Genomic DNA, 72,089 nt, shown 5'->3' on the forward strand with positions numbered 1-72,089 from the left:
GGTGGGGATGGACTTGACGCAGCCAGGAACCAGGTCGCGGCCCCCGAGACACCTCAGCTGCGGTAATGGCCGCCGCCAATAGCGTGTAGCTGGTGGAAGAGACAAAAGAGAAGTCAGACAGGCCGGGGTCAACAACAACAGGACAAAACAGTACAGGACAGCAGACGAGAATCACAGGTCACGAGCCGGGTTCAGCAACAGAGGGTCAGATCAAAGGAGAATACAAAGAATAGTCCAGTCACAAGCCGAATCAGATACCAGGAGAGTCACGAGAGTCAGAACAGAGTAATAGCAACACAAAGACACAAGACACAAGTGCAAAGAGCATGTGCGGGCCACAGGCTTATATGTCATCAGCCACGCCCCTCTGGGGGGTGGACCTCAGAGACCTGAAGGCATAAAAGGATTCCCACCATGCACAGCAGAATCCAAGATGGACGCCAGCACATGGAGTAACATAACCTCAGGGAAAAGGTAGGACCTTGACATCAACATGGGGACAAGGTGCTTTTGGGGGGAGCCCACCCTGCCCCAAAGCACTCCCCCACGTTGAGAACATGTGGCTTGGTATGGTTCAGGAAGGTACCAAAATGTACCTATCGGAGAAAAAAAAGATAGAAAAAATTCTTGCCCTGACTTGCAACACCCTGACTTGCAGCACCTAGGAGAGGCTGATGTCTCAGTTTTTCTGGTGAGATCCTCAGAATGATGAGAATCCCAAATCTCACAGAAGATATGCCCAAACTGTGTTGGAGTGTCAGCTCATGAGATTCAGGGTACTCAATGTTCCCCAGGATAGGAACATAGAGGAGAGTAGTGAAGTCATTCTCTGCAGTGCAGAAGACTGTGGTTAGGTGAGCATTTAAATGGTGCAGGGGCTCTGATTTATTGAGTTTACCTTGCATTCTCTAGCATTTCTTCTTTAAGTACAGAAGTCAGATGAAGACAACAATAAGGAAGGTTCAGAGCGTTCCAGCACACTGCACATGTTTCTATGCATAAAGTCAAAATGGCATGTATTAGCATGTATGTGCAGACAGTTTAGCGTGCATGTAAGCAGTGTGTGCATAGGTACATGAGTATACGCAACACTGGTATTGGAAGGCAAGTGGCCTATGTAAGCTAGAGTGTCAGATTGCTGAGTGGTCTTCAGCTTTGTTTCTGATTTACCTTCAGCCTGACTAGCTTTCCCATGTACAGTTGCAAGAAAAAATATGTGAACCCATTGGGATTACGTGGAGTTTTGCATCAATTGGGCATAAAATGTGCTCTGAACGTCATCTAAGTCACAACAATAGAAGAACACAGTCTGCTGAACATAATACTACACAAACATTAGATGTTGCCATGGTTAATTGCACATAACATGTAAACATTCACAGTGCAGGGAGGAAAAAGTATGTGAACCTTTGGACTTAATAACTGGTTGACCCTCCTTTGGCAGCAATAACCTCAACCAAACCTTTCCTGTAGTTGCAGATCAGACCTGCACAACGATCTGGAGTAATTTTGGACCACTCCTCTTCACAAAACTGTTTTAGTGTAGCAATATTCTTGGGATGTCTGGTGTGAATCGCTCTCTTAAGGTCATGCCACAGCATTTCAATCGGGTTGAGGTCAGGACTCTGACTGGGCCACTCCAGAAGGCGTATTCTGTGCTGTTGCAGCCATTGTTTTGTTGAATTACTTGTATGCTTTGGGTCATTGTCCTGTTGCATCACCCATCCTCTGCGGAGCTTCAGTTGGCGGACAGATGGTCGTACGTTTTCCTGCAAAATGTCTTGATAAACTCTGGAATTAATTTTCCCATCAATGACAACAATCTGTCCAGGCCCTGAGGCAGCAAAGCAGCCCCAAACCATGATGCTCCCTCCGCCATGTTTTACAGTGGGGATGAGGTTTTGATGTTGGTGTGCTGTGCCTTTTTTTCTCCACACATAGTGTTGTGTGTTCTTCCCAAACAACTCAATCTTGGTTTCATCTGTCCACAGTATATTTTGCCAGTAGTGCTGTGGAACATCAAGGTGCTCTTTTGCAAACTTCAAACGTGCTGCAATATTCTTTTTGGACAGCAATGGCTTCCTCTGTGGTGTCCTCCCATGTACTCCATTCTTGTTTAATGTTTTCCTTATTGTAGATGTGTCAACAAAAATGTTAGCATGTGCCAGAGATTTCTCTAGGTCTTTAGCTGACACTCTGGGATTCTGCTTTACCTCATGCAGCATTCTGCGCTGTGCTCTTGCAGTCATTTTTACAGGACGACCACGCCTAGGGAGAGTAGCAACAGTGCTAAACTTTCTCCATTTGTAGACAGTCTGTCTTACCATGGACACATGAACATCAAGGCTTTTGGAGATACTTTTGTAACCCTTTCCAGCTTCATGCAAGTCAACAATTCTTGATCGTAGGTCTTCTGAGAGCTCTTTTCTGCGAGACATGGTTCACATCAGACCGTGCTTCTTGAAACCAGTAAACCCAAAACAGGTGTGTGTTTTTTAAGGGCAGGACAGCTGTCAGCAACACATCCAATATCATCACACTGATTGGAGTTAAGGTTGGCTCACTCCTGGCTCCAATTAGCTCTGGGAGAAGTCATTAAGCTAGGGCCTCACATACTTTTTCCTCCCTGCACTGTGAATGTTTACATGTTATGTGCAATTAAACCATGGCAACATCTAATGTTTGTGTAGTATTCTGTTCAGCAGACTGTGTTCTTCTATTGTTGTGACTTAGATGACGTTCAGAGCACATTTTATGCCCAATTCATGCAAAACTCCACGTAATCCCAATGGGTTCACATACTTTTTCTTGCAACTGTATAACCCAACTTGCCCTTGACCTGTCTCAGGATCCTTGCCTGCCTGCTGTGACCTCAGCCTGGGTTTTGGACTCTGCTCTCTGTCTTCTAATTTTGTACTGTGCTGTCTGCCTGTTATCTAACATTGGCCTGCTTCCTTACATTGTCTCTTTCCTATGTTCCTGTACCTCCCTGCCTAGCCATCGCTGCCTGTATCTAGACGCTGTCCTTGCCTTCTGATTCAGTACCTTGTTGGCTTACTGTTAACAACCTTTGGCTTGTGTTCTAGCAACCCCATGCCTTCTGATCAGGTGCTGCATGCCCTTTTGCCTCTCTTTATACTCACATCCCGTCTCCACAACCAGGGTTGTTGGATAAGAGGTGCAAGAGAAGCCCCCCTCTTCAGTTCGATCTCCACCAGGTACGTGACAACAGCCTTTCACTGCTGAGGTTTGTCCAGTGTTTATGGCTCAAATAGTTACAGATGGCTCTCTAAAACTTTGAGTAGGCAGCTGAGGAGAATAATATCAAGGCCACAAAATAAAAATGTGGCTCCATAGGATTGTCACCCCACCCAATTTCTTTAACAACTTTATTTTAATTTATAAAAAAATAAGAGTGTTGGAAATGTGGGGTAGTTTGTTGGTTTTGTCATATTTCTGTTAGGGCAAAGTCTGTCTGAAGTTGCTAGGGAGAAGCTGAGAGGGGATGCAACTGAACAGAATGAGACACACCGGATCACGAGAACAGTAACTGACTGAATTTTAGTTAGAAAGTTAACATCCAATAATAAAGTACTCTTGAGCTGGTGGGAATTTTATCTACAAAAGAAAGCTTTGAGTTTACTGCCCACCCACCTTGTTGTATTTTATCCTTATCGGGGAAGATTTACAGGCTTTCAAAAAGCCTGGTGTTTGGATTATGTCACCCACTTTATGGACAGACATTGGTTCACATTTGATTAAGATGGTCAATATTATCTGATTTGCTCAGCAGGGTATTTGTCCGCTGATCCCCTGGTGAGCTGCACAGAGCAGAGTGGGCAGATGACTGGCTATTCATTTACACCCAATTGCCCTCTGATCTGATCCACCTAGACTGAAGGTAATGGATCCTCTTCCAATTTTTTTTAGCAGACTGGATCAGATTGGAGGGAACAACAGACATAAGTCAGTTTGCACCCGCCAATCCATATAGATACACGGACATTCAATCATGTCTGCCTGAAAAACTCACAGACGGACCTGATTGAATTGCCCATGTGAATTGCCCATGTGAATTGCCTATGATAGTTGGTCATACAGTGTTTATGGCCATGGTTTATGAGTTAATAAAAGCTCAAGTGTTTGATTTGCACCTTAAAGGGTTAAGGGCAAAACCTTTCCATATTCATATCTAGTGATTGTTTTTTGTGATTTTGGATGGTGTGATAGTGGGTGTGTACAATCCCATGCACATATGCTCATTCAACCTAAACAGCTATTATTTCCTATAGATAAGCCTGATACCTGTACAATATTTCAGATGACGTGTGAAAAAAGTTGTAAAAACTGTGTAGTAGCTGCACACATTCACTATCTGTCCCGTCATGCATTAGCAAAATGTATAAAAAATAATGCAGAACTAAATGCTATGTGCTATCTTTAAGTATTGTATGTGTACTTGAAGATAGCACATGACATTTTTTGATCATTTGAGTTAGTGCTGCATTATTTTTTTACAAGAAAAATGTTTTGTTAGAACTTACATACACTTTAAAAAGCTATGGATGTTTAAATCTAAAGCTTAAACCTGGATTTTACACATTTATAAGAGGACATGGAGGTGCAAGGTTGTGTACTTTTTCTTTGCTACTACATCTCCTCTTTAAAAATGGAATTTTAACATTTTCTAAGATAACTTTGTTCTTGAAGGTACACGACGGTACATAGATATCTATAATTCCATTCACAGATCAAGTGCTGCATACAAATATTGTATGGTACACACATAGTCCCATACTGTATTTCAGTAGGCATAGTGCATAGACTGAGTGTTCTCAGAAATCTGACTTCTGACATGAAAAGGCATGCGCAGCCTAGGCAGGGAGGAGGCAGGTTGCTAATATTACACATAATAACCAGTAGACTATTCAGCATTGAGCCATGCAAAAAACAATTTGGAGAATACAGGGCCAAATGCTTTCTACAAGGGCACTACACTTGTAATATTTTGTCGACTTTCGAAGAATGCATTACCAATGTCAATTCTAAAGGTAATTTCTAATATTAAATGAAATGTAGATGTTTAAGACAGCCTTTTTCAACCAGGGTGCCCAGGCACCCTGGGTGCCTTGGGGTTTCTCTAGAGGGTGCCTTGGCAAAATGTCTAAAAATTGGCCAAAATTTGTATACAAGCCAGGGGTGGAACAAGCCTGTCTTTTAGTTACGCAATCCAGAGGTTTTCATTGTGCACCATTACGACCTTCTAGCTGCCGGCATCTTAACAACCAAAGACATCATCAGTTGATTGCCTGCACAGCATTCGTGTTTGACCCTGCCCTGCCCCTCTCTGTCAGTGCTGAGGTCAAATTAGCTGAGTGATGGAGAAAAAGTGAGGGAGAAGAGAAACATTGAAATACTAGTCAGTACTAGTGTGCAAAAGTGTATTTGCTTTGGAAGAATAAGTCACCTCTAATGTTGGGTGTCCTATGTATGTGGATGTTGCTGCGTTATATAAAACTACTGGAATAGTTTTTTACATTTTAGAATGGGGTGCCTCAAAACTGTCCATAATTTTAAAGGGTGTCTCGAGACTATCCATAATTTTAGAGGGTGAATCCAGACTGTCAATAATTTTAGAGGGTGCCTTGACACTGTCCATAATTTTAGGGGGTGCCTCAAGACTGTCCATAATTTTAGAAGGTGTCTTGACATTGTCCATAATTTTAAAGGGTGCCTTGACTGAAAAAATGTTGAGAAACACTGGTCTAAGATATTAATTTTTAGCATACACTGTTACTAATAAAAAATAGTTATACATGTAATAGAAAGAAAATGGCACTAAAAATTTCATGTTGAGGGTTTTGTATATTCATTTATCAATGCGCTTTGTACTAAAGAAATTTTACATTTACTATAAAACATAGAAATAAACAGTTTGACTTTTCCCAATATAGAAGTAAAACAATAACTGACATTTACACAGTGTAGGTCAATGAATATCGTTAAGGAGAACCTAAATAAGAGAGGCTATGGTTGCCATATAGATACATGTGAAATGGTGGTTAAAAGATCCGTCCAACTATCCTCTGGCTGCCATGCACACAAACAAGACAGCCAGGGGCGGACTGACAACTCATGGGGCCCCCAGGCAATTGGGGATCATGGGGCCCCTGTGTCTTTGCCCACACTCAAAACACACCCAAAAAAGCCTATAAAAAGGTACCAGGGGCATTTTATGGGGCCCCCTACTGACCCCAGACCCTCGGGCAGTGCCCAAGTGCTCGAATGGTCAGTCCACCCTTGAAGACAGCTCATATCGCGTTGGTTGCTATGGATAAGGGAGAAAAGGCTAAACTGCTTATTACATAGCAGACAAACTATAAGATGGTTCCCTGATTCTGCTGTTTTCTAAAGCTAATCATTTCATATTTATTTGTAGTTTTCACTTACGCATGCACAATCCCTTTGAAAAGAACAGTATATATATTATGATCAAGACTAAATGCTATAGCAAAATATAGCATATTTACCACATGCAGCCAACAGGTGATGCACTCAAAGTTAATCTTTTGCACAGCTGTTCAGTCAGTTTATTGACTTAAACCTAGTAAAACTTAACAATTATTATTCTTTTTATATATCAAAATTGTCTAAAAAAAGTTTTGTGTACCTTTTCAATATTTAGACCCATTTACTTGTGCACAGGAAGAGAATGAATGGTATGAAGGGGAAGGAAATCTGAAGATCTTGTTTCCATATCCTTATGTACTATATCTTTTTTGCCCTTTTTTTGTCACTTTTGTATCCCTTCTCCATTTATACACCGAATCATTACATACAGTAAACACTGAAACCACTTTGATGATATTTTTTTATTATGTGATTACCCTAAGCAATTATTTCATGAATTTGTGGATTTGTTGAACAATAATTCAATTGGCAAATCACCCTGCATTTTAAGATTTGGAGAGCTTTACGGACATGTAAAATGAACTACACTCCATAGTCTATTATAAATCTACTACTACGCTACATTATGACAGTCACCACCTAGGTTCTTATTGAATGCTATCTCAGTTGGACAATTTATTAGGGCAAGACACAACTGCTCCTGAATGGAGGATGTTAAGAAAGAGTGTGTGAATCTTTCAATGCAATTTACAGATAGAGACTACCCAATGAACACACTGAGGGCCAGTTCACACCACAATTTCTGCGTTCTGAGAGCATTTCTGCATTCGCATTTTTGATGCGTTCTGATGCATTTTTTATATGTTCTAGTGCATTTTTTCTTTTGTTTCTTCATCTCAATTGAGGTCAGTTAGGGACATGTGCATTCTGGTGTGTTTTTAATGCATTCATATACAGAAATGTTCAACTTTTGTTGACCGCACTGCAGAGGTGTAAACTACGGCGATTGGAATCCATGCAAACCACTGTCCATGTGTTTTTGATGCAGAATAAAAACACACTGACTGATATGCATTTGAACCAGCCCTGAAAATGGCTTGTAAACAGGAACAATCCTCTAAGAGGGTTGTTGCCAAGCCGCAACCCAGGTATGGAAGAAGATAAAACTAAACAGAGGTTAATTTGAATGATTAAAATATTTTCCTCTTGTCTGTTGTGATCTATACCCTTTTTGGCTGATCTCACATTAGGACCTACAACAAAGTCAGGTACTTTCTGAAAGTTTTCTGTATGTGGATGATACGCTGTTATAACTGGGAGACACCGTATAAATAAATGCCCCTTATAAATAACTTTGGTACATTTTTAGTGTTTTCTATAAATAGGAGCAAATCAGTTTTGATACCACTGTACCCCATATCTCAATCTATACCTTACTGTGCTCAACAGTATTGTGACCCACAGCAGTAGTTGGATCTAATTTTTGACCCATGCTAAAAATGTTTAAACTACAGTGTAATAGCTGTTGAAAATTATCACTTTGAGTGGTGGGCAGAGTGAACTTAATTAAAATGGTATGGGATCCTCAAATTCTTTATATACAGTATTTTATAACTTCCCCATGTGGATACCTAGGAAATGATTTACACATATAGACCCCTCAGTTTAGGGCAGGCGTGTCAAACTGGTGGCCCTCAAGCTGTTGCAAAACTACAAGTCCCATCAAACCTCTGCCTTTGGGAGCCATACTTGTAACTGTCAATCTTGCAATGTCTCATGGGACTTGTACTTTTGCAACAGCTGGAGGGATGCCAGTTTGACACCTGTGGTTTAGGGCATTAATATGGAAGCAACAAAAAGCTAATATTGAGGAAAAGAATACGAGGGATTGGTGGTCTCGAACACCAATACGTATTTTCTAGCTGCACAGTTACAACACTTGGCCACATGGGATCTTGAAGATAGTGTAGATTCTATATGCAAACTGCTTACATATCTGAATCCAGAACTGAAAGTCCTATCTCATTTGGAAAGGGGAATTACAACTATACCTTCTCACTGGCCATTGGTGGCTTTCCTGCAGAAACTGAGGTGTACACTAAAAACCTGTTTGGGGGTCTCAGGATTTCTCAAAATCACCCCAATATGGCATAATCACAATTATGTAGAGTTGGCTTAGCTAGAATGGCTTCAGACCTGGCAGGTGAAGGGTATAAAAGCCCTTTGCTCAGCTACAAAAAGAGTATGACATGCCTAAGCAACAATTCTATAAATACTTGCAGTTGCGTCACTCACTACAAGCACAAGCTTACTCATGCATACTTAAGTTGGAAGAGCCTAAACCAGGGGTAGGCAACCTGTGGCTCTCCAGCTGTTGCAGGACTACAAGTTCCATCATGCCTCTGCAAGTCATAGCTATAACTGTCAATTTTGCAATGTCTCATGGGAAATGTAGTTCTACAACAGCTAGAGAGCCGCAGGTTGCCTACCCCTGGCCTAAACTAATTCAGGAAATAACCCAAACTGAACTAAAAAATGGGAATGATTTACAATAACCCGATGTAAATTTCTCAGGATAAAGCTAGCTTGCACTGTAGGACAGGGTGAGAGGCTGATATTGGTATAATAGATGGAGATACTGTAAGTGGGAAGTAGCACTGAGCTCAATACCTCTGGTTTCCCTATCCTCATCACAAAACTTACTCAGTTATTTATTTTCCTATCAGGTTTATAAAAGCCCAGCCACATTATTTAAATGAGGAAGAAAGGAATCCCCACAGTGCCCTAAATATAACTGTGATAGTGGAGATTTCATTCATATAATCTAGTGCTGTCCAAAATTGAAGAACTATTGTACTGACATTCTTGATTCAATATCCATGGTTATCCAGAATGCCATTCCTCTAGATTGTTTACTATGTCTCCTGGTCACCTTAGATGAAGAGATGTGCCAACCAGCATTGTGACTTCTCTATATTGCCAGAAAGTTAAGAGCCAGGCATTGGATGTCACCCTATCCTCCTACGAAAAACTTTGGATTGACCATATCAATTTTACTTTATTATGAAACTGACATATCAACAAAGTAATTCAAATCATACATTTTTGAATATATGACAGGTGAGATATACTGGGCCTGGCTCTGCCAAAACTAGTTATGGATAGATTACTGCAGATGTGAGCTGAGGCAGAACTAGGATGATATTGCCTATGAAGATACATGCACTGATGAGCGGGCTTTGATAGATGGCTCTACAACATAGATGGGAGTATTGCGGTCAATTGGTTGTAGAAACGTGTATTTGTACCTGCCTAAATGTTTTATTCAAAGTTGTGCTGTACAAATAGAATTCACAGAACTATGTGACACTGTGCCTATTATACTTACTGCCTTATTGTAATGTTGAATGTTTTATGGACATGTACAAATTGTGCACACTACATTTCTTTAATAGAAATCAGCGGATTAAAAAAATATATATAGTAGTAGAATCCGGCCTCTGTTTAGATATGGGTACAAAAAAGAATATAATCTGGACAATAATGGAATACAACTTTAAAAAAAAAATATGCAAAAAGCCTTCTGCCTTTACAACCACCTTAAGGACTCCGATGGGTGTTGGCACTTTAACAACCAGCATCTTTTTTTTTTTAAATTGTCATGTGACCCCAAAAATGCACCATTGGTGCATTTTTTGTGTTTCTCCATTGACATGAATAAATGGAAGGTGTATTTTTGGAGCACTTTTCAAAAGCACACCAAAGATGCAACATTCCGGACTTTTCAAATCACAGGGCAAATACAATTGAAGTCCCATAGGATTTGAAGGGGGATGATTTTGGTACGCCTTTGTCGCACCGAAAAGGTGCTTTTTAGCATAGCAAAAACAGAACAGTGTGAAAGGGCCCTAAAGGTGTAAAGCAGTTTCCAAGGGTTAATTGCAACCTACCTATCTTTTAAAAAAATCGCCATCTCATAAGTATCAGAGAAGATGCCCAAAGCAGTGGTGTATTTAGCTCTTGTGCTGCCCTAGGCAACACTAAAATTTGAGTTACTATTGCCTTTCTTTCATCTCAAACCAGTCTGCCCATTCTCCTCTGACATCAACAAGGCATTGTTCTCCAGACAACTTCTGTTCACTGGATATTTTCTTTTTCGGACCATTCTCTGTAAACCCTAGAGATGGTTGTGGATGAAAATCCCAGTAGATCAGCAGTTTTTGAAAACTCAGACCAGCCATAAACCTTGCCACATTCAATGTCACTTAAGTCCCCTTTCTTACCCATTCTGATGCTCGGTTTGAACTTCAGCAAGTTGTCTTCACCATATCTATATGCCTAAATGCATTGAGTTGCTGCCATGTGATTTGCTGATTAGCAATTTGTGTTACCAAGTAATTGAACAGGTGTACCTAATAAAGTGGCTGGTGAGTGTATGTGTACACTATATTGCCAAAAGTATTGGGACACCTGCTTTTACACGCACATGAACTTTAATGGCATCCCAGTCTTAGTCCGTAGGGTTCAATATTGATTTGGCCCACCCTTTTCAGCTATAACAGTTTCAACTCTCCTGGGAAGGCCGTTTACATGGTTTAGGAGTGTATCTATGGGAATGTTTTGACCATTCTTTAAGAAGCGCATTTGTGAGGTCAGACACTGATGTTGGATGAGAAGGCCTGGCTCGCAGTCTCTGCTCTAATTCATCCCAAAGGTATTCTATCTGGTTGAGGTCAGGACTCTGTGCAGGCCAGTCAAGTTCCTCCACCCCAAACTCGCTCATGCACGTCTTTATGGACCTTGCTTTGTGCACTGGTACGCAGTCATGTTGGAACAGGAAGGGGCCATCTCCAAACTGTTCCCACAAAGTTGGGAGCATGAAATTGTCCAAAATGTCTTGGTATGCTGACGCCTTAAGAGTTCCTTCACTAGAACTAAGGGGCCAAGCCCAACTCCTAAAAACAACCCCACACCATAATCCCCCTTCCACAAAATGTTACCCTTGGCACAATGCAGTCAGGCAAATACCGGTCTCCTGGCAACTGCCTAACCCAGACATGTCCATGGGATTGCCAGACAGAGAAGCGTGATTCATCACTCCAAAGAGCACGTCTCCACTGCTCTAGAGTCCAGTGGCAGCATGTTTAACACCACTGCATCCGATGCTTTGCATGGTAATGTAAGGCTTGCATGCAGCTGCTCAGCCATGGAAACCCATTCCATGAAACTCTCTATGGACTGTTGTAATAATCTAGAGGCCACACAAAGTTTGGAGGTCTTTAGCTATTGACTCTGCAGACAGTTGGCGACTTCTGTGCACTGTGTGCTTCAGCGTGTGTTGACCTTGCTCTGTCATTTTACATGGCCTTCCACTTCATGGCTGAGTTGCTGTTGTTCCCAGTTGTTTCCACTTTGTTATAATACCACTAACAGTTGACCGCGGAATATTTAGTAGCAAGGAATTTCACAGATAGACTTACTGCACAGGTGGCAACCTATCACAGTACCATGCTTAAATTCACTGAGCTCCTGAGAGGGATCCATTCCTTCACAAATGTTTGAAGAAGCAGTCTGCATGCCTAGGTGCTTGATTTTATACACATGTGGCCATGGAGGTGATTGGAACACCTGAATCCAATGATTTGGAGGGATGTCCCAATACTTTTGGCAATATAGTGTATACACACACACACATCGATCAATCATGTGTTGCATATATGGAAGCCATTAAGGATCTGGACACATGTATCTTCATTTCTTTAGGTCATTAAAAGGGGCAGGGATGCCTGAATTGACTGGATTATACTTTGTTGGAGCAATAACTTATACTTTTTTTATTGTATATACTCATTCTATTGTATGTATGTATGTATGTGTGTATAAAATGTCAGGTTCCTGTGATGTAAAAAAATGAGACAAAGATAAATTATCCCAGAACTTTTTCTGCCTTTAATGTGACCTATAAACTGTACAACTCAGTTGAACAACAAACTGAAATCTTTTAGGTGGAGGGAAGAAAAACTAAAATATGGTTGCATAAGTGTGCACACCTTTAAACTAATACTTTGTTGAAGCACCTTTTGATTTTATTACAGCACTCAGTCTTTTTGGGTATGAGTCTATCAGCATGGCACATCTTGACTTGGCAATTTTTGCCCGCTCTTCCTTGCAAAAACACTCCAAATCTGTCAGATTGTGAGGGCATCTCCTGTGCACAGCCCTCTTCAGATCACCACACAGATTTTCGATGGGATTCAGGTCTGGCCTCTGGCTGGGCCATTCCAAAACTTTAATCTTCTTCTGGTGAAGCCATTCCTTTGTTGATTTGGATGTATGTTTTGGGTCGTGGTCATGCTGAAAGATGAAGTTCCTTTTCATGTTCAGCTTTCTAGCAGAAGCCTGAAGGTTTTGTGCCAATATTGACTGGTATTTGGAACTGTTCATAATTCCCTCTACCTTGACTAAGGCAAGGTGAAGAAAAACAGCCCCAAAGCATGATGCTGCCACCACCATGCTTCACTGTGAGTATGGTGTTCTTTTGGTGATGTGCAGTGTTGTTTTGCACCAAACATATCTTTTGGATGTATGGCCAAAAAGTTCAACCTTGGTTTCATCAGACCATAACACATTTTCCCACATGCTCTTGGGAGTCTTCACATGTGTTTTTGCCACTTTACACCATAGCCCAGACATATGAAGAATATGGGAGATTGTTGTCACATGTACCACACAGCCAGTACTTGCCAGATATTCCTGCAGCTCCTTTAATGTTGCTGTAGACCTCTTGGCAGCCTCCTAGACTAGTTTTCTTCTCATCTTTTCATCAGTTTTGGAGGGACGTCCAGTTCTTGGTAATGTCACTGTTGCGCCATATTTTTTCCACTTGATGAGGACTGTCTTCACTGTGTTCCATGGTATATCTAATGCCTTGGATGTTCTTTTGTACCCTTCTCCTGACTGATACCTTTAAACAATGAGATCCCTCTGATGCTTTGGAAGCTCTCTGCGGACCATGGCTTTTTCTGTAGGGTGCAACTAAGAAAATATCAGGAAAGACCTATTGGAATAGCTGAACTTTATTTGGGGTTAATAAGAGGCACTTTAAATGATGGCAGGTGTGTACTAACTCCTATTTAACATGATTTTGAATGTGATTGCTTAATTATGAACACAGCTACATCCCCAGTTATAAGAAGGTGTGTACACTTATGCAACCACATTATTTTAGTTTTTTATGCTTCCTTCTGCTGCTCCACCCCTAAAAATTTCCGTTTGTTTTTCAATTGAGTTGTACAGTTTATAGGTCACATTAAAGGTGGAAAAAGTTATGAAATTATTTATCTTTGCCTAATTTTTTTACATCACAGAAACCTGACATTTTAACAGGGGTGTGTGGACGTTTTATAGCATATATATATGAGGGGCCCTCAATCCCCTCATGTTTTGCATTGTATTAGTATTGTTCTGTCACATGTTCTGTCCCCCTTTGTAATGTACAGCGCTGAACGAACTACTGGCGCTTTATAAATACTGTATAATAATAATAATAATAATTATATATATATATATACACCCAATGTATTTAAACACTTCATACAATTTAAATCCAATCTAGAAAAGATACAATGAATTCAGATAGAAGAGACTGTTGTAATTCTGATCTGATCAGTGTCAGGTCTAGTGGAGTCAGCAGCATTGGGAGGGGGAGGAGGAGGACAGCTCTCTCCCAGCCATCTGCCCCAGCACGTGTCCTGATCCCCCTGTGTGTACATTGACACCTGGCCATGTGTACTTTCAGGCTGCACTGACACCTCGGTGTCTCCCCCTGCTGTCAGGGGCGGGGCCCCCCGGGCAGGATAAAATGACAGGAGCTGGGACAGTGTACAGACACAGCATTGGGGGAGAAGGAACAGACCCAGCCAGGATCACAATGGAATCTCATCAGACAGGAGAGCAGAGGAGAGCCCAGCACACGTCTGATGATGAGAGGTCTGTCATACATCCTATTGTTATACAGTCTAGACTGCTGTCACTATCATAGCTGAACATAATGTGTAAGATGTGTAGATCCATCAGTGAGAGCTGTATGTGATGAAGTGCTGTAGCCAATAGTTAACATTCAGTTGTATGTAGATGTAATTGAAAAATTGGAAACAAATAGAAATGACGTAACATGACGTAAATTTGGTGCTCCCTTATTAAGGTCCCCATACACATTACAATCTGATGCTGCAATCTCGCCTCTACCAATGCGTATGCAGTGCAAGGGTCTGACTGTATATAAATTGACTGGTATCTCCTCCATTATACATAGTTTTGGTGGATATAAAGTTGATTGCACTATCAAATTGTAACATATGTGGTGAGCCTTACAATCTTTATACAGTCAATTTATAATACAAGGGTCTGTAATCTGTCCAATCAATGTTTGTCCAATCAGACAGGCATTGTTAGTAGATCTAAAGAAGGTTGTTTATTATTTTATTTATTTCAGGTACTTATATAGCGCCATCAAATATAACGCAGTGCTTTACATATATATTGTACATTCACATCAGTATCTAACCCTCAAGGGGGCGTACAATCTAAGGTCCCTAACCTACAATCATACATACACATACTAGGGCCAATTTAGACATGGGCCAATTCACCTACCAGCGTGTGTGTGGTTTTATTTTTTATTTTTTTTTATTTTTTGAGTGTGGGAGGAAACTAGAGTATCCGGAGGAAATCCACACAGGCACACTCCAGGCAGGTGGTGCTGTGGTTCAATCAGATTGTAGGATGTGTGGTGGGCTTTGTTTGTGAGCTGCTTAAAGGAAACCTAATGTGAGATTAATATAGAAGCTGCCATCTCTAATCTTCTTTGGCTACATTCAGGTTGCCTGGCTGTTTCTGGCCTAAAACTTTGAGACATAAAAATCAGAGCAAAGTAAGAATAGCTATTTGCATACTTGTTCCAAATTAGTAAGCTAGAAAATACTGATGCCTTTGGATCTACATCTCAGCTAAGGAACTAGTATTTTCAAAAGAGAGGATCAGCAATGGCAACCTCTGTATTTCCTCATAAAGAGACCCTGTCACTTCAACTAAAAGATTATATGTGGTCACTCTGAGAGCCCTTTGTGTATCTTCCAGGTGTGGGGGGATGTGGAGACCCTGGTATGATACCCCAGTGACATCAATGCCTGCTCAGCAAACCGCTAACAATATACTGCAGGTAACTACCCAAAATCAGCATTCAACTTCTATGTATTATTGTGCTAAAAACATGTTTGCAATGGTTATATCTCTGAGGCCTCTATTTATTATTTATTACAGGTACTTATATAGCGCCATCAATTTACACAGCGCTTTACATATATAGTAGGTTCACATCAGTCCCTAACCCTCAAGGAGCGTACAATCTGAGGTCCCTAACTCACGTTCATACACATTAGGGCCAATTTAGACAGGAGCCAATTAACCTACTAGCATGTCCTTGTGTGGGAGGAAACCGGAGTACCTGGAGGAAGCCCACACGGGCACAGGGAGAGCATGCCTACCATATTATATCATTTTATAGTGCGTGTGCATATATATATATATATATATATATATATATATATATATATATATATATATATATATTATTTTTTTTTTCTCTTTCAACACAGACATACAGTCTTAGGGCTCATTCACACTTGATTGTTTTACCAATGCTTGCCAAACGCCCCTATAGCGTTTGGCAAGTGTTGGTCCGGCATTTGCGGAGCGTGGTTTAGCGGAAGTTGCTAGGCGTTTGCCGAGTGCTAAAAACGCCCCACAAACGTTTATAATGAAGCTTAAATGGTGTTACCGCTCCACAAACGCCCCGTAACCGCGCTGCAAATGCCGACCGGGCGTTTGCAGAGCGGCACCATAGACTAGAATAGGAGGCTTCACTCCACCAGAGGCGTCCATTTTGCCACGACACTAACGCTCCCGTTAGAACAGCACCATGTTTTGCAATGTGCAGAATTGTCCGAGGCGTTTGGGAAGCCATAAAAATGCTTCCCAAACGCCTCTCTGCCGCCTGCACACAACGCTAGTGTGAACATAGCCTTAAAGTGGTATTAAACCCCAAACATTTAATATATTGCAGCTTACCATTCATTAGATGTACTGTATTAGTTTTCCTTTTTTAGGCTTTTTCCCTCAGTTTTCACCTGGTGATCTGGCCAGTAACACACCTTCTGTATTAGTGAGACACAACACAGGAGGCACAGCATTGCCAGTCTGGGAGAGAAATAAAGTGTTAAATGTAGTTGTAGATTTAAATATACTAACAAATTAACTAAAGCCAAATGCCAGCTCACACTTTATAATCCATAAATTACAGCAAACACTGTTGTTCCTTTTGGGATAACGATTATACCTGAATAAATGTTCATTTTAATCATCCCTGCCAGAGGTACATAGTCTGTTTCATCCCTGTAAACTGGCACATTCTGCTGGAGAGATTGTGCTTCTGAAAAACAGACTTGCTGGCTGGTTCACCAGATGAAAAAAGAAGAGGGAAAACCAATGCAGCTATCACATCTAAGAATTGGTAAACTGTAATATAATAAATGTTAGTTTTTAGGTATAATACTGCTTTAAGCTGGCCATGCAATGAGGTTGATTCTCTAAAACTGGAGAGTGTAAAATCTGGTGCAGCTGTGCATGGTAGCCAATTAGCTTCTAACTTCACCTTGTTCAATTAAGGTTTGACAAGAAAACCTGGAAGCTGATTGGTTTCTCTGCAGAGCTGCACCAGATTTTGCACTCTGCAGTTGTAGTAACTCATCCCCATTGCATGAATAAGCTAGCTGAAACTCACTTTGTGGGTGGCCCTGCTGGTCACCTCCCACCCAATATCCTTTGAAGATTCTAGCCTGCATCCAATCAAATGCAGTTTAGGTATTCTGACAGCTGCCACTGGCTGTCAGAACACAGCCCAGTGGGCATGTGGTGGTCCATCCATGTTAGATAGCCCAAAGCTTTTTTTTTTTTTTTTTCCTGAAAATACTGAAGGTGTTATATTTACCTACTCTGTGGTCCCCCACTGGTGCTCTTGGCTCCTTCTCCCTTCTGAGTACCTGTCAAGTTGCTATGGGGGCACTGGTGCAGGCTCGACCAAAGGCTGCTCTGAGTGCTATTGTAGACACGCACAACACCTTCCACTCCCTCCTTACAGGATCCAATGGCTCCTGCTGCTACCTAAATGACCAGTGAGAAGAGAGAGCACTTCTGCTCTCGGACACAGCACTGGATCGAGATTAGGTTGAGGTAAGTATTTAGGGGGTACAGGGGGGGAGCTGACCCTGAAAGGTTTGTTACCATAATGTAGAGAATGCAGTGACAAAAAAAACTTCTTCCATTACAAACACTTTAATACAGACTGTATTGAAGCTCCTGGATCAGTATGTGAGCCAGGCAGATGGCATAGGTAGAGGTCAGCAAGTCAGTCTATGTATTTCCAAGAACAGGTTTCCTTTGTGTAGGAACATCACTGTCATTCTATAAGTTGTTTGGTACAGTTCTATAATAACATTGGTCCTCATGCATACAAGTATCTGAAAGTAACAGCTTTTGCTATTCAGTGCAACCAGTCAGCCTCTCTCTCCCCCCCCAATCCCACTGAAGTATGAAAAAGTGAAACTGGTCGCTAAAACATCAAGAACTATTCTTGTGCCAGACATCTCCATCATCTACGTAAGGCACAATGCAACAAGGGGTCCAAACGTCCCCTCCCCCTTACTATGTTCAGATTTTTAATTCAGACTTTTTTTATTTTAAGCATTATTACCCTTTTTTTTCATTGCAATTAATAACATTACATTTCTTATATTGTGGGTGACTCTTATTTCCTTGTGACTTAAGATTTTTTTCTTCTACTTTAGTCTCACAATTCAAATCAGGGAGCCATTACAGACAAAGTGAAGCTACCAGCCTTTCAGCACCCGGTTAAGTAAGTTTATGAATTGGGACAACCTTATGAAAAGAGGTTCAGATGAAAACACCAATAGGCAACATGTAAAACATGGCATATTAAGTACCTTCACCCCCTTCCTGTCCAGGCCAATTTTCAGCTTTCAGTCCTATCACACTTTGAATGACAATTGTGCGGTCATGCAACACTGTACCCATATGAATTTTTTAGCATTTTGTTTTTGTTTTGTTTTTTTGAGACTGATAAAACTTTATTTTGGTGGTATTTATTCACCGTTGGGATTCTTATATTTTTCTATATAAATGAAAGTCCAGAAATGTTGAATTTGTATTTCTTATAACATTTTGCAAATTTTTCTTCATAAATCTTGGCCAAAATGTATTGATCTATCTTTTTAGCAAAAAAAAAAACCCAAATTAGTTTATAACCAAATTATAATTTAAATGTTTTTTTTTATTATTTTTTTTTAAACATACTGTCACCCTTAGCAGTATAGTGTCACCATAGTGACACTGTACTACTTGTGGGGGGTGATGAAGATTTTTTTTTTTTCTTTTTTTACACTGATTGCTTTTACTCCCATAAAGGCTGTAAAAGCAATAATTTCTCCTTCTCTCTTGTTGTATTCCTGCAGCCATTGAGAAATACTGTGAGAGCTGTGATTAGTCACCGCTTGTCACATGGTACAAGGCTTTTGTGAATAGTCTTGTACCATGTGACTGCTGTGATCATTCTCAGATTTCACAGGTAGTAAGCAATGATGTCAGGAAGTGACATCTTGTTTACTACTATTCAGGTGATCACTGATTGGCCAATCAGGGATCACATGAATCAGAACCTCACACAGAGATCTGTGTCCTCTGATCATGGTGCTGCAAGCTCCCAGGGAGTGCACACAGGCAATGGATGCGGGGAGTCGTTTAGAAATGTCCACCCTCATTGGCAGTGCTCCCGTCCGGCCATTTATTAGCTCTGCCGGATGGGAAGAGGTTAAACTATGCCCATTTAGAGCAAAGTAACAGGGCTGCTAGATACCTGTTATATTATGGAACCTATGGTCCCCTTCTTTACACTCCCCCTCCCCTATCTGTTTGCCTGCTAGACTCTTGAGCTGGCCATGCTGTTCAAAGTTCAGCCGGTCATGCAGGGACAATCCACATTTTTATCGGCGTGTGGACTCCCCCCACAGTTGTGGATGAAACAAGCCCCCTGGCTGAAGTCTAAAAGCTTGGCCATGTATGGCCAGCTTTATGGCTAAGCACATGACTCTCTACCTAACTTCCACAATGCAATGCTTGTTTCCTTGTGGAACATTAGCAGAATCAACTTTTTTCACATGGGAGTGGGCCCTTAGCCCTCGGTAAGGTTGTGGGTCCTTAGCCCTGGGTAAGGTTTAAGTCCATTTATACTTGAAGTTTACAGTGTAATGTTGGAGGGGCTCAGTCAGATAAGATGGATCCTTATAACACCTGATGCATTTGACACAGGCAATCAGACTGGGTCCATCTGTCATTTTTGTTTTTTTGTTTTTTTTTTCTTCTTTCAGGTGGACCTGATTGGATGGCCTATGTATCCCTATGGACTGGTGTCTGTTTTTACACCCACCTACCTCCAATCCAATAAAGTCCACCAGAAAAAAAAAATAGAAGGGGATCTGTCCCCCTCTGTATAGGCGAATCAGATCAGAGGGCAGTCGGGTGTAAATACAGTGAAACCGGTTTACTCCCGGCTCTGTCCCTGTCCTCTTTACATAAATTAAGTGGACATGGACCTGCCATCTGCCCACTCTGCTCTGATCAGCAGGGGATTAGTAGGCACATCATATTCTGCCCCGTGTGAAAGGGGTCTTAACCTATTACATTGCCATGAATGGTAATGTAAAGGTTTACTGTATTATCAGCTGCCACAAAATAAGACACCCAGATCAACTGCTGTGAGTGTAAGACCCTAGCCAATACGTGAATGGTATTTATATATTTGACTCAATTACTGTCCCTTTACACATATGAAGACATGCTAGGTTTATTCATACTGTAAATATGGTTTTCTGACACCTTTAGTAATAGCATCTTGTAACAAAGTATCATAATTTTGTTTCTTGGTAATTGTTTAAAGCTGAACTCCAGGCACAAACATTCATTAAAATACTTTCCAGCCACTTTATTAGGTACACCTGCTAGTGCCAAGAAAATATCCCCCACACATTACACCACCACCACCCTGAACCGTTAATACAAGGTAGGATGGATCCATGCTTTCATGTTTACGCATAATTCAGACCCTGTCATCTGAATGTTGCAGCTAAAGCAGTCTGCCCATTCTCCTCTAACCTCTTACATCAACAAGGCATTTTCGTCCACACAACTGCAGCTTACTGGATATTTTCCTTTTTTTTTTTTTTTTGACCATTCTCTGTAAACCCTAGAGATGGTTGTGCGTGAAAATCCCAGTAGGTCCGCAGTTTTTGAAATGCTCATACCATCCTGTCTGGCACCAACAACCATGCCACGTTCAAAGTCACTTAAATCCCCTTTATTCTCCATTCTGATGCTCGGTTTCAACTTCAAGTTGTCTTCACCACGTCTAAATGTATTGAGTTGCTGCCATGTGATTGGCTGATTAGCAATTTGTGTTACCAAGCAATTGAACAGGTCACCCTAATAAAGTGGCCTGTAATTGTATATTACTCAATAACCACAAAGCATATATCCACTTTGTGTGCATCAAATGCCTTTTTTATAACCCAGATATTATCTTGTAAAGGTAGCAGTGACATAATCGCCTTGTTTTACATAGCCTGTTCATTGAGCAGACCTGTTGGAGGGACCCAGCAGGTCCACTTACTAAAGGCTGCCAGTAGAGAACTACAGGAGGGGGTGGCTACAAGGCCAGTCACCCTGCACAGAGAAAGCAGCACTGACTGGTCTTTATTACAGGAAACTCCTGCACAAAGGTTCACACTTATTTACTGCACAGATCTGGAAGAAATCCACAAAGCACAGCAAGATTCAAGTAAGAATACACATGGGAAACTTATTTACAAAATATTTGCTTATCCTGAAGTTGGCTTTAGTCTTCATTCATGGGGCAAAAATGTTTCTGCTATCCCACAAATACAGCAGATGAACAGGTAAAAAGCAATGATAGTCTGACAGCTGTCAACTGATGTATGGATGTAATCATAAATCCAATTATTTCCTGCAGTTAGGGACAGATTGTCTTTGGACGTAAATAGCTTGCACAGCAGCAAACAACTGTTGCTAACTGCAGATAATCGGTGACTGCGCAATTACAGTAGTTTACGTCTTTCATTATTTCCAACATGATGCCTACTAAAAGCTGATCCCTATTGCATGCCCTGGGATAAGGTATATCGCTTTACAATCTGTTATAAGAAATGTCTCAACCATTCATTTTTTTCTGTATACTTTTTCAAGGCAAACCGCAACATACAGTAACCCACAGCAAGAGTAAGGACCCAGATTTCAACCAGGCTTCATTAAAATCTGGTTGCTATAGAGTACTGCACTTTATACTACTTTGTTAATAAATGTTTTACAATATGGGGTGCAAAATCTGGTGCAGCTGTGCATGGTAGCCAATCCGCTTCTAACTTCAGCTTGTTCCATTAAGCTCTGAGAAAAAAAACTGGAAGCTGATTGGCTCCCATGCACAGCCACACCAGAGTTTGCACTCTCCAGTTTTAGTAAATCAACCCATATGTTTCTTTGTGATGCCATTAGTTCCCAATTGCTCTTTAGTTTTTTCACATACAGGCTATATAACATTGTCCTGTTTTGTCTTACCTTTCAGGTTATTCTGGCCCAAATCAAAGTGTTATGATTTTCTGTACCAAGAGGCAGAGGAACTACTGAGGAACTTCCCTGTTCAGGCTACCATCTCCTTGTATCAGGAATCGGACAGCAGCAGCGAGGATGAAGAATTTGTTGAGAATTAAAGCTGTTAAATATATAATGTTGTAAGCTACAGTATACTGTAATCAGGGCTGCAATTCTGGTCCTTACAGGCCATTATATTGCAAGTTTCAGGGCAGATTTAAATCTATGCATTGTGGTGCATTACTATAATGCACCACAATGCATATTACATGCATCAATACTTTGTGTTGCCCCTTATTGATGCCAATGCACTTAGGCAACACACACAACATGCAGCAACTCCTAGTAACACTATAGTGCATTATAGAAAAAAGTTTGCGACCTGTTCTATAACTGGGCTGTATTTGTGTGTCAGAATTGCATTTATTTCAGTGCAACACACTTTAATACATAAAGAACACACAATGCAAATGGGTCCTTAATGAAGCCAGTACCTGAGTAAACTGTAAACAGTTTTGGGAGTATATTAAAACTAAGAGGATGGCAGCATGTGCACAGATGATACAGATGAGAATGTAACTTTAAAGAAGAACTCTAAGCATATACTATAATTGGGCAGTGAATAAGTATCCAAGAACATTTGTAGTAATGCTAAGCCAGAAAGCCCACCCGGTTTTCCCTAAATGCAAAATATCAGGACAGAAATATGGCCAATGCCATTACTGACTTATTTTTAAAGGTGCACACCGGTTGCCATGTATATCATACCGGTTACCATATATATATATATTTATATTACATTTCCTTCACTACTATGTGAATCACTAACCTAAAACAAGCATGTGAAATCTGATAATAGGACACCTGATGTGTGTGTTCTTCCTCTGGGTCAGTGATAACTTGATTAGTGAAGGAAGAATAAAGAAAACCACTCCAGAACATACACCTTCAAAAACAAGTCGTTGGTGGCAGCTCATGTCTTGTTCTGCTTCTGCTCTGACCGTTTTCCCTTTTTTTAGGACTTTCACACACATCATAATCATAGAAAGTGAATGGGAATGTATTGGCTGTATGGACTCACCCGCACAGCCAAGTTTGACAGGTATGTAGGGATGGGTACACGGGCCCCAAAACATGGCCTATGCAGGGAAAAGTGCATGGCCTATGCATTCAAGTTCTTGCAGCAGTCAATTCATACCTGTCAAACTCTGCTGATCATGAGTCCATACTGCTGATACACTCCCATTCACTTTCTATGGGCTGCCTGCACACAGCCCAGCAGTGAAAAAATTAAAACAGCCCTGGCCATTGCACAGGACTGAGTGCCAGTGTGAATGAGCCATTATTCTCAGTATTATAACATTCACTGTAGATTTCATGGAGTAACCATATCTACCTCTGCATGGGTTTGTATTATACAGTCACATTATGTGCTACACATTTTCCTTTCTCCCCTCTCTTTGTGAGAGATAACAAGCGAGATGGGGAATACCAAAATCCACAAATCTCAGCAATTGGAATTCCCAGATCACCAGATTACTGGCACCAAGGGGACTTAAATTAGTGGGGTGGTGTAACGTGTAACAGTTATACCAACAAGAGAAACAGACGCCTGGGGCATGTAAAGTCTGTTGCTTGATTCCTTTTCAAGGCTTAATTATCACTCTTGACAGTGTATGTTTTAAGCAGAGCTTGATAGCTGCTGTCCTGAGGTTTACAGCACATGCATACTTTTATTTCTATTTTCCAGTTACTCACTAATGGATTTCTCTAAAAAACAGATATTCTGACAGTTGCCATAATGCCCGGTCAAGGCAATTGCTATCATTATGCTGTCTCATTTTAGCATTGTCTTACATTCCATGCATTAATTCAAAAGTTTACTACTACAACAAACAAAAAATCTGATTAAATATATCTCTATAAACAATGCTTTGTAATATACGAAGACTCTTTTCTGTCCTTTTACTGATTTACTAGTTCAGTCTCCTATTAACTCTGTTATTGCAAAAATCATGGGTGTTTATTTTAGCAAAAACCCTGGAAATGAGAAATACCTTATCTACGAATGTCCCAAATGCTGTCATCCTGTATTATGACGGGCCCATGTGCGCCAAGCTATGCCATCTAAGCACATATGCCTCAACTGTAGAGCTGCTCTAATGTCTTACAAAAGACAGTGGTGGGAAAACAAACATAGATTGATTGTATTATAATCTTCTATGTGATGTAGTGTTCTTCCATTGCTGAAATATAGCAGTCTTCCAATCTAGAACTATGCAGATACTTGTAGAAGCCAATGCAATGTATGCAGCTGATCCAAAGCAAGCACTTTCTGCCTTGAATGTAAATGTATATACTTATTTATTATATTTGTACTTTTTCTATGTTGTAAGATATTATTTATAATAAAATATTAAATGATTAAGTCTACTTGTCTTTAAGAGAAGTATAATAATGTAGGTAGTAAAAGAAGAGAGACAATGAAACTTGGAGAAAATCAGCTTTATACCTTCTATAATTCATAGTGTTCACTAAATTTTACCATTGTTTATACTCATCACTAACAAAAATATGCTTGTAATTTAATTGATTGCCATTCAATATTGGCACTTGTGTGAACGTATCAGTATGATTGATGTAAAGATATAACACTGTATTCTAATATAAATACAATTTCTTTCATTGCATAGGCAGGTGCCTGCACCCCAGTTTCACTTTCCTGTAGAACATCCCAAGAGCATATCAAAACCACAGAAAATTGGTATTCAAATAGCAAACAGTCACTGTGGCCATAAGCTCTGGCATGTCTTGTGTGGTTTTTTTTTTTTTTTAATTACCACAGACCTTTTATTCACTAATTAGGATGTCCTATACACTGATGAGCCAGGAATGAGGTGCAGGGTGCACTAAGAGGAACCAGGGTGAGTAAGAGGAACCAAATTGGGGGTATCTGGGAGTGCCAGCTACTCAACTTAGCAGGTAGATTTATTATATATATTTTTAATTTTTTTTTTTTTTTCTCTATTGGAAACTATTTAATTTATTTGTATTTGAGCCCCCCAAAAAAAGAGAGGGCTTAGATTAGACCAAAATGATGTGCAGTAGCATGCAGCTGTAAATATTTATCATAATAGAAAATGGTTCTAGACAACTCTTACAGTAGATTACATGCAATATTAAGAAATTCAGTACTGTAGTTCTGTAAGTTATTTTACATATATTGTTATCATGGCTATTGTAAAAGTGGTGCACATGAGTGCAGACCATGTGTAATGCTAAACAATACAAATATTATGGACTCTATTGAGAACATTTATCAAAGGATTGTGGCAGACACATTATTTTAAGCAAATCGAGAAATCAAGGTAATGTAATTTTGATTTGGAATTGGTAAATACAGCTAAATGAAATGGGGAAAACAAAGTATAATTTCAAACACAATTTCCCACCATCCTCTTCCCAAAATGGTACGGTTTCTGTAACATCACAAAAACAAGATATGACATTATCAAAAGATAGTGGCTAAGGTAGGGGATGAGTGGTGTAACACATTTTTTAAAGTAGTAATGACTTTATAGGTATTCATACAGGAGAGAAATTATTTATCAATAAATATATATAATTAAATGCATACAAAACATGTATACACTGCTATACTGCAGTTATATACACTGCTCAAAAAAATTAAAGGAACACTTTGAAACCACATCTGATCTCAATGGGGAAAAAAAATTATGCTGGATATCTAAACTGATATAGACTGAGTAATTATTTAGGAACGTAAGGATGCCCTCTTCGTTTGATGGAAATGAAATTTATCAACCTACAGAGGACTGAATTCAAAGACACCCAAAAATCAAAATTAAAAAATTATGCAGGCTAGTTCATTTTGCTGAAATTTCATTGCAGCAACGTAAAATGGTACTCAGTAGTTTGTATGGTCCCCGTGTGCTTGTATGTATGCCTGACAGTGTTGGGGCTCCTAATGAGATGATGTATGGCGTCCTGGGGTATTTCCTCCCAGATCTGGATCAGGGCATCACTGAGCTCCTGGACAGTCTGAGGTGCAAACTGGCAGCAGCGGATGGACCGAAACATGATATCACAGAGGTGTTCTATTGGATTTCGGTCATGCGAGCGTGGGGGCCATTCAATGGTATCAATTCCTTCATCCTCCAGGAACTGTCTGCATACACTCACCACATGAGGCAGGGCATTGTCGTGTACCAGGAGGAACCCAGAACCCATTGCACCAATGTAGGGTCTGACAATGGATCCAAGGATTTCATCCCGATACCTAATGGCAGTCAAGGTGCCATTGTCTAGCCTGTAGAGGTCTGTGTGTCCCTCCATGAATATGCCTCCTCAGACCATCACTGACCCACCACCAAAACGGTCATGTTGAACGATGTTACAGGCAGCATAACATTCTCCACAGCTTCTCCAGATCCTTTCACATCTATCAGATGCTCTCATCTGTGCAAAGAACAGGGCGCCATTGGCGGACCTGCCAATTCTGGTGTTCATTGTCAAATGTCAATTGAGCTCTATGGTGTTGGTCAGTGAACACAGGGCCCACTAGAGGACGTCGGGCCCTCTAGCCACACTCATGAAGTCTGTTTCCTGATTGGTCAGAGACATTCATACCAGTGGCCTGCTGGAGGTCATTTTGTAGGGCTCTCCTAGAGTAACTGCCTGTCTCCTGGAATCTCCTCCATGCTCTTGAGCCTGTGCTGGGAGACACAGCAAACCTTCTGACAATGGCATGTATTGATGTGCCATCATAGAGGAGTTGGACTTCCTGTGCAACCTCTGTAGGAACCAGGTATCGCCTCATGCTACCAGTAGTGACACCGACCCTAGCCAAATGCAAAACTAGTGAAAAACCGCATAGATGAGCAGGGAAAAAAAATGTCAGTGGCCTCCACCTGTAAAACGATTCCTGTTTTAGGGGTCGTCTCATTGTTGCCCATCTAGTGCACTTGTTAACTTCATTAACACCAAAGCAGCTGAAACTGATTAACAATACCCTCTGCAACTTAACTGACCAAATCAATATCCCAGGAGTTTAATTGACTTGATGCTATACGCCGATTAAAAAGTGTTCCTTTAATTTTTTTGAGCTGTGTATATTACAGCACTCCATGAACACAGACAAATAGGGGTTTATTTACTAAAGCTGGAGAGTCCAAAATCAGACTCCCTTCTGCATAGAAACCAATCAGCTTCCAGGTTTCATTGCCAAAGCTTCATTGAACAAGCTGAGGTTAGAAGCTGATTGGTTTCTATGCAGAAGGGAGTCTGATTTTGGACTCTCCAGCTTGAGTAAATAAACCCCACAATGTCCAAATCTGACAGCAAAGGTAAACCTTGGGTGAAAATGTGTAACAGGAAGGTAAATGGGATAAATAACAATTAAACCTTTTTAAGAGAAATCTTCACAAATGGGAGCAAGACAGCAATAGGAGCCTAACAGAGGATATACCCAATATATAGGAAGTATTTGCGAGCGCAGATCTATACGTAAAAGCAGTTAGCATATAAAGGCAAACCTCTGTACCTCCTATAGACAAAACAATAAATATGCAGTGCTAAAATGATGACATATAGTAAACAATAGTACAATAAAACACTAAATGCAACTGTTTACAAACATTCTGTGAATTACTCAGAATTTACACTGCACAGAATTAGGATTATAGAGGGCAATGTTACAGCACAATCTGTGACTCTTCAGGCAGAGGCAATTTTTCATTGGATTAGCCAAATTGATGCAAATGACTCGAATAATTTCCCCCTTATTTAAATTTCAAAGTACCTTGGATTTCAGCCTATATAATTCTGTATGAAAATTGCATTTTACTACTGTAATATGATTATATTTTCTAAGTACAAACTAAAATCTAAATAAATATACATGATCTATTAAAGCTAACTACACTGTATCTCATCCTCATTGTACATGGTTTTGGAAAGCTCCTCCATAATTTGGTAGGTACCTCTAGAACTGCAGAAGTCTCAGTGGGCCTGTAAATTTTAAATTGGATGGATGGATTCTATTGTATGATTTACAGGACAATCTACATAGTTTTTTCCTTTAATTACGTGAAATGGGCATCAAGGAACTGACCTGGAAAAAAAAATCTGCTTGCCCAATTGCCACCAGAAAAACAGCATATTCTCATGGTTAAAACTCTAGTTACACATCCACTGCTTTAGGGCCATGTCACTAGGGGAGAACGAGGGCTGCAGGGCAGGCAGGCAGGCAGGTATATGCCCTCTTCCAGGCAAGTACTAATAATATACTATATGTTGAATTGGTGGCACTGTGTGGAGATACTTCACAACTAAGACATTGATCTGAGTGGTTTCCATTTTTCCATGTTTATTTTGTCTGTATTTCTGTAGACCAGAGGACTTCAGTTGCCATTTCAGCCGTGTTCAGCTTTTGGTGTTTCCTTGTGCATTAAAGTTGATTTAAAAAAAAGAAAAAAAAAGAAATAACATCTGCTTTTTGCAATGATATTGCACATTAACGTCACTTTCCTTCTCTTTTTGCAGTCCCTGTTGGTATTGTAAGCTCCTACCCTCCTTTGGGTGCCTTCTGTAGCAAGTCAGGTGCTAAGAAGGTGTCCGTGCATATGTGCTTTTATCTGGTCCTGTGCCGAGCTGTGGGCATGCAGAGACACACACAGGGCTGGCAATCCTTCCCCCGCTCCCTTCTCACAGGAGTTAAATTGATAGCAGCAGGAGCTTATTGCTCCACATCCTTAGTTTTTCCTATAAACCCAGGAAGTAAAGGCAGCAACGCTGGAGCTGGAGACAGTGTGAGGTGACTGGAGCCAGGTAAGTGTTTTACAACAGTGGGGGTATGACAAGTATTGGTGCTTTTTAAAATGTTTAGACTTTTAATACTAGTTTTAAGGAGGAATGGGCTACCTCCAAGCTTTGAATTTATTTAATGCTATACAGTGGGGAAAATAATTATTTGATCCCTTGTAAATTTTTTTAAGTTTGCCCACTTACAAAGAAATGAGTCTATAATTTTTATCATAGGTGTAATTTAAATGAGAGAGACAGAATAGCAACCAAAAATCCAGAAAAAACATGTCATGAATGTTATAGATTGTGTTGCAGTTCAGTGAGTAAAATAAGTATTTGATCCCCTACCAACCAACAACAATTCTGGCTCCCAGAGACTGGTTATTTGCTCATGTGGTACATAGATTAGTCCTGTCAATTTAAGAAAGTGCTCCTAATGACAACTTGTTATGTCTTTAAAATACACCTGTCCACAGAATCTCTTTCTTGGGCACAACCATGGGCAAGACCAATGAGCTGTCAAAGGACATCGGGGACAAGATTGTAGACCTGCACAAAGCTGGAATGGGCTACAAGACCATCAGCAAGAAGCTTGGTAAAAAGGAGACAACTGTTGGAACAATTATTCGAAAATGGAAGAAATACAAAATAACCGTCAATCGCCCTCGGTCTGGAGCTCCATGCAAGATTTCACCTCATGGGGTAAGGATGATCATGAGAAAAGTGAGAGATCAGCCCAGAACTACACGGTTGAGACCACAGTCACCAAACAAACCATTGGTAACACAATATGCCGCCCTGGATTGAAATCCTGCAGTACCCGCAAGGTTCTCCTCCTCAAGAAGGCACATGTATAGGCCCATCTGAAGTTTGCCAATAAACATCTAAATGATTCAGCGAAGGATTGAGAGAAAGTGCTGTGGTCAGATGAGACCACAATTGAGCTCTTTGGCATTAACTCGACTCGCTGTGTTTGGAGGAAGAAAAATGCTGGCTATTACCCTAAGCACACCATCCCTACAGTCAAGCACGGAGGTGGAAACATTATGCTTCGGGGCTGTTTCTCTTCTAAAGGTACAGGCCGACTTTGCTGCAATGAGGGGCCAATGGACGGGGTCATATATTTTAAAATCTTGGATGTGAACCTTCTTCCCTTAGCAAGAACACTGAAAATGGGTCGTGAATGGGTCTTCCAGCATGACAATGACTCAAAACATACCACCAAGAGAACAAAGGAGTGGCTCAAGAAGAAGCACATTAAGGTCATGGAGTGGCCTAGCCAGTCTTCAGATCTTATTCCTATAGAAAATGTATGGAGGGAGCTGAAACTTCGAGTTGCCAAGTGACAGCCAATAAACCTTAGGGATATGGAGAAGATTTGTAAAGAAGAGTGGACCAAAATCCCTCCTGAGATGTGTGCAAACCTGGTAACCAACTACAAGAAACGTCTTACCTCTGTGCTTGCCAACAAGGGTTTCTCCACCAAGTACTAAGTCATGTTTTGCTTGGGGATCAAATACTTATTTTACTCACTGAACTGCAACTCAATTTATAACATTTGTATCATGTGTTTTTTCTGGATTTTTGGTTGATATTCTGTCTCTCTCATTTAAATTACACCTATGATAAAAATTATAGACCCTTCATTTCTTTGTAAGTGGGCAAACTTACTAAATCTGCAGGGGATCAAATAATTATTTTTATCACTGTATGTGTCAAGTTGGGAGCTCTGTTAGACTGGAGAAAAAGGACCACACTTTACAGAGGTTCCTTAAAGGGGCTTTACATACATTTGTAAACTCCAAGGAGCAGAGCCCTTCTAACCCTCTTGTATTGAACCGTATTGTTGCTGTATTGTCTCCCTTTATATTGTAAAGCACGGAACAAACTGTTGGCGCTATATACAGTAAATCCTGTATAATAATAATAATAATAATATTATTATTATTATACAGTATTTATAGAGCCAAAAAGTTTGCTCAGCGCTGTACATTATAGTAATTATAAACATATGTATCATAAACCTCTGTTTTAGCATATATAGACTTTGACCCCCCCGCAGGGGCCCTTCCCAATGATTCAGGGGTCCTTTACTCCTGTCACTGGGTCCTTTATTACAGTCATGCAGTGAGACCCTTTCACATGTTCTGCAGCGAGCCCTCTTCCTTCCATAGTGGGCCATCCCATGGTAGCAAAACTCCAGGGCCCAGTTGCAAGTGCGACCTTTGTGACCCTGATAGTTCCACCACTGATGTCAGTAGTTTTTTGTTTGCTATTTTATTTTTATATTATTTTTTACAATTTTATTTGGAATATTTTTTAGGAGCCCCGTTGGGGTGATTTGGTGAGGTATCAGGGGTCTAAACTGACCTCTGATATTCCACCTTTGAGACAAAGACAGTTTCACAGAATAAATGGACAGTAATAGCTTCCATTCATTCACAAACTGAATCATAATAAATACAGTTTCCTATGCTTCAATTATGAATGAACAGATTCAGTGATCAATACCATTCCTGTCCATTCAGAAAAGGAAGGGGCAGGTAAATTACATATTTAGGGGGGTGGCGGGGGCGGCATGTAGAGGAAGCGATCCCTTCCATTGTCCTGCAGCTGCTGAAAGTCTGCAGGAGAAAAATGTAGGGCATTGGTTCTACCAGGGGCGTACTGACAACTCATGGGGCCCTCGGGCAATAGAGGATCATGGGGCCCCTGTGTCCTTGCCCACACTCAAAAAAACCTATGAAAAAGGTACCAGGGGCATCTCATGGGGCCCCCTACTGACCCTGGGCCCTCGGGCAGTGCCCGTGTTTCCAAATGGTCAGTCCGCCCCTGGGTTCTACTATATACCTCCCCTACCACCCCTCCTATCCAGGTGTACAGGGGAGCTGCACAGACCCCCTGGAGCAGGGTGTCAGGAGTCAAAATTGCGAACCTTGCCACCCCTGTAGGTAAGCCCCTGCTCTTCCAAGTCAACTGTGTGTAGCATTTATTAAAGTGGATTGCACTCCCACTATGTTCATTTACAAACAGTTATTCAAGTGTAAACGTTCTGGCGCTTTTGTACAACTGGGTAGCTGCAGGCAGGCTGTACATTAGGCCATAAAAGTGAAAGACTTTACGCAGCCATACTTGTGTAAATGCCAATACTCCTGTCCACTGACATTTACTCATGCATGTGCATATGGTATATCCAGGGGCGGACTGACCATTTCGAAACTCGGGCACTGCCCGAGAGCCCGGGGTCAGTAGGGGGGCCCATGAGATGCCCCTGGTACCTTTTTCATAGGCTTTTTTGAGTTTGGGCAAGGACACAGGGGCCCCGTGATCCCCTATTGCCCGGGGGCCCCATGAGTTGTCAGTCCGCCCCTGGGTATATCTCTCCAAATACATTGTGCATTCAGGGAACCATACCATATACGCATGCTCGGAAAATACCTATGCACAGGCGCACTGGTATTTATATGAGCATGGCTGCATACAGTCACCTCCTGTTCCCCAGTTGTAGGAAAGCCCTGGTAATTTTACAATTGAGCATTTTTGAGTTTCTAAACTTCCATGTGCATGAGCCTTTACTGTAACTGAACTGCTATTTTTTTTTCACTAAAGACCTGGCTAGCCAAAGAGGTTCTTTCTTCAGTGATAAATAGATCCAGATCTGAAATAATTCTTCAACAAGATTTACATGGATGTTGGATCCAGAAGGATATATCATGCCGTTATTTCAAAAGCATCATTCAATCTAAGCTTGCAACACTCCCACAAAGGGGTACCAAATCTCCTAGATTGTAAGCTCCAAGGAACAGGGCCCTCCTATCCCTCTTGTATTGAACTGTATTGTTACTGTTTTGTCTTTCGTTATATATTGTAAAGCGCTGAGCAAACTGTTGGCACTATATCAATCCTGTATAATAATATTAATATTAATAATTAAAGGAATGGAATAGCATGCCTTGAATGATGCATGCAATGTAGAGATGGCCCATTGCAAAATAATGATCAACAAATCTGGATATACAGTTAAGTTCATATATATTTGGACACGGGCACAGTTTTCATACTTTTGGCTCTGTATGCTACCAGAATAAATTAAAATGAAACAATCCAAATTAATTTGAAGTGCAGACTTTCAACTTTAATTTAAGGGGTTGAACATAAATATCAAGTACAAATTTTAGGAACTGCAACCATTTTTATATACAGTCCATCCATTTTCAGTGGCTCAAATGTAATTGGACAAATGAATATAATCATAAATAAAACGTTAATTTTTAATATTTTGATGAGAATCCTTTACTGGCAATGACTGCCTGAAGTCTGGAACCCATGGACATTACCAAAGACTGGGTTTCCTCCTTTCTGATGCTTTGCCAGGCTCTAACTGCAGCTGTCTTCAGTTGTTCTTTGTTTGTGGTTCATTCTGCCTTTAGTTTTGCCTTCAGCAAGTGAAATGCATGCACAGTTGGGTTGAGATCAGGTGACTGACGCGGCCATTGCAGAATATTCCACTTCTTTTCCTTCAAAAGCTGCTGGGTTGCTTTTGCAGTATGTTTTGGATCATTGTCCATCTGTACTGTGAAGCGCCATCCAATCAATTTTGCTGCATTTGGCTGAATCTTGGCTGACTGTATATCCCTAAACACTGCAGAATTCATCCGGCTGCTTCTGTCACATCATTAATAAACACCAATGACCCAGTGCCACTGGAAGCCATGCATGCCCATGCCATCACACTGCCTCCACCATGTTTTACAGATCACGTTGTGTGCTTTGGATTTATGTTGCTGAGCTCACTAGTAAATTCTTTCCTCAAAATGTACCAAATTGTTGATTTGGCCTCTAATAATGTTGCTGTTATCTCTCTGATGGATTTGTTTCATTTTTGAAGCCTTTCAATGGCCTGTTTCACTTGCATGGACAGTTCCTTTGAACGCATGATGTAGGTTCACAGCAATAGATTCCAAATGCAAATACCACACATTATTATATTAGAATATATTCCAGACCTTTTACCTGCTTAGTTGATGAAGAAATAATGAAGGAGTAGCCCACACTTGGCCATGACACAGCTTTTGTAAATCAAAAGATGCAGCGCTGGAAAAGAGATGCTATAGAAATAAATTATTAAATAAACAGTTCATGTGGTGATTTCAAAGTGACTTCAGGTGCTTTCATCTAATCATATCCTCCTGGTGGAAAGGTGCTGTTCGATAAAGTGCAGAAGAAATGCACACTCACCAGAATGTAAAAATAACACTACCTTTCTTTCTTCAGAAAGAAAGGTAGTGTTATTTTTACATTCTGGTTCTATGGCTGCAACAAATTCATGAAGAAATCCCACCGTATTGTTTAAAAATTAAGTATATATCTACTACACTATGGAGATGTCTTTGTTCTGACTCCCTTGGGGAGTATTAATCCGCAGCTATTCATCTGACTACTGGGGAAGGAGCGTTCACAACCATTAAAGAGCAGTCCATAGGCCACCATCCGAGGGATTACCTTGATGTCCTAGTAATAACATCCAGGAGCACTGGAGGGAGGCTATTGGATTCCAGATTTCACCTTGACCAGCAGATGACCTCAGGAGAAACATATATTTATAAACGCTCATTAATTTGTGCGTTCTGGTGAGTGTGCATTTCTTCTGCACTTTATCGCACAGCACCTTTCCACCAGGAGGATATGATTAGATGAAAGCACCTGAAGTCACTTTGAAATCACCACATGAACTGTTTATTTAATAATTTATTTCTATAGCATCTCTTTTCCAGCGCTGCATCTTTTGATTTACATTGTTTTAAGAGGTTTTTATGGTTACCTGGTGTGCAGCTGCTATACTGTATTTGTGTGTGCGCTCGCATATATTTTCCTTATTTTTTATGACACAGCTTTTGTTTCAATTGTCCAATTACTTTTGGTCCCTAGAAAAAGGAAGGATGGCTACTCTTAAGAGCTGTAATTCCTAAACTCTTCCTCCAATTTGGATGTACATACCCTCAAATTAAACCTGAGAGTGTGCACTTTCATCCCATATCCATTATATATAGCTTGAATATCTTTTGGTAAATACCTGAAAAAAAATGAAATTGTACCTGTGCCCACTTTATGCATTTTTGTGAACTAGAAGCTAAAATGAATCTGGAAGTTAATCTTAACTCCCAACATTCTAAGATCAGAAAGAGATACAATGGTAGTTAAAGAAGAATTTCATCCAGTTCTGAAAAAAGTTAAAGTCAACAGCTACAAGTACTGTTGACTTTTACAAAACATGAACTTACCAGCCAACAACCCTATGTCTTAGCGCTGTCTTTGATTTTGTGCCACTATCTTGGATTCCTGATCAGTCACTGATGTGCACATGCGGGATGCATTGACTGGGTGATATTGCCCCAAAGCCTCCTGGGATCAGTGAGGTCATCCTAGGAGGGGTAACCCTCAGAAGGAATAAGGAAGTGAGAGCAAGTACCTGTTGAAAAAGCTACTTCCCTAAAAAAAAAAATCAAATATGTAACGGGGAGAGGGGTGGGCAAGGATTATGAGGATTATGTAATGTGTAATAGGAGAGTGAAGGTCTGGTTTAAAGTATATTAAGCCTAACTGAATAGTTGGCTATTAATTAATTCAGCCCCTCTCAAAGCAGTAGTAAAGGCTGCAAAAAAAAAAAATATTCTCCCTGCAAGACAATGTTATAATGTACTGGCATACATGGCATACTAGCACATTATGAAAGACTTACCCAAAAATGAAACCCTTCAGCGGTGCACTGTCACTACTGACAGGGCTTCCACCTTTACTTCCTTCCAGGTTTGCGGGCTCAGGCTGCTTCAATGGCCAAGTTGCACTGACATCACTCCTGCATATGTGAAAGGGAGTCACCGCTAGCACAGAGCTTTAACCACTTGCCAACTGTTCTATAGCTGAATGAAGGCTACAGCACAGTTGTCCAGTCCTGGGAGGGCATCATATGACGTCCTCCCAGAACACGCCCTCCCACGCACCCCGGGGGGCATGCACCTGGCAATCTCCATGATCGCTGTGTCCTATGGACACAGCCAATCACGTGATGCGGTAAAAGGCCAATCACAGTGGCCTTTTACCATGTGATCAGCCATGTCCAATGACACAACAGATCATCGGTAAATGCAGTTGCCGGTTATCGGTTGCACTTTCCTCATCCTGTCAAGGATCGGCACCGATCATCAGGGCACTGAAGATCAGTGCCCTGATGATCAGTGCCCTGTAGTGCAACCCACCAGTGCTGCCCACCTGTGCCAAGCAGTGCCACCCACAAGTGCCCAGCAGTGCCACCCACCTGTGCCCAGAAGTGCCACCCATCAGTGCTGCCAAGCAGTGCCACCCATCAGTGCCCAGAAGTCCTGCCAGTCAGTGCCTAGCAGTGCCACCAGTCAGTTCCATCAGTCAGTGCCACCCATCAGTGTCCATCATTGCTGCCCATCAGTGCCCATCATTGTTGCATATCAGTGCCGCCTCATCAGTGCCAGCTCATCAGTGCCGCCTATACATGCCCATCAGTGCTGCCTATCAGTGCAGCCTCATCAATGCACATCAATGAAGGAGAAAAATTACCTGTTTGCAAAATTTTATAATAGAAACAAAGAAAAACTTTTTTTTTCACATTTGTTGCTCTTTTTTTGTTTATAGCGCAAAACAAAAAGGAAGGGGGTATAAGTGCCCAGTAGGCAAGTGGATAAAGGGATGGCATGAGTATGCTGTCCTTTCAGAGCGCATGGGTTGGTGACATCACTGGAACCCCCAGAAACGGTGAATATTCCCTACATGGTGCATGTTTAGATATGTCTTGTACCTACAAGTAAATATTCTTATAAGCTTTCCTGTAGGTACAAGTGTCTAAGCAGTGTTTGCAATCTCTAAATCCATAGGGATCCTCTAAGTTAAGTTCTACAGTCATAAAATACCTGATTGCCCTGCCAGTCCTCTCAGGAAACAGCCCTTTCCTGTTTGTAACTGACCACACTAGGCAGATTGGTCCTAACATGGCCACAATGAATTTCTTCTTCTGACATGGGAGATACAGGACACTGTGCTTATGCATGGTGTGCCTGTAGTCCCGTAGTCTGAATACAGCTGCCATGCCCCGTCCAGTCCCTCACAGTGTGAGTACAGAGGCTTCTGGCAGGAAATGGTAAGCGCTATCAATTATTCTTGTATACCCACTTACAGCCCAAGTAGAGTATCAAATGAGGATAGAGCTCTTCTCTTGTATATGTAATATTAGCAGAGGTTGCTGTGTATCTCTTGCATTCTCCACCCCCAGCATACTGATCTGCAGAAAAGGAGTGGAACCAAGCAGTCATGGAACTGCGGATATAAATAGTTAAAAAAGACAAATACATTGCTTATTTTTTAAAGGAATTTAGTTAGACTTTAATTTAATTTTTTTTAATAGGATCTTTTCTTTGTACTCACTGCGTTCACATATAGTTTAGTAGAGCACTTATAGGCTCAGATCATACAGGTAGCAAAGGGGTGATAATAGCAGGCGGGTGATCCTTGTTTTACTGCCTTCCTTCAAAATAACATGACGGCTGCTCCAGTCTGTTTACTCCTCGTAGCTTCTGTTTTAATACAGCATATGGTATCACTTACCAAACACACCTATTGAATAGACTCGTGCGATTCATTTTGCTATGAACTGAAATTTGGATGAAATTTTCATTATTCATAAATTTGCATGTGTCTGAATTTCTGAATCACAAAAGTAACAAACTTTCCGAATCTGAAATAAATTATAACAAGAAAAAAAAATAACATAACGAAATAATGAATTATCCAAATTCAAATTTTAATTTGAAACATATTGTAATAAATACAGTAAGATATAAAAGTAAAATAAGATGATGATTCCCACTTAGGCTGCTTTCACACTGCTCCATTGCAAAAATTCAGCAAAAATGCATATGCATTTTTTGCTGTGGTTTTGGGGCACTGCGTTGTGTTTTTGATGAGTAGAATAAAATAGAATAGAAAAGAAAAAAATAGAAGAGATTAGAATATGATAGAACAGAATAGACTAGAATATAGCTACCGAATCCAAATATACAAAACAAATTCCGAAAATGAATCATTCCAACATAACAAACATGACAAAACAAAATTCTTAACTTAACCAATTCAATATCGGGCAATTTTACACCTTCCTGCCCAGGCCAGTTTTCAGGTTTCAGCGCTCTCACACTTTGAATGACAATTACGCGGTCATACAACATTGTACCCAAACTAAAATTTTATAATTTTCTTCACACAACTAGAGCTTTCTTTTGGTGGTATTTAATCATCGCTGGGGTTTTTATTTTTTTTAAATTAACAAAAAAAAGACTGAAAATTAAAAAAAAAAACCCACGTTTTTCTTTGTTTCTGTTATAAAAGTTTGCAAATAAATAATTGTTCTTCATAAATTTAGGCCGAGATGTATTCTGCTACATGTCTTTGGTGAAAATAACCCAAATTAGGATGTATTTTTTAGTTTGTAGGAAGGTTATAGAGTTCACAAACTATGGGATATATCTGAATATTGATCAATCCTGAAGTACTGACAGCCAATCTAATTTCTTGAGGTCCAACAATGTCAGAACAGTACAGATATCCCCCAAATGACCCCTTTTTGTAAAGTAGACAGTCCGACGTACTTCATAAGAGGCATGGCGAGTTTTTTGAAGTTGTATTTTTTTTGTCATAATTTTTTGGAAAATGAAAAAATAAAAAAAATTATTTTCACTATTTTTTTTTTATATACTGTCACCAGTGCAGTACAGCGTCATCATATAACTGGCATGGCAGTGATCAGGGACACTGACTGGTGACAGTGTGAAAAAAAAAAAATATATATTTTTTTTTTTATTATTTTAAATTTTTTATTACATTTTTTTTATTTTTTTAAGATTTTTTTTTTTTCATATGTCCAAAGTAGTACAATGTTACCATAGTAACATTGTACTACTTTGGGGAAGTGATCAGTATTTTTTTTTTTTACACAATTTGCTTACAGCAAAGTATTACTTTGCTATAAGCAAGCATTTACCTGAATGACATTGATTCATTCAGGGTTTTTTTTTTTTTTTTTGTGCTTAGCTGTGATTTGGCCACAGCTAATCACATGACATGTGCATGTGATTAGCTGTGACCATTCACAGCTAGGCACTAGTATACAATGGATGGCATGAATGAAGCCATCCATTGTATACAACTGTCATTTGACCTGCTGTGATTGGTCACAGCAGGTCACATGGTACCCGCAATGGGGGCCGGTACTCAGATCTGTCATCGGCCATGTTCGAAGTACACGGCCGGTGACAGATCGCGCCTCTGCGCGGATCTGCAAGCGCGAACTGCGCATGTGCGGGAGGACGCCATATGGCGGCCTCCCGGAAAGCTAGTACATTTTTCAGGATGCCACACGGCTATTGGCCAGGCGTCAAATGGTTAGACAAAGCATGTCAATTGTGCATTAAAATTCCTGCCTGTTTGTCCATTTTTATTATTTATCTTAAAGTTCTACTTTAACAAAACAAAACATATGCATTTTTGTTGTGGTTTTGCTGCACTGCGTTGTGTTTTATGATGAGTAGATTAAAATAGAATAGAAAAGAAAAAAATAGAATAGATTAGAATATGAAAGAATAGAATAGACTAGAATATAGCTACCGAAACCAAATATACAAAATAAATTCCAAAAATGTATCATTCCAACATAACAAACATGACAAAGCAAAATTCTTAACTCAAAGCAGAATTACTCTCATGTCAGTTCTGCGTTAAAATTCCTGCCTGTTCGCCAATTTTTATTATTTAACTTAAAGTTCCACTTTAACAAAACGAAACAAATTTTTCTGTCGTGCACATCTCTACTTTTGATGTCAATGGGTATGTGCCACAACTACACGCCAAACACGTGGCACAGAGTTGTGGAATGGTATTTCAATGTTACAGTTAATCCCCCTTGGGATAAAAAAAGGAGACAGGAGTATCACATCCAGAACACCTGCAAACCACAACCACCTCTGAAAAGTGATTCACGGAGGAGTACATTAGTATACATCAGATCAAAAATAAGAAAAACTGGGAAAAAAGGAGAGTGTGATTTGGTGAAAAGAAGGATAGAAGAGAGGCAGGCACACAATTATATAGATCCATGGCTGGTATGATGTCTGTCTGTATCCAGTGTCATACACCATGACCTTAGGCTGACAGAAAATACAATTTCTGGCATGTCGCAGCAAAAGGAACAAAAGGGGCAGATGAAGACTGGAGCCATCTGCCCCCAGCACGTGTCTGACCTTGGAGGTGTGTAGACTGACACCCAGCCACCACTGACAGCTCTCTCACCTCTGACAGTGTCACCAGGCCAGGGCACTCATCCTTGTGGATTTCACTGACATTTAGAACAGTGTGTGCAATGATCTATGTCAGAACTGATCCTACCGTAGTCAAGATGGAGCAAACCGATTATAAAAGCTCTGTTTCCTAATTTGCTTGAGGTGATTGTAGCCGTATTAGTGCATTTACGACAGAAACAATTGAGTACTGTCCGTGATACTTTTCTATTTGAACTAACAAACAATTTTGAGGACAAGCTTTCGGGGAGTGTCCCCTTCTTCAAGGTCCAAGCAGTACTGCTTTGACCTGAACAAGGGAACACTCCCTGAAAGCTTGTCCTCAAAATTGTTTGTTAGTGCAAATAAAAAAAGTATCACGGACAGTACTCAATTGTTTCTGTTCTGTAATCTGCAAACACTGCTCTGCTATCACAAATAAAGCAAGCATCTTGTCTTATACCTTGTAAACAATTTATTATAGGAAGGTAAAATGTCTGTTAGGTCTAGAACACCCTCAGCTCCTCAAAGTTTATGATTTCTCCACCAGAACCCTTTTTAATTATTCTGATCAGCTCTGTGCTGTAAATACCATAAGGATGCCTTATCATTAGTGACATAACATGAGATGTACCTGTGCGCCCTCTTCTGCTCAAATGTGGGTATAACAGCTATCAATCTGTTCAGAGGGGATTAAGAGCTAGTTCACACTAGATTCAGTCCAGTGCGTTTTATTTTCTGCATCAAAAATGCATGCACAGTGCTTTCCGTGTATTCCAATGGCCCTGGTCCACACCAGTGCAGTCAGTTTCCAGTACAGAACATAAAGTAGAACATGCTTAATTTTTTTTGCACAGAACCATACTGGAACATAGCAAACTGCATCAAAACTGCACCAGAACTGTGTGTGGTTTGAACTGTAAGCAAAAACGTATCCAGAATGCATCCAGAGTGCGTTTTTTAGTATGAAGCCCCAAGTGCCTGGTCACACCAGTGTGATTTCAGGTGCGATTTGCAAATTGAAATCGCACCTGAAATTGCATCTAATGATTGTGAATGTCATTGTCTTAACATGTGTAATTTGCTGCAGCGTGATTTCTTAAGTAGTTCTTGCATTAGTTTTTTTCTGCAGTTTTGTTGTGATTTCACATACATAGAATATAACGGAAATCGCACTGCAAATTGCAAGAAATTGTTGAAATTCTTCACAAATAGCAATAAAGTAATCAGAAATCGCACCTGAAATCACACTGAAATTGCACACAAATAACACAATTTTAAATCACAGCGGTGTGACCGATGACTTAGGCTGGCCATACATTATACAATTTTCTTGAGAATTTTGCTTTAGATTTACCAAAAACCATATAATATGAGGTCAAACCTAAACAACACTTTCAACTGTATCCAATTAGGCAGGCCCTTGCACTACGTAGTTGAAGGTAAATCTAAAGGAAATTGGGCAGAAATTGGACAAAAAATTGTATAGTGTATGGCCAGCCTTAGGGCTCATGTGCACTGCACCTGGTAAACTTATGTTCAGGAGCTGTTGAGCATTTTTTTCAGCAGCCCCTGAACTCTCCTTTATGTTTTCCTATGTGTCCATGTACACATAGTCGTTTACAGGCAGTTGAGTTTACAGTTGTTTTTTTTAACGCACCAAACTTGCGTTCATGAGTAGATGTTACTGGCATTTCAAATGCCAAATGCTTGTAAATGTGTGTAAACGCTTGTAAACGCAGTTAACCGCGTTTATAAGTGTTTGCGGTTAGAAGCGTTTTTTAACTGTTCCATATCCAGATGCTGTCCAGAGCCTTTTTTCATCATCAGAAATGCATGCAAAGTGTTTTCCATGTATTTAAATGGACTTGGTACACCAGCGCAGTCAGTTCCAGGTTTCGCGTGAAGGAAAAAATAGTAGAACGTGCCGCATTATGCTCATGATGGGATCCATAGTGAATACAACCAGAAAAGACAGGTCATCTCAACATTCTGATCTCTCTGCTTCTGTTCTCTCTATTCCTCTCAAAAAGTATGAAATAGTAAATTTTTTACTATTTCTCAGTGCACTCTGGGCATTTGGGAAGGTCTCCTGAGGTTAACTTTAAAAAACACTTCTAAATGCAAATGCACATAAACACAGTATGCGAATGCGGCTAAACTGACATTTTTTAACCTACATTTTCCAGCAGTCAGTTTCCATCGTTCAGAAGAGTTTTCCAAATGCCCCGTGTACATGAGCCCTTAGACAAAAGCAAACAGAATCTGGAGCAGCTGTGCATAGTAACCAATCAGTTTACAGCTGCAGTTTGTTTAGTAGTGGAACTAATGCAGGCCATACATGGTTCGAATTCTGAACGATTTTTAGTCCAAAAATCGAAAACGTCGTTTGCTCAGTAATCCGATGGTGCCATCAATGATTTCGAAAATCAGTCGACCAAGTCATAAAGTTCACCCCATAAAACCGACAAAACTTCTGTTCCTTCCAGGTCACGGCTCACGGAAAAATGATCGTATGATTTGACCACCATTGAGTCGAAAATCGGTCGTTTTTCATGAATTTCCAACATGCCCAATTACCCAAAAGGGGAGGAACCAAGAAAATCGGTGTCATTGACCCACTAACAGAACGAAAATAGGCCAATTATTCTTAGGTCCGTGGCCGGCCTTATTTGCTTTGATCTAACACCAAAAATTTGCAAGCAGATTTTTTTTTCATTCAGCAAGCAGATTTTTTATTTTTTAAGATTGTACACCCCTTGAGGGTTTGGGACTGATGTAAATGTACAATATATATGTAAAGCGCTGAGTAAATTGACGGCGCTATATAAGTACCTGAAATAAATAAATAATGTTGTAGAGATATAGCGGGGAATTGATCAAAACTAGTGCAGACAGAATCTGGAGCAGTTGTGCATAGCAGCCAATCAAATTCCATATACAGCTTGTTCAGTTTATACAGCTTCGAAAATTAAAGCTAGAAGCTGACTGGTTGCCATGCAAAGCTGTTCCAAATTTGTGCTGCTCCAGTTTTTATTTTTTTTAATAAATTCCTTATCTCCACAGTGAATATTAGAAAATTACACTATATACTATCTGCATGCAGGTGGAACAAATGGTTAACAGGGAATTCTGAAAGTCAAAGGTACAATGTAAATAATAAAAAAAATTAAGTGCTTTATCCCTTTAACTTTCAAGTGTCATAAAACAAAATATAATGTATTATATACAATGAATACTTCCAGCATAATATAGCGTGACAAATCATAATACTCAAATGGTGATCATTGATATAGTCAATACAATAGGTGCGCTAGTCCTTTAAGAGAGATAAATGAAAAAATTAGCAAATAGAATACCGATTAATAAAGCACAATGTGATGTGACAGTCATACTCCAATGTGAATAATGATGCTAAGATCAGGATTTCAAAAGCACATGTCTAAGGCATATAAACAACATTAATCTTCCAGGTAACATGGTAAAGTGTATTGCATCAAGGCTGTATAACGTGAAGTTGGATGTACTCCAATTTAATAAATTCCCCTCCATGGCTCTTCTGCATTAAAGTTTTTTTAACCTGCTTGTGGCTCTGTGTTTAATTTTAGCATCCAGCAAAATGAAGAAACGCCGTGTATGCGTGTGATTGATGTCATCTCAGCCCTTCCTACCAAAAGGGCTGAAGAACCTAGAAGAAGCCCAGGGAGAAGATATTAGTTACCTGTGAGGGACTGCATTGCGTAGTTGGAGGTGAGTATAATTTTCCACTTCAAGCTTTGAAAATGAAAGCTGGAAACTGTTGATTGCCATGCATGGCTTCTCCAGATTCTGGCTTCCAGTCTTAAGCCTGGTACACACGGTAAGTTTTTCTTTTTTTCATTCAGCCCAGCTGGCTGAAGAAAAAAAAACAAAAACTGAGTAGCTTGTGAGGAGGTCTCTATATTAGCTATTCGATGTTAGTACAGCGATCTCCCCGCTGTGCTATTGCGTTCTGATAGCAGGACTGCCCCCTGCCAGAACACACTGATCAGTGCTCACAGCTATTGGCTGAGAGCACTGATCAGATGCCGATCGGCTGCTGGTTTTCCAGCATGCTCATTCAACAGCAGCCTGTCAAGGTTCCTGGGATCAGTGGAAAGGACATCAGTGGGAAGGACCCTGGGACTGATAGAAAGTGCCCTGCTCTAAAAGGGAGGGGTCAGGGGGCCCTTTATGGTTTCCTGCACAAGGGCCCTGATGTTTTTTGTTACGCCTCTGCTTTGATCTTTATAACAAGGGGTCCAAAAGAATTTAGTGAGTCTATTTTTTAGAAGGTGGAAGACGCAGAGCACAGTGGGAGCACTAAAGAACTGACATTGTCACTAATAAGGAGTGTTTGTAATACACATGGTGAAGGTGGTGGAGATGGAAAATCAATGTGTCTAAATGGTTAGCACGTCGCCTTGGCAGTACAAGGGTAGTTGGTTTGAATCCCAACCATGGCACCACCTGCCTCTCCCTCTGCCTGCGTGGGTTTCCTCCGGGTACTCCGGTTTCCTCCCAAAGACATGCTTGTAGGTTAATTGGCCCTAGTATGTGTATGTATGAATGTGAGTTAGGGACCTTAGATTGTACACCCCTTGAGGGTTAGGAACTGATGTGAAAGTTCAATATATATGTAAAGCGCTGTGTAGATTGACAGTGCTATATAAGTACCTGAAATAAATAAATAAATCTCACAGAGACTACATGTAACACACCGCATTAATACTAGTTCCAGGATAGTAATTAAACACAAGATGGCAGACTACATTTCCCAGAAAAGCTGGCAAAAGGGCGGGAGCATATATATATATTGAGAAGCCTGGGAACGTTACAGGAAGTAGATTGTGAGAGGTAGAGGACAAGTGTATGTGTGTGTAGAAGGCCGTGCGGGACTCGGGAGATCCGTTCTGGATCAGACCATTGAGTGGAGGAGGAAGAGGAGAGATAAACTCCTCACAAGGAAGAAAAGATCTGATGGGATTTTAAAGGTGCCATATAGTAATAAGATAACAATAAAGATTAAAATTTACAATATTTATTGTTAAATCAATAATAAAATATAATTTGGAAGAACAAAGATACATTTGGATGTCCCAACATCGTTAGTTATACTTGTTCAAAAGAAATGTTTCCGGTGTAATATTTCTCAACACGTTTCGCCTATTTCAGGCTTCTTTAGGAGATATTTATATAACACCTACAACAACAGATTCACGTTGATTATAGAATATACCAACAAATTACATGTACTGTATGCATGCAACAAGATAAAGCAAGTTTACATCACTACACATCATGTGTGACATGTATCATACATATACATAAACCCATTGCAAAAATTGATGGAGGGCAACTTACCAAACAATTCATATGCAACTCATAAGTGACATACAGTATGTGAGATGATAGCGATTTAATTATGGTACACTTTGGTTGGACAGTAAGATCTCAGAGTGGCCCAGGCAAAATGGCACTTCACATGGCTATTGGAGGGACACATACTGTAAGCTGGGTAAAGCAATGAAATAACAAAGTGTAAAGTTTCATCAGCATACACTGAAGTTCAACAAAAATATATCAAAAAGCAAACAAAAAGTATAGTGAAAATGAATGGGAGGAAATGTACCTTTAAGAGGTGAAGTAGGCACCAATACTAGTATAAGCAGCATACATGAATGTTAACGTCACATTTGGTTTAATCGTAATGCGTCGGAACAACCAAAAGACACACATCCCAAAATGGGTACTGGAATATAAGTCAAAAATTAGTTATTAAGAACCTTTGTTGCTGCAATTAACATGGTGCACAGAGAATATGTATAGTTTGAGATAAAGGCTTAACTCTATAAAATCATTTAATCACTAACGGAAAGATGGCAACAACCGAATGCTCGTTTGACAAAAGTACCAACTCTCAAAGGGGGAAACACATGCTATTAACCACAAATACCAATGAATTAGTATCTACTGGGAGACCACAATATATAGAGTAGCAGCCATAAGCTCAGATTACTAATGCAGCTCAGTATCCAGACTCTACTGAGTCTACTGAAGAAAAGCCTTGTTGAACTTGAATGCTGGTAGCAGGACTTCTGCGCTCAGGCAAGGAGTGCACAGACTACATTTCCCAGAAGAACTAGCAAAGGGGCAGGAGCATATACTGTATATATTGAAATGCCTGGGAACATTACAGGAAGTAGATGGTGAGAGGTGGTGGACAGGTGTATGTGTGTGTGTGTAGAAGGCCATGTGGGACATGGGAGATCCGGGCTGGATCAGGCCGTTGAGTGGAGGAGGAAAGAAACACTGCAGACCACTGGTATTGCTGATGAGCAGAACAGTCAATCCTGTGCGCAGGTAGATCGTAGTGCTGTCATCGGCCTTCCTCCTTAACAGAGAGACCAAGAGGACACGGGGACCCCCAACTGAGAGACTACCTCTTACGCTGCAAGGGCTTCAGACTGGGTGAGAGGGTTTCATATCCAGATCATCACAAGTTGCAAATAACTGTGTTAAATTTTAGTTGTTCAATTCAGTACACCTTGCACCATAGCTTATAACATTGAGGCCCAGACTTCCTAGCCCACTCTGTATTACGGCCTACAACTTAGTGTCTCACTAACTTCCAGCTGAGGACCAGGAGAATTATTGAGCACCTTTAATAGAAATAGACTAAAGCAGTCTAGGTTCTTGCAGCTGAGGGCCATAAGAAAGGTAGGAATCACTAGTATCAACAGACAGAAGTAGTCTGGATTTCTGCAGATGAGGACCAAAAGACAGTTTGCAGCACAAATAGGCAGGCTGGAACAGCTCAAGCATCCACTCCTGGAGATTATGGACCAGGCCGCTGTTAGAAATCAGGAGGCCCCTCCCTCCTAACGATATCTTCACAAAAAATACAGTAACAATATTGTTAGCGGACACAATCATAACATAACTTACACAATTATTCAATAGATAAAACAGTATTGTGTTAATAAATAAAGTTCTGTGTGTAAGTGATGTCTTGGGGCTGTGTGTAGGCAGCCTATGTTACGCTATGGAGATGCAGCAGCTGTACGAACACAGCCACAGGTCCTAATTTTACAAGTGTGTGGGTACAGGTATATTGCCTCCAAACACTGACAGTGTGTATTTTGGGGCCACTCACACACACCTGCACCAAATTAGGACCTGCGGCTTGGTTTATACAGCCACTGCATCCTCATAGAGTAACAGGCACCTCCAGCTGCACAAACAGCCAGCTCACTCTCACTGTGTGAGCCAGAGAACCTGTGTGAATGAGCCCTTATTAAAAAAAATATACAATTTTAAAAAAATGGTTTTTTTTTAAATGGGGTGGGGCATGGGTGAGATATCAGGGGTCTAAGCAGACCCTGACATCTCACCTTTGAAACAGAAAGAGAAATTGAGGATACAGATTCTTCAATTCCTTTCTCTGTATTTTCAACTGCACTGAATATAAATGAACAGGAGACAAAGGCTCCTATTCATTCAAAAAAATGAAGCTTTTGTTATGAATGGACACAGGAGCGATCAGTACCGATCACTCACTGTGTCCATTGAGAAAAGAATTTAGAAAGGAACTCAGGACACAGATTCTTCAATTCATTTCTCTGTAGCCTCAACTGCACTGAAGATGAATGAACAGGAGACAGAGGCTAGTGTTCATTCAAAAACAAACAAACTTTACTATGCTTCAGTTATGAATGCACACATGAGTGATCAGTACCAATCACTCATTGTGTCCATACAGACAAGTAAGGGGCCAGTAAATTACATATGTTCCGGCCCCTTCCACCACTCTCCATCCTGACACATACCCCATGTACCTACAGCATCTAGGGTAGAGGGAAGCCGGCAACTGTGGGAGGGGGGACTGGGTACACAGTGGAATCAGAAGTGGGCAGAACAGGTAAAAGGATTGGTGCAGAAAGATGGGGGGAATTACATAAGGATGCCTTGTTTGTCTTTCCCTCCAGCAGCTGAAAGTCGGCGGGAGGGAGAGGGGGAAAAACTAGATTACAACTGCTGCAAAGAACACCCCCCTGTGTGCACTGGCCCCCTAAAGGAGGACTGGTGGTACCCCCAATCAGTGGCCCTGACTATGGATAAATTGCAGTACAGGATTAGGATCTACTCACAGATCCTTATGGATAGAGAACAAGTCCATGGGCTCTGTCCATAGGAGAGTAGTCCAGCAGCCAGTCCAGAGGTGCTCCAGAGGCAAACAGCCCTCTGAAGCTTGCAGATCATTTCTCTCTCAGGTCGCAGATCCATCCCCATGAGGGAAAAAGATAATCCCCTCAGGGATCCAGACAATTTAACAGCAGTCCAACTCAATTTACCTAGCAGCCTAACTAGAAGGGTGCTACATCTGGTTGTACATTTTGAGGAACCTTAAGCGCTGGTTCATTGTGATATATTTATGTTATCTAGGTCCTATTACCTTTATATACAGCTGGTTCTTACAGATACACAGATTTTGGAATTTGTTGCACATAGTGAAATGAGTGCAGTAAAGTGGAAAGTTAATTGGTTTGAGTATGTCATGGGTCTTGATGTTCAGGCAGTGACTGGAAAAGCAAATACTGTTTTCAATTTTGAGTTTCAAGATGGTGCTACATTTGAAAGGCATAATATCAACATGCAAAATAGACTTAGTCATAAGCCAGGTCGAGACAGGCAATAATGTTTTACCACATTGGCATTAAAGAGAGAGAATATTGGAAAAGCCTAAGTCCAAAATTGATGTGGCTGTCTCAGCCTCAGAGAAGGCAGCAGCTTATATTAAGCTCAAATTTGTTGTTCTCTACTCTCTCCTGCCAAAAGCAATAATGTTGGAGTTGAATTAATTGGAGGAAGATAAAAAGCCATCTTCAAACAACACTAATGCAAGATACAGCAGGGTCACCTGACTACAGTACGTCAAATGACCAAACCATCAGTGCACAAGCCACAAATCACTTTTAAGATGAATTTCACCAGTCTAAACAAAATGAATAGTTTTAAGTGTAATAGGTTTTAATAATTAGAATTTTCAATTCATTTTACATTTTCTAAGTAATAAATAGGTTAAGTAGTACCGTAAATCTATTTTCCTGTTAAAAAACAGACATCAGAAATTCTATATTTAATGCAATTTTCACATTGGAGAATCTCCATTGATACAAATTTATAATTGGCGAATCTTGCTGGAAAATGGGTTAAAAATCACAGTAATAGAGTAAAGAAAGTTCAAGTGTGGTAAAAATAAAAATGGGTGAATATTGAGAAAGCACCAAATTATTGATTAATACGACCCATAGTGTTTTATAGTTTGATATTATACTATTATTATATTATTATATAATTGGTACTAAACTCTGATTCAAAAAAAATTTTTTTTTTAAATGTTTCTTTTTTAGGCTGCTATGATCTGACTTTCTGTTAGATGTGGTCTACATCCTCTATAGTCCCACTGTATGTAGGAATGTATCAATCTTCTCTTGTTTTATTCCTGAGATGGACTATGCATTATGGATTATGGAATTTGTAGTGGGCATAGAGTAGTGCACATGACCACAACTAATGTATAGTTCTCATTCGAAACATATGGAAGTGAAAGGGAAAGGAGAGGCTTAGGAGCTCACAAAGGATGTCACAAGGTGGCAGAAAAACACAAGAAATTATTTCATGAAAAAAAGATTATAGGGCCATTAAGTAGTTCAGTCTTTCTCAAATAGGGTTCTCTGTAACCCTAGTTTCTCCAGAGGTTGCTAGGGGGTCCTTGAGCAATGTTCAATTTCTGCCTCTCATATGAGTAACCAGTGACTAATGATATTTTAGCTATCTGTAAGGAGGAATTATTCCCAATAGTCATAAATGTAAGGAGAATTCTTCCCAGTGTCCACCACACCAATGTACTGTGAGCTGTAACTTCAGGTTAGGGCAAAGCCCCTTGCAGCAATGAGTAAATGGACAAAGCTCTTCAGAACACTAGCCTATGTTCCCTTGTCTGGACCCTTAGCTCTGATCTCTAATACACATACAGTGGGGATCAAAAGTTTGGGCACCCCAGCTAAAAATTTGTATTAATGTGCATAAAGAAGCCAAGGAAAGATGGAAAAATCTCCAAAAGGCATCAAATTACAGATTAGACATTCTTATAATATGTCAACAAAAGTTAGATTTTATTTCCATCATTCACACTTTCAAAATAACAGAAAACAAAAAAATGGCGTCTGCAAAAGTTTGGGCACCCTGCAGAATTTATAGCATGCACTGCCCCCTTTGCAAAGCTGAGACCTGCCAGTGTCATGGATTGTTCTCAATCATCGTCTGGGAAGACCAGATGATGTCAATCTCAAAGGTTTTAAATGCCCAGACTCATCTGACCTTGCCCCAACAATCAGCACCATGGGTTCTTCTAAGCAGTTGTCTAGAAAACTGAAACTGAAAATAGTTGACGCTCACAAAGCTGGAGAAGGCTATAAGAAGATAGCAAAGCGTTTTCAGATGTCAATATCCTCTGTTCGGAATGTAATTAAGAAATGGCAGTCATCAGGAACAGTAGAAGTTAAAGCAAGATCTGGAAGACCAAGAAAAATATCAGACAGAACAGCTCGCATGATTGTGAGAAAAACAATTCAAAACCCACGTTTGACTGCATGATCCCTCCAGAAAGATCTGGCAGACACTGGAGTTGTGGTACACTATTCCACTATAAACAGATACTTGTACAAATATGGTCTTCATGGAAGAGTCATCAGAAGAAAACCTCTTCTACGTCCTCACCACAAAAATCATCGTTTGAACTTTGCAAATGAACATATAGACAAGCCTGATGCATTTTGGAAACAAGTTCTGTGGACCGATGAGGTTACAATTGAACTTTTTGGCCAGAATGAGCAAAGGTACGTTTGGAGAAGAAGGGGCACAGAATTTAATGAAAAGAACCTCTGTCCAACTGTTAAGCATGGGGTTGGGTCAATCATGCTTTGGGGTTGTGTTGCAGCCAGTGGCACAGGAAACATCTCACGAGTAGAAGGAAAAATGGATTCAATAAAATTTCAGCAAATTTTGGATGGTAACTTAATGCCATCTGTGAAAAAGCTGAAGTTAAAGAGAGGATGGCTTCTACAAATGGATAATGATCCTAAACACACCTCGAAATCCACGGGGGATTACATCAAGAGGCATAAACTGAAGGTTTTGCCATGGCCTTCACAATCTCCTGACCTCAACATAATTGAAAATCTATGGATAGACTTTAAAAGAGCAGTGCGTGACAGACAGCCCAGAAATCTCAAAGAACTGGAAGACTTTTGTAAGGAAGAATGGGCAAAGATACCTCAAACAAGAATTGAAAGACTCTTGGCTGGCTACAAAAAGCGTTTACAAGCTGTGATACTTGCCAAAGGGGCAGTACAAGATATTAACTCTGCAGGGTGCCCAAACTTTTGCAGACACCATTTTTTTGTTTTCTGTTATTTTGAAAGTGTAAATGATGGAAATAAAATCTAACTTTTGTTGACATATTATAAGAATGTCTAATCTGTAATTTGATGCCTTTTGGAGATTTTTCCATTTTTCCTTGGCTTCTTTATGCACATTAATACAAATTTTTAGCTGGGGTGCCCAAACTTTCGATCCCCACTGTATGTCAAAAAATAAAAATACTGAACATTTTGCTTTAATATCTAATATAATTTATTATCATTTGTAAATACACAGCTCAAAGAAATTAAAAGAACGCTTTTTAATCAGAGTATAGCATCAAGTCAATTGAACTCCTGAGATATTGATCTGGTCAGTTAGGTAGCAGAGGGGGCTGTTAATCAGTTTCAGCTGTTTTGGTGTTAGTTAAATTAACAACAGGTGCACTAGATGGGCAACAATGAGATGACCCCCAAAACAGGAATGGTTGTACAGGTGGAGGCCACTGACAGTTTTTTCTCTACTCATCTTTTCTGACTGTTTTGCACTAGTTTTGCATTTGGCTAGGGTCAGTGTCACTACTGGTAGCATGAGGTGATACCTGGACCCTACAGAGGTTGCACAGGCAGTCCAACTCCTCCAGGATGGCACATCAGTACGTGCCATTGCCTGAAGGTTTGCTGTGTCTCCCAGCACAGTCTCAAGAGCATGGAGGAGATTCCAGGAGATTGGCAGTTACTCTAGGAGAGCTGGACAGGGCTGTAGGAGGTCCTTAACCCATCAGCAGGACCAGTATCTGCTCCTTTGTGCAAGGAGGAACAGAATGGGCACTGATAGAGCCCTACAAAATGACCTCCAGCAAGCCACTGGTGTGAATGTCTCTGACCAAACAATCAGAAAAAGACTTCATGAGGGTGGCCTGAGGGCCCAACATTCTCTAGTGGGCCCTGTGCTCACTGCCTGACACCACAGAGCTTGATTGACATTTGCCATTGTACACCAGAATTGGCAGGTCCGCCACTGGTGCCTTGTGCTTTTCATAGTTGAGAGCAGGTTCTGGACAAGCTGTGGAGAACGTTATTCTGCCTGTAACATCATTCAGCATGACCGTTTTGGTGGTGGGTCAGTGATGGTCTGGGAAGGCATATCCATGGAGGGATGCACAGGCCTCTACAGGCTAGACAATGGCACCCTGACTGCCATTAAGTATCGGGATGAAATACTAGGACCAATTGTCAGACCCTATGCTGGTGCAGTGGGTCCTGGGTTTCTCCTGGTGCACGTCAATGCCCAGCCTCATGTGGCGAGAATATGCAGGCAGTTCCTGAAGGATGAAGGAATTTATACCAATGAATGGCCCCCACGCTCGCCTGACCTAAATCCAATAGAACACCTCTGGAATATCATGTTTTGGTTCATCCGATGCTGCCAGTTTGCACCTCAGACTGTACAGGAGCTCAGTGATGCCCTGGTCCAGATCTGGGAGGAAATACCCCAGGACACCATCCATTGTCTCATTAGGAGCATGCCCCGATGTTGTCAGGCATGCATACAAGCACATGGGGACCATACAAACTACTGAGTACCATTTTGAGTTGCTGCAATGAAATTTCAGCAAAATGGACTAGCCTGCTGCATCATTTTTTCACTTTGATTTTCAGGGTGTCTTTGAATTCAGTCCTCTGTAGGTTGATAATTTTAATTTCCATCAAACGATGGGGTATTCTTACTTTCCTAACACGTTACCCATTCTATATCAATATAGATATCCAGCATGATATTTTTCCCCATTGAGATCTGATGTGTTTTCAAAATGTTCCTTTAATTTTTTTGAGCAGTGTATCTTTCTACCTTGATCTTTTGAGGGCTGTCGTCACAGACCCAAGCCAGTTTAAATTTCTGTTCACATTCAGCCAGTTGTTATTTATTTACATTTATCTTGACTATGTATGCAATGTGACTGCAGACCACAAGCAAGGATGGCAACTGCTACATATACCTGTTTAATTTATTGACTTCAATGCCATGAACTATTAATGGTTGTTTAATGTGTAATGCACTAATGTAATCAGTGGAGATCACAAATTGCTAGAAGCAGTGACCTACTGGATAAACTGAGCTAAGCGCTACCCACCCCTACATTACATGAATGCAGATAGCCATATCCCATGAAACACGTTAGCCTTCCAATTGTGGTTTACATGGTCAGACGCCATCTCCTCATGGCTGGAGGTGATATTTGGATACACTTGGTTTCTATCATGTTTGTGAGTTTTAATTTGTATGTTGGAACTAATAAACATTTATGGTGGTATAAAGCTACCCCTGTATGAGTTGCTAGAGATTTGGGTCCCCCTATAGTCCTGCACAGCTGGACAACATGCCTGGCCTTGAACTTGCTTTTTGTTTGGTATTATATTAGGGGATTTGAATTTGGATAGGAATGAGGGATACATGGGATGCCCAAGGAACTGTTTAACTGAGGACAACTTCCTGAAGCTATTTACAAGTGCTTAGAGATTCTCTTTTCTTCTTGGAGAGCTGTCTAACCTCTCCTGATATAGGAATCCCTGGACAAGGGGATCTAAAATCTGATTAAATAAAGGTACAGTCCAGCTGCCTCTAGTTAGGTTTCCCACCCAAATTGCCTCCCCCCTATTCTCATGCAGGGGTGTAGAACTACTCACTGTCCTTCCTCTGTAAGCTGCAGGTTGGTAGCTGCTTTCAGGCCTTCTGCTGGGCTAGCTCCTTCCTTAGCTCCACAGATGGTTCTCTCTCAGGGGCTGGTGAGGTCTGTTTTTTCTTGTTAGCAACTCTCCTGGAGGCCCCTTCCCTCAGCCTCCTCCCAGGCTCCGCACTCCAGCACCTGCTCTCACATCTTCCACCCGAATTCTCCTGCTACTGAGCAGGCTCAATCACTCTTAAGGGCTGTCCTGACCCCATGCCAAGCTTCCTGCTTAAGGATTGGTCAGATTCCATTAGGAGTGCAGACCAGCTCCCCCTCACCCCCGCCCACTTTGACCCTCTGACTATTGCACCAGGCTGCTATTCAGCCTCTAACTAAAATAAAAATTAACTAGCTCCCCCTAGCTTTCCTACTAAGGTGCTGCATTGCTACATTCAACCCCCCCTCCCCACACACACACACTAGAAACAAAAACTGGGAAGGGGAATAAAGTATGTACAAACCAATGCCATAGAAAATAGAAATGTGTAATGTACATGTTCACAGTAACAACATATTTACATCCTGACTAAGTCTGACTGACTATTAGCAGGAAAAGTACAATAGACACCAACATATATAGAGCAATATATCAAACCATGTGCATTATCAATATGGAGTGTCTCCCCCTCGAGGGAAATCCTAAATAACACATTAAAGTCTTCTTTGATCCCAAGCAGGAAAGACAGAGGTCCTGGGATACCTGCAAACAGTGGAGGAAAAAGCAAATCAAGAGATAACATGGCCCTAACTTTGGCTAGCTAAGGAACCATAATGCACCAACAAATGTTCCTGGTCAGGTCTACATTCTAGCTCTGAGGAAGGGGGTTCATCTCCCGAAACGCGTTAGCCTATCCCATATAGGTGTTTGAATCCATTGGACTGCCCTTACGGATTACCTGTTCTGTTTTTAACCTTTTTGGTTTGTGAGTATATTTCTACTATTTTTCAATAAATACATGGTGTACCACGTTAAAGCACAATGGGAGTGCGCCCTTGTTTGTTTTTGTTCATAATTACCTAGATTTCCCAATCTCTGAAGGGCTGCACCTTAGCGTTTTGGCATTCAGAATTTTCTTTAGTCTGCATGAAGATTTGAGCGCTGGTTTTGTTTTGTTCTTTTGGATGCATTGATGAGCTCTGGACAACAGCAAGCAAAGTAGCAATGGACGTTTTACTGTCCTTTGCAGGTACACAGCATACATAGTCTCTTTAGGAGCCACCTGGGGAGCAGCAAAAGGACTTTTGCAGACTGGTGGACTGTTCCGGTTGCTCCGGGCAGTGGCAAGCAGGACAGTAATACACATTTTCCTGGCATGAGTAAAGAACACAGTCTTTTTCATCAGCCACCTGTAGAGCAGCAAGAAGACTCCTGGATAAGCCCAGCATAGTTGCTATTGGTGACAACATTAGCGACAGTCCTTAAGTCACAGCAGCAATCACATCTCGGCAGTTCAGCACACTCCACTTTTCCCACCAAGCTCTGTGACACTTCCACTGCTGCAACACTCTTCCTGGCTCGCTGCTAAGGGCAACGGCTAGAGATGAGCGAATCGAACCAGGCGAAGTGGAATTCGTTTCGAATTTCAGGAAAAATTCGATTCGTGCCGAATGCGAATATTAGCCAACTTCGGGTGCGCGAATCGGATTTTTCCCGATCAGCCGGCAAAAAGTGTCCCTGCAGAGAGCTCCGCTATTTCTGACAGTTCTCTGACAGTTCCTTCACATTTACAGCGGTTGAAACATTGTATCTATTTGTTTCCATTTAGGATACAGATGTTTTTATTCGGAAACAGATACAATGTTTCAACCGCTGTAAATGTGAAGGAACTGTCAGAGAACTGTCAGAAATAGCGGAGCTCTCTGCAGATACACTTTTTGCTGTACTGGAATACTTCTTCTTTTCATTCCTCTTTTCATTCTTCTCATTCTTCTTTTCATTCTTCTTCTCATTCTTCTTCTCATTCTTCTTTTCATTCTTCTTCTTCTTCTTTTCATTCTTCTTTTCATTCTTCTCATTCTTCTTTTCATTCTTCTTTTCATTCTTCTTCTTCTTCTTTTCATTCTTCTTCTTCTTCTTTTCATTCTTCTTTTCATTCTTCTTCTTCTTCTTCTTTTCATTCTTCTCATTCTTCTTTTCATTCTTCTTCTTCTTCTTTTCATTCTTCTTCTTCTTTTCATTCTTCTTCTTCTTCTTTACATTCTTCTTCTTCTTCTTTTCATTCTTCTTTTCATTCTTCTTCTTCTTCTTTTCATTCTTCTTCTTCTTCTTTTCATTCTTCTTCTTCTTTTCATTCTTCTTTTAATTCTTCTTTTCATTTTTCTTCTTCTTCTTTTCATTCTTCTTCTTCTTCTTTTCATTCTTCTTTTCATTCTTCTTCTTCTTTTCATTCTTCTTCTTCTTCTTTTCATTCTTCTTTTCATTCTTCTCATTCTTCTTTTCATTCTTCTCATTCTTCTTCTCATTCTTCTTTTCATTCTTCTTCTCATTCTTCTTTTCATTCTTCTTCTTCTTTTCATTCTTCTTTTCATTCTTCTCATTCTTCTTTTCATTCTTCTTTTCATTCTTCTTCTTCTTCTTTTCATTCTTCTTTTCATTCTTCTTCTTCTTCTTTTCATTCTTCTCATTCTTCTTTTCATTCTTCTTCTTCTTCTTTTCATTCTTCTTCTTCTTCTTTTCATTCTTCTTTTCATTCTTATTCTTCTTCTTTTCATTCTTCTTTTCATTCTTCTTCTTCTTCTTTTCATTCTTCTTCTTCTTCTTTTCATTCTTCTTTTCATTCTTTTTCTTCTTTTCATTCTTCTTCTTCTTCTTTTCATTCTTCTCATTCTTCTTCTCATTCTTCTTTTCATTCTTCTTCTCATTCTTCTTTTCATTCTTCTTCTTCGTTTCATTCTTCTTTTCATTCTTCTCATTCTTCTTTTCATTCTTCTTTTCATTCTTCTTCTTCTTCTTTTCATTCTTCTTCTTCTTTTCATTCTTCTTTTCATTCTTCTTCTTCTTCTTTTCATTCTTCTCATTCTTCTTTTCATTCTTCTTCTTCTTCTTTTCATTCTTCTTCTTCTTCTTTTCATTCTTCTTTTCATTCTTCTTCTTCTTCTTTTCATTCTTCTTCTTCTTCTTTTCTTCTTCTTCTTCTTTTCTTCTTCTTCTTCTTCTTCTGGCAACTCCAACACGCAGCTCATTTTTGTTCCAGTATTACTGTATTTTGCTCCTTCAAAATCCTGAAACTTTCTTTTGGCAGGTGTACAGACTCAGGTACTCAGTGCAGGAATGGTGGGAATCCCTCACAATGGACACAGCAGGTGTACATACAGACCCAGGAATTCAACACAGGGACAGTGGGAACCCCTAATAATGGGTAAAGCAGGCGGGCAGACCCGGAATCTCAGCACATGGATGGTAGGAACCCCTCATAATGGGCACAGCAGGTGTGCATACCCAGAACCTCAGCACAGGGATGGTGGGAACCCCTAGTAATGGGCGCAGCAGGTGTGCAGACCTGGGACCTCAGCACAGGGATGGTAGAAACCCCTCATAATGGGAACAGCAGGTGTACAGACCCAGGAATTTAGCACAGGGATGGTGGGAACTCCTCCTAATGGGCAGAGCAGGTGTACAGACCCAGGAACTCAGCACAGGGATGGTGGGAACTTCTCATAATGGGCGCAGCAGGTGTGCAGACCTGGAACCTCAGCACAGGGATGGTGGGAACCCCTCATAATGGGCACAGCAGGTGTGCATACCCAGAACCTCAGCACAGGGATGGTGGGAACCCCTCATAATGGGCACAGCAGGTGTTAGGGGGTTTAACTCTCCAGCATCCATTAGAGACTGATATAGTAATATAGTTCATTCTTCTTTTCATTCTTCTTTTCATTCTTCTTCTTCTTCTTTTCATTCTTCTTCTTCTTTTCATTCTTCTTTTCATTCTTCTTCTTCTTTTCATTCTTCTTTTCATTCTTCTTCTTCTTCTTTTCATTCTTCTTCTTCTTCTTTTCATTCTTCTTTTCATTCTTCTTCTTCTTTTCATTCTTCTTCTTCTTCTTTTCATTCTTCTTTTCATTCTTCTTTTCATTCTTCTCATTCTTCTTTTCATTCTTCTTCTCATTCTTCTTTTCGTTCTTCTTCTTTTCATTCTTCTTTTCATTCTTCTCATTCTTCTTTTCATTCTTCTTTTCATTCTTCTTCTTCTTCTTCTTCTTTTCATTCTTCTTCTTCTTTTCATTCTTCTCATTCTTCTTTTCATTCTTCTTTTCATTCTTCTTCTTCTTTTCATTCTTCTTCTTCTTCTTTTCATTCTTCTTTTCATTCTTCTTCTTCTTCTTCTTTTCATTCTTCTTTTCATTCTTCTTCTTCTTCTTTTCATTCTTCTTCTTCTTCTTTTCATTCTTCTTCTTTTCATTCTTCTTCTTCTTCTTCTTCTTCGTCGTGCCCCGTGACTGCCCAAATGAGTGAAGTGTGCGGTGATTCTAAGATCGACGGCACTCATCTGCATGTCATACTGACTGACAGTATTATTTCTCTTCCCCAGCAGACTCCAAGGGCATTTAAATTAAAGGTACAGTGTTCTGCACTAATATAAAGGCTCTCTGAAGCCTAGAAACCCTTTTAATTAGTTAAATTCGCAGCGAATAAATTCGCATCGAATCGAATTTCTCCCGCAAATTCGGCGAATCAGCCGAATCAATTTTTGAATAATTCGCTCATCTCTAGCAACGGCCATGCAGGTTTCCATAGGAGATCCCGGACGAGTCCCCACATATAGCACTACCCCCGTAGGGGTTGCTAGAAATCTGGGTCCCCCTATAGTCCTGCACAACCAGGCAACATGTATTTCCTTCCAGCTTTGCACTCCAGAGACAGATTAGTGAGAAGCTGTATTCCTGTTATTTCTGCTATTCTTTGGAGTTTCCTGATCCCTGAACCCCTCTTCCATTCAAGTTATTAAACAATAAATTCTAAAAGACATCCCCTAGACTGAGCCTGTATTAGTCGGTGTGTATGGAACTGTGCTTGTGGGCAGGGGCGTATTTGCCACAAGGCAGACAAGATGTAGTTCAGAAGTGACACAGTGGCAGCCGGTGACTGAGGATGGGGAGCAGTTGAGGCACAGGCACAGCAGGAGCTGGGATCCACGAGAGGCTGCGGGCTTCTAGACGGTGTCAGACTCTCACAGTCATGATCATGGCTTCGGTGGTGCCCAGCGGATGTCATTCTGTGAGCCGTGCCAGTGAGTGCTGGAACAACACAGTACATCTCTCCATGCAAGTGAGGTGCTACAGGAGCTCCTGAGGACGTTGTAAGGGAGAGGAGTCATCCGGGACAGGCTCGAGACTGCTGGAGGGTGTCCAACTGTCATTCCCAGATCTCTCTCTCTTCTATCTCGCTCTCTCTTTTTAATTGGGGGGGGGGATCCTTGATTCATGTGTTGCCTAGGGCAGCACAAAACCAAATACATGACTGATGGTGGGGCAACCTCCGTACAGCAAGGAAGACCTGGATATGATTTCAGTGGCCTCCCAGGGGCAAAGGCTACACATAATTCAGAAAAAACTGAAACTTGTAGTTTAAATGGCTTGCCAAATACATGCATAGGAACATTCTATTGCAATTCCATTTTGGAGACGGATTGATATGAATTGTTATCCATACTCTATAAAATATTGCTGAAATGTTAGCACTACATATAAGTAGACTATTTATTTATTTCAGGTACTTATATAGCGCTGTCAATTTATGTAGCACTTTACATATATATTGTACATTCACATCAGTCCCTAACACTCAAGGGGCATACAATCTAAGGTCCCTAACTCACATTCATATACAAGGGCCAATTTTAGACAGGATCCAATTAACCTACCAGCATGTCTTTGGAGTGTGGGAGGAAACTGGAGTACCCGGAGGAAACCCACGCAGACACAGGGAGATCATGAAAACTCCAGGCAGGAGGTGCCGTGGCTGGGATTCGAACCAATGACCCTAGTACTGCCAGGCGGAAGTGCTAACCATTTAGCTGCCCATTGATGCAATAATCAGGAAAATTATGTATTTGTTTACCTAATTTTCATGATTATTGCATCAATATCTTTATATTGTTCATGCATTTATAGCACTGCACTTTATATACACACGTTTACATTGGGATCGTTGCCTATACCCTGAGTGCCAGCAGCTACTTAAATAATTGTTTATACCTTTATAATTATTTATATCTGTTTTTAATTAGCACTCACTTACATATTCTATTTTATATACTGTATAAGTAGACTAATTACTGCTAGATGCTACTAACATCAAGCATATATTATGAAAGCAGTTTAAAAAATCTCATGCAAATGTTGCAATAATAGTTCCCAATGTGTAAACTACATTTTACATTTATAGTTGAACTACAGTCAGGTCCATAAATATTGGGACATCGACACAATTCTAACATTTTTGGCTCTATACACCACCACAATGGATTTGAAATGAAACAAACAAGATGTGCTTTAACTGCAGACTGTCAGCTTTAATATGAGGGTATTTACATCCAAATCAGGTGAACGGAGTAGGAATTACAACAGTTTGCATATGTGCCTCCCACTTGTTAAAGGAACCAAAAGTAATGGGACAATTGGCTTCTCAGCTGTTCCATGGCCAGGTGTGTGTTATTCCCTCATTATCCCAATTACAATGAACAGATAAAAGGTCCAGAGTTCATTTCAAGTGTGCTATTTGCATTTGGAATCTGTTGCTGTCAACTCTCAAGATGAGATCCAAAGAGCTGTCACTATCAGTGAAGCAAGCCATCATTAGGCTGAAAAAACAAAACAAACCCATCAGAGAGATAGCAAAAACATTAGGCGTGGCCAAAACAACTGTTTGGAACATTGTTAAAAAGAAGGAATGCACTGGTGAGCTCAGCAACACCAAAAGACCCGGAAGACCACGGAAAACAACTGTGGTGGTTGACTGAAGAATTCTTTCCCTGGTGAAGAAAACACCCTTCACAACAGTTGGCCAGATCAAGAACACTCTCCAGGAGGTAGGTGTATGTGTGTCAAAGTCAACAATCAAGAGAAGACTTCACCAGAGTGAATACAGAGGGTTCACCACAAGATGTAAACCATTGGTGAGCCTCAAAAACAGGAACGCCAGATTAGAGTTTGCCAAACGACATCTAAAAAAGCCTTCCCAGTTCTGGAACAACATCCTATGGACAGATGAGACCAAGATCAACTTGTACCAGAGTGATGGGAAGAGAAGAGTATGGAGAAGGAAAGGAACTGCTCATGATCCTAAGCATACCACCTCATCAGTGAAGCATGGTGGTGGTAGTGTCATGGCGTGGGCATGTATGGCTGCCAATGGAACTGGTTCTCTTGTATTTATTGATGATGTGACTGCTGACAAAAGCAGCAGGATGAATTCTGAAGTGTTTCGGGCAATATTATCTGCTCATATTCAGCCAAAGGCTTCACAACTCATTGGAAGCCGCTTCACAGTGCAGATGAACAATGACCCAAAGCATACTGCAAAGGCAACCAAAGAGTTTTTTAAGGGAAAGAAGTGGAATGTTATGCAATGGCCAAGTCAATCACCTGACCTGAATCCGATTGAGCATGCATTTCACTTGCTGAAGACAAAACTGAAGGGAAAATGCCCCAAGAACAAGCAGGAACTGAAGACAGTTGCAGTAGAGGCCTGGCAGAGCATCACCAGGGATGAAACCCAACGTTTGGTGATGTCTATGCGTTCCAGACTTTAGGCTGTAATTGACTGCAAAGGATTTGCAACCAAGTATTAAAAAGTGAAAGTTTGATTTATGATTATTATTCTGTCCTATTACTTTTGGTCCCTTAACAAGTGGGAGGCACATATGCAAACTTTTGTAATTCCTACACCGTTCACCTGATTTGGATGTAAATGCCCTCAAATTAAAGCTGACAGTCTGCAGTTAAAGCACATCTTGTTCCTTTCATTTCAAATCCATTGTGGTGGTGTATAGAGCCAAAAATGTTAGAATTGTGTCGATGTCCCAATATTTATGGACCTGACTGTATATTACATTTGAGATAATATTCTCTTCTTCATCCACTTGGAGGCGCTGTTGTACCACTGTTTCCTCAGTTTCACAGCCATGTATCTAGAAAATGCTGTAATTGTTGTTTATTGCAGTGTCTTGGACAAATACGATTTAAGAATTGATTTCTACATGCAACACAAGCAAATGTGTTGTAATATAAAAATACAAGGTTATATGCTAAACCCTCCGCTTTACATGCTAAGAAAAATGCATTGTTTTTAGAAAGCTTTATTTCCTAGTCCATTGAATAAACAACTGGCAATTTTTATTGAATTGTATTTCATTTGTTGAAGTTCATGTAATGTATTATCTTGTCATGTTCTTAATAGAAAAATATTGGCAGAGTAGGAAGGTTTATTTTATGGTGTTTCAGTAAAATAAAAAAAAGAGCCCAATCTCCCTGTACTCCCTGTAGTACAAAACTAATGTTTTAAAGTAGCCCTTTACCCATTAAAAGAATATTTTCTATCCTGTTTTTCCCCCCTCTCTCTTACATAATAGCAGAATGTTTCATTTTTCAGAAATGTTTTGCACCTTTTTTGTGCTGCAGTCCAACACTTTAGTTAACTACTTGCCCTCCAGAGGACTTACCCCCCTTCCTGACCAGGTCATTTTGTGCGATACGGCGCTGTGTTCACCTAACTGACAATTGCACGGTCGTGCAACACTGTACATAAATGAAATTTGCGTCCTTTTCCCCCACAAATAGAGCTTTCTTTCGATGGTATTTGATCACCTGTGCATTTTTTATTTTTTTGTGCTATAAACAAAAATACCAATAATTTTGAAAAAAAACATTATTTTTGACTATTTGCTATAAAACATATCCAGTAAAAAAAAATTTTAAAAATTAAATTTTGTCATAAATTTAGGTCAAAATGTATTCTGCTACATGTCTTTGCTAAAAAAAAATCCCAATACATGTAAATTAATAGGTTTATGTGAAGGTTATAGCATCTACAAATGGCAGTATATACAATGGAATTTATATTTAAAAAATTTTTTTACCTGTAATTATTATTATTATTATACAGTATTTATAAAGCGCCAATAGTTCGCTCAGTGCTGTACATTACAAAGGGGGACAGAACATGTGACAGAACAATACCAATACAATGCAAAACATGAGGGGATTGAGGGCCCTGCTCTTTCAAGTTTACAATCTAGGAGTAATGGCGACAATCAGTAACTTATAGCAACTGTGGGATTGCAGTGGGCATTCTGACACTAGGTGCGAACTGACTAACTGCCACTGACATCCCAATGACACTGATTAAGTGATCAGTGCTAATAAAAAGCACTGACACTGTACTAATGACACTGGGGTGATTAAAGGGTTAACTGTGTGCTGGGTGCTGTTTTACATGATGTGCTGTGTGTTTTACTAGGGAAACATGCTACTGTGTATTTCTCTGCTGTGCAGAGAAATACACAGCAGCATGTTCTTGCTGGCAGTGTTACTCGGCGATCGCTGGGTGCTGGCAGGGAATCTCTGCCTGGGACCTGATAATTGACATCTGTAGCCACCAATGGCAGTGCGGGTAGGGCAGCGCATACCCCCTACCCGGAAATGCCAATCACGTATGCATTCATGATTTTGTGCAGCCCTGCTGCCCTGTAGCAGTAGTTCTACTATAGGGCGATGGGAAGCAGTTAAGCAAGAAGGACATAGGGACTCCCACTGCCTCCTGGGATGTCCATGTCACACGTCCCAAAAAACTGTGTTTTACAGAGGACAGTATGCACAGTGCGCAGTTATGATGCTGGTCTCTGCCTGGTATTTGAGAAGGGCATAGACCTGCAACATCTGTGCACACCCAGGGGATTCTTGTACATAAGCATACAAGAGACCAAATACCGGGCAGAAACCCAATATAAGGTGAAGCAAGAAAGAAAATCATATATACCCTTCTGAACATTTAATTCAGAACAACAAATGACAATATTATCAAACTGAAATGTCTCTTAAAGGTTGTACTTTGTAAGAAAGTATTTCTGATTCTCACATGTGCGGTGCGGATTGAAGCTCAGGTTTTACAGCTAATTCATACAGTAGTTGTTCAGCAGTTCATGTCAGGTTTACATCAGGTTCGGGACTGGATTAGCGCTCAGGATTATCCTGTGCACACATATGGGGTTTAGAAACGATTCCCATATAAGTCAATAGCCTGTAATACACACCTGAAGCAGAAGGCACTGCTCAGAAATTGGACAGGACTCTTTTTCAAACCACATTGAATTCACATCGTCAGTGCACCGGACATATGTGAACAGGCATCATAGGAAGCAATGTTTTTTAAAATGTCATGTGGATTGGATGCAGTTCAAACCGCATCTAATCTGCATATTTGTATACTACAATTGTTTTCATTCACCTTTAAAGGAGTAGTAGGAGCAAAGTTCTTTTTGCCATACTTCTATTGATCACAGGAGTACAGTCCTTTCTGCACTCCTGTGACTGGTTTTCAGCCAACAGCGGGCTTCAGGCTACTGTCAGCTGATGTCACTCAGACGGTCCAGGCTCTGGATCAATCCTGACTTTACAATCAGAATCCACGCAGATGTCTGAACCAGCAGCTGGGTCAGCCTCTCAGTGAGCTGCTGAGAGTCTGAGTCACCTGCTACCACCCCCTCCACAACCCAACACACCAGTGAGTGCTTGAGGGGCAGAGCAAAGAGCAAGTGACTGACAGTCCCTGACTCTCTGCTCACTGAAGACTGAACTTCAGCGGTCTTTGATTGTTCAGTTCTCAGTCTTAGAGGCGGCAAGGGAGAGTTGTAGCATAGGACCAATGATGCATCTATCCAGGTGAGTATAATTGTTTGTGTTTTGCCCAAACTTCTCTTTCAACGTTTTTCTCAATTTAATACATTTCTTATATTTTAGACTGATTTTAACATTATTTCCTTTATTAGTGTTTATTTATATTGTTTGTTTTTCAAATGAAGACTTAATACAGGGAGATTCCCAGAGCATTAAGGGTTTTATAACGAGAAATCACAAAAGAGGTTGTTTGCCTTTGGACTTTCTGTCTCTCTGCCTCACACTGGAATGCAGTATGGCCTGTCTGAACAGAACAGAAATGGAGGGCAATTAAAGGGGGGATGAAACTCTCCTCTGACCCAGTAAGTTGTGTATGGTTATTAGCTTGAGCGATAGAGCTCTGTAATCAACAAACATTTCACCAAAAAGTTAAGCAGAACCTGGCAAACAGGACACGGAGCCTAGAATTCCATCCACTCAGTACAGGACAAATCTAAGCAGTCCTCTGGCTCATTTAGTCATCAGTTAATTGGAGTGTAATTTTAATTACATGTCTGAATCTTGTGTGAGTGCTTTGCTTTGCAGGTACTTTTAGTCTTGCACATTTAGCACTATCCCCTTAGTAGTCGCTGAGTTATTTTCAGGCTCCCTGTCATTCTGAATCCCTTTCTGAAAGTCCAACCCCTGCTGATACCACAATACCCTTTTAACCAGTGTAAATTACCACCAGAAAGTAGACTCACACACAGAATGGGGTAAACTGGTATGATTTTTATATTAGACTTCAATGTAAGCTTGGTTAAACAGCACAAAGTAGTATAGGTGAGTGTAATAGAAATTGTTACTCTTAACAACTTTAACTGCCTCCCGCCCGCCATATAGTCTAATGATGGACGCAAGGCGGTTCTCTCATTCTGGGAGGACGTCATATGATGTCCTCCCATTCTCACCGCGCATGCACGGCTCCGGGAGCGCACGGCGCGGCGATCGGCAATGCGCTGTGTCCCTCGGACACAGCGGATCACCGATTCACAGAAAGAGCCGAAGATGTCGGCTCAGTCATGTGATCAGCTGTGTCCAATCACAGCTGATCGCATGTAAACAGGGAAATGCCGGTTATCGGCATTTCTTTCCTCACGAGCTGTCACGCTGACAGCTTGTGAGGAGAGGAGAGCCGGTAATCAGCATTCCTCAGAGGGGACATGTACACTGATCATCAGAGCACTGATGATCCGTGTGCCCTGATGATCAATGTAGCCCCAGCAGTGCCACCTGTCAGTGTCCATCAGTGCCAGCTCTCAGTGCTCATCCTTGCCACCTGCCAGTGCCCATCAGTGCTACATCAATGCCACATATCAGTGCCCATCTGAGCTGCCTTTCAGTGTCACCCATCAGTGCCAGTCAGTGCCAGTCAGTGCCACCTATCAATGCCAATGCCACCTATCAGTGCCAGTCAGTGCCTATCAGTGCCCGTCAGTGCTGCCTATCAGTGCCACCTAACAGTGCCAGTCAGTGCCACCTATCAGTGCCAGTCAGTGCCACCTATCAGTGCCATATATCAGTGTTGCCTTTCAGTGCCCATCAGTGATGCCTGTCAATGCCCATCAGTGCCACCTACCAGTACCTCCTCATCAGTGCCCATCAGTGCCATCTATCAGTGTCCATCAGTGCAGCCTATCCGTGCCCATCACTACAGCCTCATTAGCGCATATCAGTGAAGGAGAAAAATCACTTATTTACAAAATTTTATAACAAAAACTAAGAAAAAACTTTTTTTTTTTCGAAATTTTCAGTGGTTTTTGGTTTCTTTAAGGAAAAATAGAAAACCCAGAGGTGATTAAATACCACCAAAATAAAGCTCTGTCACAAAAAAAGATAAAAATTTCATATGGGTACAGTGTTGCATGACCTCATAATTGTCATTCAAATTGTGACAGCTCTGAAAGCTGTAAATTGGCCTGGGCAGGAAGGGGATATAGGTACAATGTAGGCTAGTGGTTAAGCAAAGAAACAGCACATACAGCAGAATCTCAATCACTGTTAGCAGACCTGCTTTCAGAAGTTAACCTAATACCTCCAATCTGAGTTGTTTCTAGTCCCCAGAGAGCAGGGAAAACTACCAGAGATTGAACTAGCTCACTCTGGGCCCTCAGAATCTGATAGCAAGGTTTAAATCTGAGACTGAAAATAACTCTTTGACCAGAATAGTTAATGTCCCTTGAAATGCAGTGAGGAATCTTCTGCATGCTTGTTGGGGCCCAGTTGGTGCACAACTAGGGAGTGATGAAGGTGACAGTCCCTCAAAGCATTAATGCAAGAAAAAGAAGAAAGAAGGACAAGTACTTTCCCTTTAAGTGGCACTTGTCTTGGGTGTTGTCCCCTTTAATGCACTGAGAAAAGGGCAGCTTTAGGCAAAGAAGGTGTCGAACTGGCAATAGGACCTGTTGGCAAAGGGCAGCTCTGCTCTGGGCACAGTGACTAATGGCAATGGTGGTAGAAGTTCCTTTAAGAGGGTAGGCCAATGGTTAAGGGAGCACTCATGTGATCCGGACTGCAGAAAGCATGCACTGAGGTCAGCTCTGATAATTGGACTATGCTGCAAATGTGTTCAACTGTAGTGGTTGTGGTAACTAGGCCGCAACACATGTTAACTGAATACAATGTCCGCAACTACTGTATGTGAAGGAAAAGTAGCAGATATGGGGAGAATGTCAGTGTTCTCTTGTTTAACTGGTGTATGGGACTCTTTCACCCGACTGGTTGCTTCCAGCAGGTTCTGGCTGTCTCTCTCTGTCAGCGGATGGGGACCCCACAGGTTCTCCAGCCTCACTTGTAGTGTTCTCATGGCCTTCTGCTGGCAGACTGTCTTGCTGAACAGAGTTGCAAGGCTAGCGGTCAGCGACTCCTCCTTGCCTCTCCTCTCTCTAGCTCTGCGGCCTGGTCTGGTTCTCCAGCAGTCAGCACAACTCTCTCTACTACTGCTCTCCAGCTCTCTCCCCTCTCACTTCCTGTTCCTGGGCTTTCACATTTTAATGCCTCTGCCCACATGCCAGCTCTTCTGAGAAAAATGTAGGCCCCCAATTAGCAGCCTTCTAAGAAAGTTCTGTAGTTCAGCCTACAAGATCCATAAAGCCTTTACCAGAGTGTGTGTCACTGAGTTGCAGGGCACTGCCATCTTGTGTCTGTTTCAACATACTGCAACTTACATTGCAGCAGGGTGTTACACATACATGCAGAATTTGCTTCTCTGATCATTCACTTGTATCTGTAAATTTTAGCTTGAGCATTGAAACTTCAAAAATGGATGTTTTTCAACCTGAACCTGGAAAACATTGGAAAGGAACCTAAAATGTCACCTGGTTCAGCATAATTTTTGTGGCATGGTTGTGCTAGAAAACAGATAGACAGGATGGTATATGCTCTGGCTATTTTTATGCTTCCACACTCTTTAGACATTGTGAAGAGATTTTCTAAATATTTTTTTAAAACTTTGCTCTACAGATCTTTTTTTAGTTACATACAGCATATACTGTATATACTGTAGTAAATGCTAGTCTAAGGCGTGTTCATTGTTCTCTAGAGCAGCCGTTTCAATCAGGGTTCCTTCAGGCTTCTTCAGGGGTGACTTGGCAAGATGCCTAAAAATTGCCCGAAACTATATACAAGCCAGTGGGTGGATCAATTCTGCCAGCATCTTTGTTTGCTTCTCCCATGCCCCTCTACATCAGCACTTGGTTCACATTAGCTGAATGAGGAGGAGAAACTGAAGAAGAGAAAGATACTAGTCAGCACAAGTGTGAGCAGTCTGAAAATGTGTATTTGCTTTAGAATAATAAATCACCTGGGTGTCCTACGTGTTTGGATGTTGCTACATTTTGTAAAGTTACAGTATTAGTTTAGTTTTCTACATTTTAGAATGGCTTGCCTCAAGATTGTGCAGAATTTTAAAGGGTTTCTTGACTGGAAAAAAGGCTGAGAAACACTGGAATAAAATAAAAGGGTAAGAGCCAGGGGCGGACTGACAACTCATGGGGCCCCCGGGCAATAGGGGATCATGGGGCCCCTGTGTCCTTGACCAAACTCAAAAAAGCCCATGAAAAAAGGTACCAAGGGCATCTCATGGGGCCCTCTACTGACCCTGGGTCCTTGGGCAGTTTCCAAATGGTCAGTCCACCCCTGGTAAGAGCTTACAATCTAATAAGATGGGGCAAGTGATACAAAAAGTAATAACAGTGGGGGATCATATTTCTTTGTGTATTTGTTATAAAATAACAAATTATTATTATACAGGATTTATATAGCACCAACAGTTTGCGCAGTGCTTTACAACATGAGGGCAGTACAGTTATGATACAATTTGATATAGGAGGATTGAGAGGGCCCTAGAGCTTACAATCTAAAAGAGAGGGTCAAGTGTTACAAATGGAAATAACTGTAGGGAATGAGCTGATGGAGAAAATGGAAATACAGTGGAGTAGAGTCAGGATAGGCTCATCTGAAGAGAATGGTTTTCAGGGATCACTTAAAAATGTAGGAGATAGCTGGACAGGTTTGGGTAGGAAGTTCCACAGGATGGGAGAGGTGTGGGAGAAGTTCTGGAGATGAGCATGGGAAGAGGTGCCAAGGGAGCTAAAGAGCTGATCATCTTGGGAGGAATAAAGAGAACAATTTCATTGGTATTTTGAGACTAGGTTAGTGATACAGCTCGGGGCCGAGTTGTGGATGGCTTTGTAAGTTATTGTTAGTATTTTTAATGTAATTTGTTTGGTGAATGGCAGCCAGTGGAGGGATTGGCAGAGAGAAGTAGCAGACACTGAACGGATGGTAAGGTGGACGACTCTGGCAGCAGCCTTCATGATGGATTGAAGGGGATGGCCTATGTAAACGTTTTCCAATGAAGAGGGAGTTGCAATAGTCGAAGCGAGAGATTACCAGGGAGCGAAATAGAGTTCAAAGTCCAGGATTTATCCTAGCACCCTTTCATGGGGGGAGGGGTTGATGGTTGCACCATTGATCTTGATGGAGAAGTCAGGGGAAGGGGCATGGGGAGGGGTTGCGGGGGGCGGGGAGGAAATATTATGAGCTCAGTTTTGGATAGATTGAGTTTGAGGAAGTGGTGTGACATATGTTGGTCAGTAAATTAGCAATGCATGAGGAAACTGATGTTGTGAGCTGAGGGGTAGAGAGATAGATTTGGATGTCATCAGCATAGAAATGATATTGAAAGCCATGGAAGGCTATCAGCTGACCGAGGGAGGAGGTGTAGATCAAGAATAGGAGAGATTCAAGAACAGAACCTTGGGGGACCCCAACAGAGAAAGGAATAGGAGAGGAGGAAGTAGAATTATAAGTTACAGGAAAGGTGCTGTGGGATAGGTAGGATCAATGAAGAGCACAGTCATGGAGACCAAAGGAGTAACTTTTTTTTTTGAGGAGGGGGTGGTCAATAACATCAAAGGCAGCCGAAAGGTCCAGACGTATGTCCAGTAGTACAGAATAGTGTCCAATTGTTTTAGCTGTTAGTAAATAATTTGTGAGTTTTATGAAAGCAGTTTCTGTGGAGTGTTGAGGGTGAAATCCAGACTGAAGGGGACCAAGAAAGTTTTTCTTAAACTAACCACTTGCCCTCTTGAGGATCTACCCCCCTTTCTGACCAGGTCATTTTTTGCGTTACAGTGCTGCGTTATTTTAATCGTGTGGTCATGCAATGCTGCACACTGATGAGATTTAGGTTTTTTTCCCACGAATTGAGCTTTCTTTCGGTGGTATTCGGATGCCTGTGCGTTTTTTATTTTTTGCGCCATAAAAATAAAGGATGACAATTTTGAGAAATAACAATATTTTTTACTTTTTGCTATTAAACATGTCCAGTAAAAAAATTTTAAAAATCAAATTTCATCATAAATTTAAGCCAAAATGAATTTCGCGACATGTCTTTGCTAAAAAAAATCCCAATACATGTAAATTAATAGGTTTACGTGAAAGTTATAGAGTCTACAAATAGCGGTATATATATATATATACTGGGCTTTTTAAAAAATATTTTTACTAGTAATGGCGTTGATCAGCAACTTATAGTGGGACTGTGGCGGGCTTTCTGACACTGGAGGGAACTACTAACACATGAGGGGCGATCAAAGGGTTAACCGTGTACTGTTTCACTTTGTCCTGTGCTTCACTGTAATCACACTGCTTTGCATGGCTGTGCTCTGCCCAGCCATGCAAAGCAGTGTGCACGAGCCGACAGGGATAACTGTTTTGTTTACAAACAGTCCTCCTCCCTGTCGGAGATCCTTGGCAATCACTGCGATCCGGCGAGTAATCACCGGCCGGAACCCGGTGATTGACAGCCACGGCCGTTAATGGTGGTGCGGGCAGGGGAAATGCAGAATCATATGTATATATACATGATTTTGTGCACCCGTGCCACACTGTAGAAGTATTTCTGCTATAGGGCAGTCGGGAAAAGGTTAATGAGATGGTCACTTAGTGGGTTGTAGATCAGATGTTTAAGGAGCTTGGAGAAAAAGGGGAGCAAGGAGATGGAGTGTAAGGTGTTAAGACTGGTAGGGTTCAAGGAAAGCTTTTTAAGTATGGAGGTAGCTAGTGCTTTAGAGAGTTGGAGAAGATGCCAGAAGAGAGGGATAGATTGAAGATGTGAGTTAGAGAGTTAGAGAGTGTAGAATAGAGCCAGAAGGTGA

At 40.8% G+C, this 72,089-nt stretch overlaps 1 protein-coding gene across 1 annotated transcript; it reads left to right on the forward strand.

Moving 5' to 3' along the window:
* The first annotated feature begins 14,144 nt into the window (after positions 1 to 14,144).
* On the forward strand, positions 14,145 to 22,937 carry LOC149449538 (protein ripply2.1-like). Its single transcript, XM_089693090.1, has 4 exons — positions 14,145 to 14,400; positions 15,550 to 15,631; positions 18,315 to 18,382; positions 22,178 to 22,937. The coding sequence occupies exons 1-4, from the start codon at positions 14,273 to 14,275 to the stop codon at positions 22,320 to 22,322; spliced, it is 423 nt and encodes a 140-aa protein (XP_089549216.1). The 5' UTR covers positions 14,145 to 14,272; the 3' UTR covers positions 22,323 to 22,937.
* The last annotated feature ends 49,152 nt before the right edge of the window (positions 22,938 to 72,089 follow it).

The sequence above is a fragment of the Staurois parvus genome, unplaced genomic scaffold (genome assembly GCF_062004578.1).
Source record: "Staurois parvus isolate SC_StPar_1 unplaced genomic scaffold, SC_StPar_1.0 ptg000613l, whole genome shotgun sequence".
Taxonomy (NCBI): domain Eukaryota; kingdom Metazoa; phylum Chordata; class Amphibia; order Anura; family Ranidae; genus Staurois; species Staurois parvus.

Bases quoted from the DNA above. Each gene is read 5' to 3' on its own strand.
- LOC149449538 (XM_089693090.1), top strand. From the start codon at position 14,273: ATGACAGGAGCTGGGACAGTGTACAGACACAGCATTGGGGGAGAAGGA. The intron at 15,632-18,314 runs GTAACTACCCAA...CTTCTACTTTAG, and splicing joins CCGCTAACAATATACTGCAG to TCTCACAATTCAAATCAGGG. The intron at 18,383-22,177 runs GTAAGTTTATGA...CTTACCTTTCAG, and splicing joins GCCTTTCAGCACCCGGTTAA to GTTATTCTGGCCCAAATCAA.